The sequence below is a fragment of the Pararge aegeria genome, chromosome 9 (assembly GCF_905163445.1).
Source record: "Pararge aegeria chromosome 9, ilParAegt1.1, whole genome shotgun sequence".
NCBI classification, from domain to species: Eukaryota; Metazoa; Arthropoda; class Insecta; order Lepidoptera; family Nymphalidae; genus Pararge; species Pararge aegeria.
This window is the reverse complement of record NC_053188.1, coordinates 5864769-5925716: the sequence shown is the minus strand read 5'-3', so window position 1 is coordinate 5925716 and position 60948 is coordinate 5864769. Positions and strand designations below refer to the sequence as shown.

The 60948-nt window shown below is 34.1% G+C and overlaps 3 protein-coding genes across 3 annotated transcripts; 2 read left to right on the top strand and 1 right to left on the bottom strand.

The window, feature by feature from the left end:
• Positions 1–311: 311 nt before the first annotated feature.
• On the bottom strand, positions 312–15925 carry LOC120626333. The gene is made up of 7 exons (XM_039893824.1): positions 15856–15925; positions 10591–10840; positions 8774–8967; positions 4325–4449; positions 2094–2269; positions 1770–1805; positions 312–1125 (listed from the first exon to the last, which is right to left on the bottom strand). Exons 2-7 carry the CDS (start codon positions 10798–10800, stop codon positions 724–726), a joined length of 1143 nt encoding a protein of 380 aa, XP_039749758.1. The 5' UTR covers positions 10801–10840; positions 15856–15925; the 3' UTR covers positions 312–723.
• On the top strand, positions 13264–16632 carry LOC120626332 (2-iminobutanoate/2-iminopropanoate deaminase-like). Its single transcript, XM_039893823.1, has 3 exons — positions 13264–13451; positions 15832–16058; positions 16389–16632. The coding sequence occupies exons 1-3, from the start codon at positions 13363–13365 to the stop codon at positions 16526–16528; spliced, it is 456 nt and encodes a 151-aa protein (XP_039749757.1). The 5' UTR covers positions 13264–13362; the 3' UTR covers positions 16529–16632.
• Positions 16633–20131: 3499 nt separating this feature from the next.
• Positions 20132–40050, top strand: LOC120626616 (serine protease nudel). The gene is made up of 26 exons (XM_039894232.1): positions 20132–20271; positions 21500–21572; positions 23139–23252; positions 23331–23969; positions 24053–24110; positions 24413–24526; positions 24631–24884; positions 25843–26000; positions 26655–26782; positions 27408–27588; positions 29083–29402; positions 29821–30119; positions 30348–30463; positions 30564–30723; positions 30836–31925; positions 32058–32227; positions 33065–33178; positions 33260–33437; positions 33538–33963; positions 34053–34241; positions 34415–34562; positions 35186–35339; positions 36099–36296; positions 37193–37424; positions 38468–38599; positions 39654–40050. Exons 2-26 carry the CDS (start codon positions 21500–21502, stop codon positions 39961–39963), a joined length of 5955 nt encoding a protein of 1984 aa, XP_039750166.1. The 5' UTR covers positions 20132–20271; the 3' UTR covers positions 39964–40050.
• The last annotated feature ends 20898 nt before the right edge of the window (positions 40051–60948 follow it).

Here is a 60948-nt window from a genome sequence, read left to right as displayed (position 1 = left end):
ATAATCTACAAACTTATCTCTTTTAATTATTGTTGTGTGCTGACTTGATAATATTATGCCTATGACGAGAAAATATTGTCATTCATGTGTCTCTAAACAGCACACTTATTTTCTGACTTCCTAAATTACACCTTTAATTTAATTTTTTTCCAATAAAGAGTATTTATTACTGATGAATTACGAATACATTGGGACTCAAAAAGTCTATTTGAAAAAGACTTACTGGATAATCAAGCATTGAAATGAAAAGTAAAGTTTCAGAAATAAATTTATTCTTGCAACTGTTAGTCTTTACCCTTTTATAAACAATAATGTAAAAAATGTTATAAGTTTCATTAAATATTATTATTTTACAATAAAGCCGTGTTAAATCTCATAGTTACATAAACATTAAAGCGGTTACCGTAATAAAATGGAAACACATAAAACCGTGAACAAAACCATTAATTGCTTTCAATATAAAGTGTCCATTAGACGTTATAGTCGTAAAGTATGACGTCACAGGGTGAGAAGTAGAAAGATTTAAAATCCCATTACTTTAGAATTTATAATAACCGTAAAACTAACCTAAAGTTAATAACAGTGAATAAATTATAATCAAACATATTCTAATGTTAGTAAATATTGAATAGCACATGTCTATTTGGATACAATACTTGAGAAACATACGCAAATATTTCGCCAACTATGTTAAATAATGCTTGAAAAAGTTTAGCGAATATATTAAGCTGGAACGACAGGAGTGGGACTTTGAAAATGGAATCCATTGTACGGCAAATCTAGAGTATAGTCTGCCTGAACTTCTCCTGGCCTGGTTGTTAAATCTACTAAAGGTGATGGTTGATCTACAACTGTGAATATCGATGGTGGTGGAAGGTTTAAAGCTCCTGAGTAGACTGGAAATTGCCTTGTTTCTTGTTTTACGGCTTTGCCATTGACTTTTGTTTCAATGTTTGGTTCACTTTTAATATTTCTGCTGTTATCTTTAATATTAGCTTGATTAAGAGGACTATTTGGATTTGTAGACCGTGGTAGTATTCCGGATGGTGGCCACTCACGACTTCTCTCGTAATGGTCGTAAGGGTAACCCTGGTAGAAGCCGTAACTTATCGGACTTGCAGCAATCTGGAACAGAACATCTATTAACCGGTTATCGTTTTGTATAATTAGTGATCGTGCTGTATATTTGGGAGTGGTGATTATCGAAACTGAGTTATATTCATTTACTCTGTACATAGGATTTTAGTTATTTAAAACTAAATATTAAGAAACCAATACCGTTTTATTTATTTTTTTAATGTATAAGATTATAAAAATCTTTAGGTTATTTGTATTTAGAAAATTATATTAACTTAAAATATTCATATTCAATAGTAACAATAACAATGAGCTTTTTATAAATAAACTGTCAAAAAGAGCTAATGAGTCACAACGAGACTAATGCCTGTTTTCACTAATGACGAACGGGGCATTGCGTAACGCTTAATCTTAGGATACTCCTAAGAACACACCTTTTTTTGGCCAATAGTTATCACCTAAGTGTTGGTGAAACGTTTTTTCCATAGACATCGCCTGAATCATTAGGCCTTCGATTTACGCGATGCCTAGGGTTAGTGAAAACAGGTTCTTTCAAAGACAGATTAGGTCTTATTTCATTTGATTTTAGTACATAGGTTATTGTTGTTTATAAATATTTTAAGTTATATATATAATAAAGTATTATTATAGTAGTAGGTCGTTAAAGCCAAACTTTGGCTGGTGTATCATACCTTCCCCCTCTCGTGAAACCCATCATAAACGTCTACCTAAAAGATAACGTTAATTGTTAAACGTGTTAGTGTTGGGTGAGTTTTCGTTATACATTGTTTTGTTAAAAATACAAAATTCGAATTAATGTCAGCCATGGTTCAAATAACGTGCGAATTCAATTAGGACCATTTCAGTGGCTATTCAATTATGTTGAAATGAGGAAAACTGTTCCAAATACAAAACCGTTAATGGTTAAATATGCATTAAGCAAATAAAATAAAATTTTAATTTTACGTATTTCAACACAATTGGAAAATATATATTTAAATTTTGTGGATATTTACCTTTTTTAGACCTTGTATAGATGCGAGTATTAGGGCCATTTTTGCTAACAGTAGTGCTTTGCCACCGAGAACTGACAAGAATTGAAATCCCATCGGAATGAGAACCATACCGATTGATACAACTCCAAACATCATCATCGTCATCATCTGATGGCGACGTCGTCCTCGGTACTCAACTGGAAAATAATCAGAGTTTAATCCTTAAGTAGCAGTTTCTAAGTATTAGAGCTTAATTTGACAAGACGCGCCTGGGAAAGTTCTACATGCTTATTTTTTTTTTTTTTATTTTTTTTTTTTATGTTTATAGACGAGCGCCTGACTGCAATCACACCTGATGGTAAGCGATGATGCAGCCTAAGGTGGACCGCGCTTGCCTAGAAGATGCCTATTCACTCTTGATTTCTGCCCCAAAGCAGCGTTGTAAAGTGTGGTTGTTTGTGCCGCTGTTTTTACTGGCACATGAGGCTTAACTATATATATGTATGTATGTTTTTACTATATATATGTAGTATTAGTATGAATTGTATATGTAATGTATATAATTAGCACAATTTAAGTATTGCACTATCCCGTTTTCTCTAATATGTTTCTTCAACCAAAGGTTGTCCGGAGGAGATCGATAAGGCCGCCTTTGTGCATATGTATATTATCGCTTTTTTTTTGTTAACCTGGTTTTATATTTGTATGTGCAATAAAGACTTTTTCTTCTTCTTCTTCTTCTTCTTAACGTATACGTGTCAGGTCGGCACTTTGTAGGACGCATTTCTTACACGCCCTGCAAAATGTTGCTCTGTTTCAAGGCAACAGTTTTCCACTTACCCGGTGGGCTATCATTTTGTTCCATCAATTGAAACTATAAATAAAACCGTAAGACGAGTATTGACATATTCGTACTATAACTGCCGTGCAGAAGGCTGACGGCAGCTCAGAATACAAGTCTCACAACCCATAGATGTAAGGAACATAATAAGCAATTGAAATTAATTACTAAAGATTCTTTAAATAAACCATAATTTTAATCTTGTTATTTTCAAAACTTTGGAGTCATTCATCAATCATTATGTGATTGACGACGGCTCTGTTTTAGACTCTTATGACTTCAATTGAATAATTAGAAATTTCTTATTTTGTTTACTTTTTAAAATATTTATGAATATAACCAAAAATAAAATGTAAAATTAAATAAAATCTAAAACGTCTTCGAAACCACCGCAGCGAGGCACAGTTCCTAAGATGCTGGCAGCATTGCCCCTTTGGATGGCCAAACTAATTCGTTGGCCAAGGTAACTGCCCGCTCTAGGATCACCGATACACTCGATAACCCTTTTCGATAATTCTTTGAAAAGAGCTCGTGCCTCCGGACCCCACGGTCCCAAAGTCTCTACTCCAAAGGTTTTCATATTTACGCCTCTTGGCCTGCTCGGCACTGGTAGCAGCGGACGGAATAGTATCGATTTGCTTTCCCAACCGGTGGAACATATTATATTTCATCATCAAGGTCTTTTTCATCTTCCTCATTACCGGCCCACTAACGGTGTAGGGTGTAAGTTGTAGCCCACCACGCTGGCCCAGTGCGGATTGGTGGGCTTGACTTGCTTTTGAGAAAGTTATCAATAACTCGCAAGCATGTATGTTCCTTCACCGTTAAAGCAAATTATATTTTAACGCACATAACTTAGAAAATATAGAGGTATATATGTATGTGTGGGTCTGTGTGTGTGTTTGTGTGTCAGTGTGTGTGAGTGGATGGGTGTGTGCGGGTGTGTGTGTGTGAGTGTGTGTGTGTGTGTCGGCGTGTGTGTGTGTGTACTTGTTGTCTTGTCATATTTTCCGAACGGATGAACCGATATTGATTTTGTTTGCAGGGGCAATTTAGGAGGATATAATTGCTGAATTTTCACTAGTCTGGTTTGGTGGCTTCAGCCGTGGCTAGTTACTACTATCGATAAAGACTTGACGACAAGAAAATTAGCATTCCGGTACGAGGCTGCGTAGCTAATAATTAAGGGTATAAGTTTATCATTACTTCCATATCCCAGACTTGTTATCTGCCACTATTTGAGACTTCATCATCACTTTCTAGGTAAGATTGCATTCATAGGCTAACTAGTAGCGAAAAAGTAATAGGAGAGCTACATGACTTAAAAACGTATTTCCACTGTGTAGGTTTCGCAGTATTTATTTATCTAACACGGCACTAAAGTGCCCTTCGTGCCGATAAATCGCCTTACCTTTATCGACAATGCTGTTATCCTCAAAGTCGAACTTAATAACATGGGTGCGTAGAACTTTAGCCATTCTTTGCAAAGCGAGATTTCTCCATTCTCCTTCCTCAAATTCTTTTTCAGTCCACGAACTGCAACAAAATGATTTTCAAGAAGATAGAAGAATTATTATCGATTCTGATATTATGAAGAGGAAAGATTTTTTTGTTTGTTTGTGCCCAATAGGCTCCGAAAGTACTGGACCGATTTTAAACGTTTTTTCTTAAAAGAAAGCTTAACTATCACTGAGTAGGCTAATATAGGCTATAATTATTTTTTCTTTCCATTGAAAATCCTTAAGAAAATTGCAATAATGTAACCCAAACACAGTAGCAAAGTTTTTACTATAAAATTTATTATTTGGCGTGCGCTAAGAAAACTATTTATGATAGATAAAAATTATGTATCACACTGTTAACGTACTCATTATTACCTAAAAAAAGGGGAGGGTATCTATGTAGCAGATAAATACTTTTAAATTCATTCCAATCGGACATTTAATGTAGAAGTTATAAAATTTAAGGACTACACCTAAACCAAACTTAATTGAAAAAGTGCATATTAAAACCTACATCAGACATCTTTTACAAGAATGCACAACTTATAAATACGCTTTAAAACCAAAAACGCGAGTGCAGTCGCGTGCAACGGCTGGTCTTATTATATGTTTTTAGACTGCGGATGATTCGACTACGAGTTACTCTAGGGTAGCTCTTAGTCGAATACGCCAGCCACTGGACAATCGAGGCAGTTGTTTATTAGTTGATAAGGGAATGATATAAACTACTCATAACATTTACGCAGACGTACACGAGATATCCGTTGTCAGCACAAAACAATTCTTGAATCGTTCAATCGTAAAATTGTTTTTACGTACAGTCATATCTATTATATTTATGTGATTCCAATACACTTTCACATTTATTGAAACGTAACGTTTCAATCAATTGACGGAGCTATGTATCTCAACTAATATTATAAATGAAACAGTGAGTTTCTTTTTGATTTTTTCGCATAGAAACAGAAACACAAATTAGCATGGGTTTTTGCATAGGAATAAAGTCGGATTCGATTACAGTTTCAATTTGCATTTGAAATTTTGATTCATTCTAGAAGTCAAAGAGTTCATCGTAAATTTAATTTAATTTTTTTATTTAGACGTTCATACTTATACTTGGCGGCAATAACACAACCAAATTACTCAGTAATGTCAACATATTACACAGTATTGTTTTTTTTTTTCAAAAATTAAAAAAAATTAGTAACAAAGATAAAAGGCATAAATGGTAAAGTTAATAAGGTTTCTGAAATACGATAGGGTGAGCCAAAACATTCGAACCTCGATAATGTTAATATTCCATGTAAAATTGTGCATCGTAGGTAAATTTTATATTGGAAATAGTTCACAAATTATAGGTAATTATTCTCCTTTTTTTGTTCAAAAGTGATTTACAACTTTGAGTAGGTGACTTTTCAAGAGAGATGTGATGCCGTAACAAATAAAAAAGATTAAGAAACTTAAAAACTAGTTTAGGTGTGTAAAAGCGGTCTTATCGCTAAAGCGATCTCCCCAAGAACAGAACCTTCTTATACATATAATTGTTATATTATACCTTCTTATACATATAATTGTAATATGTATACATGTATTATACATGTTGTTTATACATATTACAATGAAAAACTACATCCTACAATTTTACAAAAAATAAAAATAGTTTTTCAAACGGCTTCTAAAAATAGGAAAGGATTTTGCCAGCAGTTAGGGAATTCCAGAGTCTGACACAATTACTGTGCGTTAAAAAGTTTATTTTTATTATTATTTACAATTTGTTTCGGAAATGAAAATTTCTTCCTTTCATTTACGGTATCGTGAGCCTTATAACTCACCCTGCTAATGATATTGTTTATTACAAATTACAATATATTGCAGGTACGTGTCATTACAGCGATGAAATTGGAGCACTTACGCAACGGTAATCGGAAACTGTATTATGCGAGCTTGACAAATTACTCTTCGTGCATTAACCCTGTACGCCTTTAGGTAAATATTTTAGAGGTGATATAAAAATAGTTAATTTACACGCGGCCACATTTTATTGTCTTATACAAATCATATTTAGCCTTTCCGTTAATCAGAAAGGCAATAATAAAACCTGTTAAGCTTACTACACTTGTGAAAAAAATCTATACAAAACTATATTATATTCAAAAGTACTAGATGTGCCCTGTAGCTTCGCCCGCGTAATTTTGGGAGGCAGCGTACTGCTACATAGTCACAACTATGGTCATATATGAGATTTTGAAATTATTTCATAAACATTTTTTTATCTTATGTAATTTTTTTTTCATTGCAAAGTATACTTTATTATTTTTAATACCTCCAACAGTATGTATAAAAAGTTTCATGAAGATCGGTTCAGTGGTTTTTGCGTGAAAGCGTAACAAACAAACTTACATTCACTTTTATTATATTAGTAGGGATAGCTAAGTAGAGGGATGTATGCCCTCTAATTAAAAAAAAACAAATAAACGTTTTATTGATTTTAGTTAAAACAAGTAGATTTGAAAATCGGTAAACTAAATAATTGCAATTAAAATATTACTTGCTTCGATGGTAAAGGAAAACATCGTTAGGAAACCTGTATGTCTGAGAGTTCTCTTTAGAGGCTCTGATTTCAAAGGCGTGTGGAGGCCACCAACCCCCGCTGGGTCAGCATTGTGGTCTACGGCGTGAACCCCTTCTCATTATGGGAGCAGACCCGTTCCCTGTAGTGGGCCCTTAAAGGATTTATATGATGATGATTACAATGAAGCTAAAAAAAACAAAAAATTTAGAAACCCTGCACAAATTTTGGGAAGTTATGAAATCAAAGATTCCACACTTATCTTTACAAATATTATAAACGTGGGAATTTATATTATACGTATATTTATTGTTTGTTACCTATGTTTAACTCACCGCTACCGAATTCGGCACAGAGATAACTGGTATTACTGGATAAATCTAAAGGCTCGTGTTCAAAGCCGCGAACACTTTTTAAACTAATTTAATATAAAATGTAGGTAGGTATACTATTGGAAACGTGGCTTGACAAAGGCTGTTGAACTTTCTACTAGGGGCGTGCCGCATAACAAAGCGGAGATTAAAATATCTATTGGTGGTGCCAGCGTGCTTAATCTCGTATCAGTTCAACCTACATTATATCAGAAGCTGTAAGTACAATGTGTTACGATCATTTGATCGGGAAGTTTCCTTTGCCTTAATCACTAGACGCCTTTATCATTATCACTACGATTTTTTTAATGTGAAAGATTCATTGGCGAGCTTCAGCAGTAAAATCCACCCGTTCGTAGTCACGGCACACGAAATTATGCTATCTTATGCCATCACGCCCTCTCTACGCATCTGCATATTTAAATAAACGTTGTATATTATATATTAAAGATTTACTGAGGAAACTATTTTTAAAATATAATATGTTTCATATGTTGTGCTAATATGTTTACTATACGTTGAAGCGGGCAGGTCGTGTCTGTGTGACCGTTGGGGCAGATGTGTTTTTTGTAGAAGACCCCAAAGATATGTGCAATGTGCAGTGGCGTGCATAGAGGGTATGCACAGGGTATGCAGATGATACAAAATAAAGAATATCTTAAATACGAGCTATAAATACTTAAGGATAGACTTTTCATTACTCTTACAACGCCTTTAAGTTTATTATAACTCTTACTGGAGATTTTCGTCATTTTATATCCTCTGCATACGCGTGCATCTCTATGCACGCCACTGGCAATGTGGTACGATATATTTCGATTTCAAGATAGTATTTATGGCAGTAGGTGCTACCTGATACTAAAAACAATGGCGAACAAATGGTTGACAGAGTTCCCGAGCGTCTACAAATGTGACTAATAAAAATGTACCTAGGAAAAAATATTTTCTTATATTTTTTCAAATGATGCTGATGGCTATGCTTATGCTCGCCTATGTCTGGAAACAAAACCATTTTTTTTTGAGAACTCAATTGGCCATTCTAAGGAATATTATAATCTGTGATCGTCAGCCATTGGCGTAGATTTTTTGTGTACCAATCTCAGAAAAATTCATACAGCTGAGGTGCTAACATAGATAATTAAAGTTCCGGTTTGTCTCAAGTTTGCCTAATGAAAATAATTATATCCTAGCAAAACGGTAAATGTGAAAATGTAGATCTCCTTTATCTGAGATGAACCTAGTATTAATTTTAATCTTATGACAAAGCGAAGCAGGGTTTTCTTTAAGAAAGCGAAGAAAACCCAAACGTTAAACATCCTGTTATGCAGTTTATCTACATGTCAAAAAATTAAATATCCTTAAATGTCAAAAAATTAAATATCCTTAAATTCCTTTTCCTATTAAAGATAATATCATACCTGGTCCCATTTTCATGCAGCACGTTCCCGGAGTGGTCAACCAGTTCGAATCTCACTAAGTTGACGCCGTCAGCGAGCGGTACCACATCCGGGTTTAGACAACGGTCAAGGGCTCTTAGGGTCTTCCTTTTCATACATCTCACGAATTTTGGATAGTACTCCTTGTGATCTATGACGTCTTTCACGTCGACTAGCTAAAATATGATAAGCATTAAGTAATAAGTATCTTTGAGCTCAATTCCATATGAGCCTAGGTTCGAAATTTGTGATTTTCTTTTATTCGAGGCTTCATATAAGTAAATTATTTTCTTCTACTTTTAAGGTTCGCCAATGGTATAAAATTATTGATTTAGTATACGCCAATATGGTGGAATGAAAATCCATAATCATAAAAGAATGTCCACGCTGGCTGGCTGAAAACCTATGGCTTAGACGGCTAAAAAAAATTTAAAGAATATTCTTTAACCATGTAGTGGTGGTAAATGAAATGGTTTAAAAACAACCATTTCTATGCTTAAAGGGGTCAAACACGGGAAGTGAGTTTGTAAGGAAGTCCGTTATTTTTCAAGTTATATACATTAAACCTGATATTAAAGAATTAGAAACTCGTCATATCTCACAGTTTTTACAGTCTATAGGGGCTAAAATTGGTATGTTTAGTTATATTTAATTTAATTCAATTCAAATATCCACAAATTTGGTATTTTAACTTTTATTTATTGTTGTTAGTTTTACCTTTAGGTCACTTTCTGGAGATGAGCATAGGCACTGCGGGAAAATATCAGAAGCTTACGAATATAAACACCACGTTCTGATAAATACATGAATGTAACACTTCAGTTGATGACGGGAAAGAACAATTTTATTAAAAAACTTTTTATTTTTTTTACATTTTAATTGATGTTTTACTCCGTACGCAATAATTACACCATATTCTCGTTTAGTGAAAATATAATTTTTCCATATACGTTTATATTTTTAAGCTAACAAAAATATTCCCATGCGCCCTTGAGAGGTAATAACGATGTTTTAATATTCCGTAAAATCCCTCTTGTTTGTTTAACGAAGATTAGGTATTTAGAGAGCTACCGTTTACATTTTCCGTAGGTAGAGAATATCAAAGGTAAAGAAGGTATAGAAAAGCCTTCCAAAATTTACATATTATTTGCACACGGCAGCACATTATTAAATTACAATGTCAGGCTAGCGGAACTTTGCGATAAAATTGTTTTTTATTCCTCTCGCTTTAATAAAGCTTCACGAAGGTCCACCGAATTCTTAAAAAGGCTCTATCTCAACTTTCACGGAAATTAAAAAGTAATCTATTTATTCAGTGTGCGAGGCATTAAATGAATTGCGGATTTTTTAACTTAACTTTCTTTTTTTTCACTTTTTCTAAAGATGTTATCATTAAATAGTTTTTTTTTACAAAAGCACATTTTGACAAACAGTAAAATTTACTGTTCAAATTTTAGTCAGCCAATATGATGTACCTACCACAAAAATAAAGGAATTTTTAGATCTAAAAAAACCCCAGCGTCATTTACGTATCTAATACAAAAATAAGTACAATAATTCATTTATGTCAAAAGTGAAATAAAAAAACCCTAAAACATCTTAAAAAAAATTAAAGGAGCTGTACATTCCTCATTATTACGCACACAGTAGTAGTATTTTTTTAAATCCTTACATATACATTCATTTTTTTATCACTACAATCTTATGTAGATAAACTGCATAACAGCATGTTATTTAAATTTATAATTTTGGTGATAATGAAAAATTGTAGTGAAAAATGAAAAATAAAAAAATATTACCTTTTTAGAACAATCCCTCCATATAATCCGAACAACATCTGTACCTTCGAGCCATAAATCCGCTATGAATCTGCTTATATAAGTATCAGTATCACTTTCATTCCCTTTTGTATCATTGGTTCCTGCACTAATACCGTTTGATACCAATATGAGTGCCAAAGTATATAGCTCAAGTTTCATAATAACGTTTTGCAGCATCACGTATTTCATTTTCCCCGCTATGCCATTTCTTGCACGCGCGAACTTCTGGCTGTAAAGTTTAAAACGAGTTTGGAGGCATACTTTCAGTTCTATTATTAAATAATATGTAAGTCGTATAATGAAATTGTAGGAAGATATCGTAATTGATTTTACATGGAGATTTTTTTTATAAACTCAAAAGTATGTATTTTTGTCACTGTGAACTTATATTAATATATAGGTCTCCCATGTCCAACCGTACGACATTAATATGCTAAAAATGATAATAATTGTAAAGCGCTAAGTCTGATAGTGGATTGAACGGTCTGGCAGTTAACTTAATTAGTGAAAAATCTAGCGATATTGCTTTCGAAGTATTCTAAATAGTTATTAACTAAACCAAAGTCATCAAAATTATATTTTGATTTACTGAAAATGAAGAAAGAAAACTGCCTTGAAATGATAAAGAAACCGGCGTACATAATCGAAATATACCTAAGAAGACAATCAACTAGTATTTTAGGTTATTTCATTGGGGAAATTAAAAAAGAAAAATATCTAATAGGTAAGATAGAATATTATTGATTTTACCACCCTTGGAATGCCCTTATTCTAATATTTTTAAATCTAAGTGACTAATAAGCCCATGTACCTATACAAGCCGAAACAATTGCCTGATACCTCTGTTCTTTTGGGAATGTAACAATATTACTGTTTTTCGTCTCGAGCACCAACGCAAAACGCAATTTACCTTCAAAAATTTACTGCGCTGTTTAACAATCCCGAGTTTCAAACACAAATAAGATCTACACCTGAACGCTTTCGTTATATAGGTATCCTATGGGAAAGCGGTAAATTTTCCACATGAACAAATCGTGTTAATAGTCAACCATACGTGAGTATTTGTGCATTTGCATGACGGTCAATATCGTGGCCTCTTTCCGCAATGGATGTCATGATTATGTTCAGGCCGCTTGAGTATGTCAGTGTTATTACAGGGACCATGACGATGATTATAGAGAGAGGAAAACCATACATTTTAACTGTAAATTAGGCTCAGTCAAACACGAGTCTTCTACACCAAGGGTTTTGTGACCTTGAAAGGAAATCACAAAGTACAAACAAGTTCCAGTCGATTCAGTGGTTCTAAGGATTCTTTTCAATAGAGAACGATTATCTTTTTTTATATTATTTACCTGCTTAGTAGTCAAGAAGTTACTTGAACACTCTCACTTTCCTAAACCGCTGCAAAAACACCATTTGTAAAACTTAGCTATACAAATTCGTCGTATCTAAACACGCCTCTTTAATATCCGCGCAGCAGGTGGTACATTGTGGCGACAATGAGGTTAGGGCGGAAAATCATTAGATTAGGTATAAAGCCTCATAAGTAGTTGTGGAAGTCTCGCCCAAAACGTTACTTTCAGTAACTCGCTTTTATCGTAAAATAATTTTGGATGTCAAAACGGTGAATGAATTATGTGATAAAAAAAGAAATACCTAAATACGAGTTTAAAACGCAAATACTTATTGCATGGTTCTGAACTCTGAACGGAGTCATTAAAATAACAAAAGGGCACCGCCTCATTGGTATTCGTGAAAAGAACACTAAGCGGGCACACTAGGTGACCTTGTATTAACGACTTGACAGTACGGTTAAAATTTAATTAAAGTAAGTACAACGAGCTACCTCTGAAAAGTCCCAGTATTTTCGTATTTCTAAAAATGGGTATACCGTATTGACTTATTGACAAAAATACCAATCGGCTTTTTATTTTCACCGTCATTTTTCGAGTTATTATAAAATATTTGTTCGAATATGAATTTCCTTTATTTAAGCGCAAATTGAACGAATTCTTAATGAATAAAAGTTACTATGCAATTAATGACTATCTGATAGTTAAGGTGTGACATTAATTTGACAGGATTTTTAATATTATACCCACATGATTTGTAATAATACAAGAATACACAACTTCAAAATAACCTAAATTGAAAGCCATATTTTGACGCGTTTTCTGGATACGTCGTTTATAAAAAAATGGTCTTAAGTTTGGCTGCATGTAACTTCAATATCGTGAAATATTTTGCTGGACAGTATTAGTTCTTCGCTGGCAGTTAACAGTAAAAGTTGATGCGTGTGCTTGGAGAAATTCTGGTAAAGTGACACTGATAATTTTTTTTTTTAAAAAGAATTTTACTATTTTGCTTTTTGGTATAATTATATCCTCACTGACGAACGTTCGAAAATGTAATTTAATTGATCTCCAATTACATTTTTTTTCTTTGGTTTTGACCTATGGCAAGTATTTTTTTGTATGAGGATAATATGTCATTATTACGAAAAGCCATAAATCAAAAGAAGAGAGTGATATGTCAGTATAAATATTTTTTTTATTTGTTGACACTGACTCATTATAATGCAATGACATATTTCATGGCATAACGATAAAATTGATTCATTCTTTGTAATCTTATTATTGTACAAAAAACCGTGTCAGTTAACATAATTCAAATTTATTTCATGAAGGCATTTTGAGAGAGTTCGTAAAATCATTTGCGTGAAATATAAACTCTAAATTATTTGTCAAGATGACCGAGACGACAATCGGTAAAAAGCATAAAGTAACAAAAATCATCGTTTCGTCTCCACACATCTACAAACCAGTAGGACCTTACAGGTATTTAATACAGATTTTCTCTCTGTACTGTCTATACTAGAATCTCTGAATCAGGTCATGTACCTGATTCAGAGATTCTAAGATAGAGGCAAGACTTTTAACTAGTAGATTCGGTACCAGTTCTTTGATCATTTAAGATAGTCTCGTTACATATTAGGATTTGGAATTACATGTAATAAAAATACTTTTTCAGACACTTTTCGGTTGATGTCTCGACACTCATCTCGTTCTTATTCTTATTTCTTATTCTTATATCTTATTAATTCTTCTAAGGGTTTATTTATTGCAACCCGATTGAAGATAAAAGACCGACACGCGCATAGTACCTACGCTACGCGACATGTACCTAATAAAGGGACAGGAGTCAATTGATTTTAATTTTGCATGTCATGTTAAGGCTGTATCTGATTTCTTTCAGTATAAACTATGGCAGTGTTTACTCAAAAACTATTAGCGTTTCGGTTCCACAGATAAATGTCTCAGAGACAGTAAAAAATGTGTGTACCTCTAAAGTCTATGGATTAATATTTCGGTTTCCATTTATACGTTGTATATCGATAGTAATACATGTGTTTGTAAATAAACAGAAGCAGTTACATTATTTGCTTAAGTAATTCCTTAGGCAGAAAAGTGGTATCGCGTTGCTAAAATCGGTAGGATTTATCTTTGAAAAAAAAACCACAAAACCAATAATCTGTAATTTAGTAATTTGTTAGTTACCAACTTGATTAGTCGTCCGCGTTTTTTAGAAACATCGAGTACAACAACTAATTCTGCTTCACACAAATCTCAAGACTAAATTGGCATACAAAGTGCTGACCTTTTCACATAGTATACAATGGAAAGGGATAGCGCTATTTTAAGACCTGCCGAATTTAGTTTTTTTTTGTAGATTTGTAAAAAAGAATGAACACCACTGTGAAGCCAGCCTTAGTTTTAATATGAAAATGCTCGCTTTGTTTGAATGTTTTATTGGAATCCAAATACAAATTTCTATTTCCGCCTTATTGGAATGGTCGGAAATAGACCATGTTATTTTATTTAGCAGATAAACAGCTCTTTATTTACCAAGCAAGGAATAACTTTGTCGATTATTGATCTATTGCATAAAAATAATCCACGATCATATATAACTGTAAGTGCAAGCGGCCCAGGACCGTGGATTGTGGAACTCCCTACAAAAGACCTATGTCCAGCTGTGGACGTCCATTGGTTGAATTTATGATGATGATGATGAAATAATTTGGTGACACGAATTGCCTTTTTTTGTGTCTAGTTGATATTTCATCAGCATTTTTGGTTGCTGATCACAAGGGCCTGAGTTATTCCTGGGGTATTCCTGGTTTGGTCCAAAAACTATTAGCCTGGTAGAGTTAGGTAATTACCTAATTACCTAAGTGAAATTAGGCAGTGCTCGGTGAACACTGAAAGCACTTGCCCCGGTTGTAATCACTCACATGTGATAATAACCGTTAAAGCCCGCCAACCTAAATTGTAGCAGCAAGGTCGTTCTCAGGTTTATAGCCATTTAAATAATAATTCTTTATCTTATGTTATAAGTATTTGTGAGGATTAAATTCATAAAAATATTAATCAGCTATCTCAGTACCCATAACACAAGTTAGGCTTACTTTGGGGCTAGATGGCGATGTGTGTATTGTTGTAGTATATTTATATTATATTTACAATGGTCCGCCTTTTGTCCATCAACCTAAGTCGTAGGTGTTAATTTTCATCTGTAGGATAACCAGACCAGAAAATTCAGAAATTATTTATTCCCAAATTGCCAATTTGGACCACATTGAACCCCCCACTTAAAACCACAGCACTGCACCAGGGTCGTCAAACTGTCTTTGCTGTCCTTTAAACACTTTATCTCCTGGACTCACTATCACTGTATAGCTCTTTTTTACTTATTTGTTTTTATTTTATTTATACACTTTATTTGTACACCACAAATAGGAAAAAAAAAAAACAATGGACACAACAAAAATAAACTTAAAAAGTAGGATACAAAGGGCGGCCTTATCGCTTAGTAGCGATCTCTTCCAGGCAACCTTAGGATTAGGAAAACCAAGGGAAACCGATTTTTATGACAAGTCAATTAGTTTAATTTAGAAATAAGTCCATCAATATGTGCACTAATGTGACACTTATGCCCGTTTTCACTAACGACCAACAATGCAACGCCTAAATAAGGGACACCTTATCTAAGGAGATTCGTAGGCATATATCAACCGTTCACCGATAGTTACCACCTAAGAGTTGGTGAAACGATTCCATTTCTATAGACATGGACTAAAACATTATACCTTTGACTAAGGCTACTAAGTTTAGTGAAAACGGACAAAAGTTCGGTAAATTAAAAGATTTATTTCAGTCAAGCAATCTTAGTGGACCATACCTTATACGTATCTGGAGTACTAGGATTGGATCCACAAGCGAAATTGGTTGACGGTGGCGCTGAAGCCCAAACGCAACAGGCTTTGAGCAACTTGAAGCACGTTTTGGAGGCGGGCGGATCTTCCCTCGACGCTGTCGTCAAGACAACTATCCTCCTTGGGGACATTGATGATTTTAAAACTGTCAACGAAGTATATGGAAAATGTAAGTATATGTAAACCAAAACGGAATAAATACAGAAAAAATCATAACAGTTTTTGAAGTGAAATTATAGTATCTAGGTTGACAATTAATCTTGGGTCTTGGACTTAGAAAGCAGGGTCGCTGTCTACTGCGCCAATCGGCCGTCATATGGCCCTATAACAGCCTCTATAGATATCTATCTTGTTTGCTCCCTAATACGATTGTTACTCATCTTTTAAACAACCTATTGCTGACGATATATATGCGATTGCTATGCTGTAATTATTTGAAGCAGTATTGAGAAGGAAATATTTCAAGCATACTGAAGATGGTGATTTTTTGTTGTTTCAGTTTTCACTAAGGACTGTCCAGCCCGAGCTACATTCCAAGTTGGCAAGTTACCACTTGGAGCAGCAGTAGAAATTGAAGCCATAGCATTGAGTGGAGATCTGTCGATTGTCGAAGCCGGCCCGTGTCCTTGCTCAAAATAATTATACCATCGATATCACGTCGTGTGACGTAGAAAAGAAAATCCGACATGCTTAATAGACAATATTTACAAGTGCATGAAAATTAATGGGATTAAATTAATTATTGAATATTTATTTAGAATATCAAACAGAATCATCATATACATACATATCTTAGAATATTTAGAGTGAAAACATACGTATCATAATTGAATAATAGGCAACACATTGTTATTCTAGTTACTTATTTGTATAAACTGCCATCTACGCAGTAAGATCGTCAGAGGTCTATTTACGTACTTGTAACAACAACAACTCCAGTAGATACTATAAAAAGACACAGTATCCAAAGAATTAAAAAAAAATAACATTGGTTTCTGGTAGGCCTATAATCCAACTGGTTGGACAGAAAAGTTGGACCACGACTCCTGAATCCTAGCGAAACAAAATATTTCTGCTCCTCCCAAGCTGACCAAGTAACATTGTGATGTTACTTGGTCAGCTTGGGAGGAATGCAAATATCAATGCTGTACTGTGGTACAGCATTGATATTTGTTTATCAGGAACCAAAGTTTGGTCTGTCTATTATAAATTAATGTGACAAATGTTATCTTATTTGTGAGATGTGAAACATATTTTTAATATTGTCCTAAATTTTTCAGTGCAAGTTACGACATTTTACTAATGCGTCGAGGTAATAAACGTATGCTTGTTTCAAATTACGTAAATGTTATGTAGGTATAGAATGATTGCAATACTGTTTGTTTTTTCATAACAATAAATTATGTTTGTCTTGTAATAAAATTTTATTAATTGACAATTCATTTGATTTCCATGTATCCGCTATCCTTAGGCTGTCAGAGCGAAGAGAGGCGTAAGGTATAAGTTTTAGAGCCCACCATGGGGGCCCAAAAAGTGGACTAGCAGCTTTGCTTATACGATTATAAGACCAATTTACATGAAATGCTATCTAAAGAACGGTTGTAAACAACGCGATCTTTCTAATTCTAGGCTGGTACCAATAATCTTCTAGATATAATTCGCAATAATACCATTTGGTACAAGAACATTTTTGCACGACCTCAGAAGCTTTCGATCTATACTTATACCTATAGTCGAAAACGTTAATAATAAAAAAAAATACGATTTGTACTGACTCGAATACCTACTTTCAACTTAATAAACCACTATATTAAAAAAAAAGTATTCCTCTACTAATTAGCCCTTGACTGCAATCTCACCTGGTGGTAAGTGATAGCCGGTTAGCCAGTAATAGCTATCATATCCATATATATAAAAGGAAAAGGTGACTGACTGACTGACGGATTTATCAATGCACAGCTCTAACCACTTGACGGAACAGGCTGAAATTATGCACACAGATAGTTATTACAACTTAGGCATCCGCTAAGAAAGGATTTTTGAAAATTCCAACCCTAAGAGGATTAAATGGGGGATGAAAGTTTGTATAAAATCATCAATTTATTTTTCAAGTTACATCCATGAAAATTTGATTTTAGGCTTTCGATTAAAAATAAAGAAATACGTATTTAACAAATTTTAAAAATTCCAACTCCAAAGGCATCAAATAGGGGATGAGAACTTATATGAAAGTTTCTGTTTTTTTTAAGTAATTTACGTTTATATTTTTCTGTTAGCAGCAAGACTTTGTTTTAAAATTTACCAAATCAAAATTGAACTTAACGTGAGCGAAGCCGCGGGAAAAAGCTAGTTACTAATAAGTTTCTACGCTTACACCGTACCTGAACGCTAGATAACTTGGCTGCACGTCTGTTTCGGTAGGGTGGTAACTACCCACTGCAGCCTCTAAATTATACCAATATGACCAAATGGTATAATAATCAGGCCAGAGAAAATTCTGAAATTTAAACTCCCTAATTGTCCTTGCCAGAAATCGAACCTGAGAACTCCAACTTAAAGCCACAGAGCTATCTGCTGCATCAGGGAGATTGTATATGTAGCCAATACTCAGCCATTAGTTAATTGATGTTCTGTTTACATCGAACAGTATGTGACGGCAGTGATTCCGCGTAAACATAGCGGTGAATATTTCATATCAACCGACTTTTAATTAAAAGGGGCATTATGTAGGGTGCAGATACTAATATGATTATTATAATTTTCAGCTTAGTAGCACTCTTTGTCTGCGTTTATTAAGGATTTGTAAAAAATGATTGCCACTTGGTGCAGTGGACTGGTTTCTGAGACAAAGCTGTGGGTTCGAATTCCATAACAGAAAAATGAATGTTTGTGCAATGAAAATGAATGTTTTTCAGTGTATGAGTGTTTATTTGTATGGTATTTATGTGTATTATTCATAAAAATATTCATCAGTCATCTTAGTACCCATACCACAAGCTACGCTTACTTTGGGGCAACTATATAAAAAAAAACCGCTGGTTTTCTTAGCATAAAAAGAGGAGTATGTAACTCTCCGTCCTTTCAACTCAACGCCAATAATCAATTAAATTGTTAACTTAGTTAGGGTTTAAAGGATGGCAGACAAACCATAAGATAAACGCACGCACTTTCGTATTTACGATATTAGTAAAGATAAGGATTAAAGTTTCGGCTACCCTTCCGAGACTGAATTATGGCACCCTGTAACTTTTCGGAGGTATGTGCAATTTTTAATTTAAACAATTAAATATCACATGCTTTAACGGTGAACGAAAACTTCTTGAGAATACCTGCATGCCTCAGAGTTCTCAATAATGCTCTCAAAGGCATGTGAACCTAGTCCACCAATCTACACGTAGCCAGCGTGTTGGAATACGGCCTGAGCCTTTCTTTTTCTGAAAGGAGATCCTCGCCCTGATGTGGACCGTTAATGGGTTGGCAATGATGATGATGACGACTTATACAATTGAGATCCTAAGGACCTACTTCTAAATTCAACCAATTAGACCAAAACCCATTCTGTAATTAGTCAAGTCATAAAATGATATGTATAAATTTTAATAACTTTATTACTAAGAACACTCCCGAATAATTCACCTTTCAAACAAAAATAAAAGGGAAACAGAAAATAAGTTCTTTAATCATGTTCTTGAGTGTGTGAATTGAGACGATAGTTATTTTAATAAAAATATTGTTGTAGATTGACACGAAGCATAAAAAATACACGCACGCACATACATACACACGCACGCACACTCCCACGCGCGCACACTCACCCGCGCGCACACGCACTCGAACAACACACAACACACTCTCACACACACACACACACGTTCATAATCACACGCACACAAAGACCCACGCAAGCACGCACCACACATACACATCAAACTTATGACATCCCGTCGTTTTTGAGTCGTGGTTTAAAAATACTTTTGTAGTGAAATATAGCGTTAGCTGAATATTTTAAGCCAATCCATTGACGATTCTTCATTACTTCCAGTTTTGCAGGCATACTAAGGATGTTATTAATTTCTATATAACATATGGATTGCTTATACACCATATTTTATCTCGGTCAGTATAATAATTTATATGTTCGATATTATATACATAATAACGTTGCACAAACAAAACAATAGGAACCTGTCAGCAGTTTGCAAAAGTCTTCATAAGCAAAATTGCAACCTGAATATTGGACGTAGCAATAACCAACAGTAGCCTCAAAGTCATGGAGTGAGACAGTTCTTAATTTTTTATTTTTTCAATATAAACTTAAACCATTACTATGAGCTTTTTTTGGTGAATGTGTTTAAGTACGTGTCTAAAACCAAGGTAAAAATGTAAGTACGAAACTTTTTTTCTAAGCTGTGTCGTATTTAAATATCAAAAAACGTCATTGAGCTATATTAATAGAGAAGAAAAGAGAACTTAACACTATTATGTTCGATCCAGATGCAGCACTGGAAACGTAAACTTGTGATTTTATAAGATCAAAAATCGTTCACACTTATTTAATATCCCGGTATGTCTTAAGTTGTTGCATTAATATTAATCAATAGGTATTTTTGGGACTCTATTAAGCGATGTTGATGCATTTATCAAAAAAATGACGACCCCCCTGAGGCAGCGGTAAGCAATGGAGTTTATGAGCGGAGGTCAAGGATCCGCGATCCCCGTCAGGCGCAATTTGAGAATTTATAGTTTAAAAAGAACCCTGGTCTGGTGGGAGGCTTCGGTCGCGGTTAGTTAGTACCGTACTGACAAAGACGTGCCGCGATGCGGTTAAGCGTTCCGGTATGATGTTGCTTAGGAACTTGATAGGGGTTCTTTTAACTGCCATACCCCTTACTAGTTAACTTGCTAACATTTTAGACTGCATCATTACTTACGATCAGATAAGATTGCAGTCAAGGGCTCATTGGTACTTGAATAAATATATACAGGGTGAAATACAAATATCAGAAAGCTCTCGGCTTGTTATTTTTTTACATTAAAACTAACAACTTTTTTTAAGTCGATAGTTTGTAAAATATTAATACCTACTCCAATAAAAGATTTTAAACTAAGATTTTCGTGGTTAATGAGACCCGTCGCGACCACGATCCATGCAACTGGGTCAAAATCCAAAAATATTATCGTGGTATGAACCCGTTGAACTATATTTAAGAAATGAATGCCCTACTTGTTAACCCAGTGTTAACTAACATCGGCAACAGCGAGCAAACCACGACTCTATCGTGCGGACACTGACCAAACTACGTGACGTTGTCTAATCACATGTATTTTGTTTCTTTGTATGCCACTTTACAAAAACAACTTGATTTATTATTATTTTGGTACGAAATAAATTAATACTGAATTTTGAAAACTCGTAGAACCAAAGTTGTTAGTTTTGATGATAGGAACCACAAGATAGAGTATTTCCTGGTAATTTTTATTTAACCCTTTATATAACACGAAAACTGCCACATAATGCCCACCTTTAGGAATACAGATTAGACTTGTTCGTATTCAAATTCGTGTCCAAGTTCGTAATAAAATATGTCTCTTTATTAATTTGTTAATTAGATGATGGCTCCGAGTCCTGACGAAAAGAAAGCAGTTGGTCTCCTCCCCATGGACCTAGCCGAGACGAATAATGGTATTTTATTAATATTAGTAACTTTTGACTTATCACAAGCGGTCATAGCCTTGTGTGTTCAATCTCACTTTCCTTTAACGTTTCAGAGTTACGTGCGTTTTAAACAATTAAATATTTCTTGCTTTAAAAGAATGTGTTAAAACACATTTATTGCAGCGAGGTTACTATACAATAATGAATTTCTTAATGACAAGGTTGCTTGGAAACATCCGTCTCCGCTTTCATCGCTCACAAGATAGAAAAATGAATTTTAAAATGTAAAATGTAAATTATTGATATTGGGAAAGAGCAACTGCTGAGTTTCTTGCCGGCTTCTTCTCGGTAGAATCTGCCTTCCGAACCGGTGGTAGAGTCACTACACACAGGCAAACTTGACGTTTCAAAAGTGCTTATATTAGGCCTACTTGAAATAAATGAATTTTGAATTTTGAATTTTTGAATTTTTTTACGGTGAAGGAAAACATCGTGTAGAAACCTGCATGCCTGAGAATTGTCCATAATGTTCTCAAAGACATGTGTACCTTGTCCGCCAATCTGCACTTAGCCAGCATTTTGTTTTCTTTGTTTTCTTAGAGGAGATCCTCGCCCTGTAGATGATGAAGATTAATGACATACTTCATAATTCAAACAATAAGAACATAATACATTCTGTAACATGTCAAATCAAATAATAACTTTGGAGTAACGCACGTTTCGTCATAGTATAGAGTTGTTAAATTATAATGTTTGCCCTGATTATAATATGGCAGATTAACGCTAACTTCGATATGACTTTAGTTTACATAAAACCTAGCCTAAACTAACCTAACCTAACCTAACTGTAATTTACCGTCTGTAACACAGATTTATTATCAAACTATTACGCCTGCAATATCTTTTATCTCGTATACTTTTACAAAAACTAATATCTTAAGCCGGACGTGGCGTCTTAGTTTTAACTTATTAACTTCGGTCCGACCTACTGAAGTTTATTAATATTCCATTAAAACTTTCTTGTTTGATAATGATGTTTTCTTTACTTTAATAAAAAATAAATAAATCCCCGTAGCGAATGGGATATAAAAACGGAAGAAGCACCGCTTATAATATTAATCCCTATCCTTATACCCCCATACCTGTAGGACCTGTAGAACCTGCTAAATAATAACTTACAGTAAAAAGTATTTAGTCCAATGTTAAATACATATAATAATGTATCCTGTTTATCCCGCAAAAACTAAACAGAAGGCTGCCTTGTCAATCTAGTTTTGAATCCGTTCTACTAAAGCGTACTGGATGAAAGTATTAGGTTTTTCTATAAATAAATTCTATTCGCTCCATGCCTTGAGCACATCAAACTGTCGGGCCTGTACCTACTCTTTTTCTGGTTATGTTGGATTTGCTGTCCCGTCGGAAGATGAGAATGACGCTTCAAACACACTGTACTAGAATGTCTCCCGCGTGTTTGGAAAATCTTTAAGTCTTCGAAACCAGATCACACATTAGCTGCGCCAAGCTGAAGCGTAGGTTTTCATTGGAAACATATTGTTTAAGGAGTTTTAACAAAAACATTGTTTGAAATTTCAGGTAAAACTAGCCTTAAATGGTATCCTGTTTTACAAAAAGTGCTAGCAATAGTAATTTTAATTTTATTCATTGTTGGATTCTATATCTTGATATTAAGGCTACTAGAAAATGATGGTAAGTATGATCTTCCTTGGTTTGAACTTTAAAAATTATATTTATATGAAAAAAATCATAGTTTTTGTCTTTTTGTAGATAAAATCCACAATACAGATATTTTTGTTGTGTCAGGATTCCGTGAAGGACAAAATATGACAATATTACAAGACAAAATGGAAATATTTTTGCAATTCAATAATAAAACATTCAATTCGATATCAAGGAAACGAAAAAAACGAGAAACTATGTCACTGCCTAAATATAGTGCAGATAAAAAAACAAATCAAGTAACAAAAAATGACAAATTTAAAGATAATGAAATACAAAGGCTGCGTAAAATGATATCAGAACACGATGTTTTGTGTAATGACGAAAGTCATAAAGATGCTTGCAAGGAACTAGTTATGAAAATAAAATTGCTCACAGAAAACAATTTTTCAAATCATATTGATAATAAAAAATACGACTCCAGTATAAAAAATGCTCTAGAAAGATATATTAAAACGAAAGCAGATAAGAACCCTTCAGATGTATCCAAACGAGAAACTACTTTTAATGTTGCGAAACCTATGAACAGCGGAAAAAAGGAAAGAGATCTCATGAACTCTTTCGGGTTTCCACACCAAATAATCCACACACATTCAGATAAGTTTCCACGTGAATCACGTAATTCTCAGTTGACAGATACCTGTTTATTAGCACGTCTCATGCGACAAAGTTTCCCTGAATTAGAAGGTATGAATTGAACATTACGTAGTACTCGAATGTTTGGTTATGTTTATTTCGTATAATAATGTGGAACCTTATATTATTTACAGGTGTATACGACAATCCGCAGTTAGACTATCAATCACAAGTATCTCCGTACACTTCTAGGTTAGTAGGCAATAAATGTATGGGACATAACTTGGATAACTGATTTACGTTGGGGTCCGAAGGTACTGGAATGGCGCCCCGCACCGGTTTAATCGCAGCGTTGGTCGACTCCCGACGAGGTGGTCAGACGACAACAAACAAGTCACTAGGGGCCGCTGGAAATAAGCGGCTCAGAACCGTGGATGTTGGAACTCCCTACAAAGACCTGTCACAATCGGTTAAAGAGATGATGATGAAAATAATGCTATAATATTAGCATTATTTACAATCCTATATTGTTAACTAATTTTTATTTATTTTAGGCATGTTCCATCAAGTTATTTCTCCCCATATAATCAGGATCGTGAAGTCGATGCACACAAACATAAACTGCACCCTCAAGATGTTGAAATTGCAATGCACTTTGTAGAACCCAAGTAAGTTATACAACAATATTGTTTGATTTTATATTTGAATCTTTAATTAATAAATGTGCCATCTGTTAAGCAGTTAAATGCAAGATAAAGTATTTAAATTCCAGACATAATAAGGACAGTACGTCAAAAGATGCATTTTCAAATACTTCTGTTAATGAAGTTGAATGCCCAGTTGGCATGATATCCTGTAGTGACGGCAGTTCCTGCGTTGATGAAAAAGACTGGTGTGATGGAAAGGTTGATTGTAGTGATGTCAGTGACGAAGCACGATGTACTTGTAAATCAAGAGTAGATGTATCTAGGATATGTGATGGCTATTTTGATTGTCCTTTTGGTGAAGATGAAATGGGATGTAATGGTACGTACTTTTATAATAAATAAAAGAAACCCCATGTTCATATATTACAACGGTTAATAGTTTTAGTATCTCTAATTACAACATAGCACATTATAAACTCAAACATCAAGCTATCTGAACTTATCTGTCCCTAATCTATTCCCTATCCCTAATTTGTCGGTACTCTTCTGTGTCTCTATTTTTTCTGCCATTTTATATTACCTTCCTTTTTTATCTGGGTTCCTGTCATTTTGATGAAAAAAACTATAACTTATACCTCAGATTATGCATAATTTTTATCAGTCTGAACGAAAAATCTTTTTAACTTTAACCAAATGTACATAAAAAAGGCAGATTTGCTAACACTGCTATATATAATAAGACGTCATATAATGGTTCTGTGCCACTAAATGGAAATAAATGTAAAAATCGTGAAAACACACACACACACACACACACACACACACACATATGTATAAAACGTTCAAAACATGGAACCTAGTACAAATATGATTACCAGCGTTACCTGCGAATTGATATCTTTATTTTTTTTCTTTTTGTTTTAAACGAGCCATATTTATAAGGAGAGCACTGTCGCCTATAACACAGGTTTATACCTAGCTTAGGGACAGTTGATTTCTGTATATCCGTGTTAATTTTAACATTAATATAAGTTATACCTATTGTGCAGATGTAATGTAAATTGTACCTATGTTTTATTGAACAATAAACAAATATTATATATTTTATATATATTTTTAATTTTAAGCCTCACTATGTACACATAAATCGATTGAAAATGTGCCTATCCAATATTCTAATACAAAGATCGCTCATAAAAATAAATGTCGATAGTATGAAGAAAGTTATATAGTTACAAAAACGCAATATCTAACAATATAACTGAGTGAAGTGACTAACACTGCTCGAGAAATTTAACTTATCAACTTGAGTTGTATTACGAGAGCTTTTTTTGCAGGTTGCAGTGAGAATGCATTTAGTTGTGAAGATGTCAACATGAACGCACGAAGTACATGTTATTCTAAGGAACAACGCTGTAATAACATAGCTGACTGTCCAAATCACAAAGATGAAATTGAATGTAGTATGCTAGCGCCTAGTCTACATAAGAAACCCGTAAGATTGTTTATTTTTTATTACACTACAAGTTAGTCCTTGACTGAAATTTCAAGTGATGGTAAATAATGATGCAGTCTAAGATGGAAACGGGCTAACTTGTTAGGGGTATGGCAATTATATTAAACCCATACCCAAAATTGGTTTCTACGCGACATCAAACCGGAACGCTAGCTGCCACAGAGTTAAGAACATAAAGAATCCTCATTCAGCCATTATTGCATGCAGAGCATTGGGTCCAACCAGTGAAAATGCCCACCATACATCTATCTCAATTTACAACCGCGGAAGTTGCTAGTTCACAAACTTTTTAAATTTTCCCATTTTGTGTTAAACTTTTAGAACATTAGAGGTGAAATAATTACTTACAATTACTAAATGGAATGAAATAACTAACCTCTTGTTCGAGAAACAGTACTAAAGTGGAGTGGTTTTTGATGCTGCAATATTAGTTAAGGACACGGTTTCTGTACGTTCTAAATTCTGTGTTAGCGGCACGTGGTTTTTGTTGTATTAATTTTAAAATAAAAGAGATTTTTAAACTCTGGGGGACCATGGAACATTCCGAGGTAAAAAGCCCATGTTAACACATCCAGGATAATCTCTTAATTTCAGTTAAATAGATTGAGTGGTTAATTTGTTTCGATTTTTCAGCTATTTGCAGTGTCCAACACTGAAGGTTTTCTTCATAGAAATTACAAAGGAAACTGGTATGCAGTTTGTAACAACCCCTACATGTGGGCTCACGATGCTTGTCGTCGTGAAACGGGACTGATAATACGGTAAGATTTCTGCAAAAATAAATAATTTAACAACGTTTCAATTATAGCCGGAATAACACTTCATGTACTGTCTTTGAAACTTATAAGTAAAACCGAACGCGCACCCTAGTTAGTCGGAGAGCACGATCAGCCAGTCACAATCAATTTCCTAAGGTTGGACTGGCACTCAGAATTGCAAACAGCAAAAACCCAACACCTCCCAATTCTTGGCCCAATAAACCATAATCCGTACACAGTTTATAATATAGTTCGTAAATTTCAAAACTCGAGTAGATTCTCGCGTAAAGCTGAATCTCTGATATAACTTTAATTTCCGACGATGCGTCCTCGCGTCCCTTCGCGCCATTTTGAATTACAAATAGATAGAACATCTCGCCATTTCCGTTAATGTTTTAATGTTGCCATTCCTGGAAAAAATTGATACTAGAAAATGTTTATGTGATAAATATGAATGTTTTTCAGTGTCTAGGTGTTTATATGTATATTATAAGTATTTATTCATAAGTCATACTAGTACCCATAGCTAGTGATAGCTACCCTTACTTTGGGGCTAGATGGCGATGTGTGTATTGTCATAGTATATTTATATTATTTACTTATTAAAAATATATATATATCGTTCCAGGCCACCATTCATTCAAGTTTTGCCAATCGATCCCCTTATTAAGGTTAACTATATAAGCACCGCACCCGGAGGGTTGGTACATACAACCAACGAGTGTCTTAACTCCTCTGCAGTGTATGTCACATGTCCTGACTTATTATGTGGAACAAGAATGCTTACATCTTCGCAACTGATAAAAGAGGTAACTATTTTAATAGTCGCTTTTTTCGATTGACATTATTTTTGCTTTTTTCGATTGACATTAATTTTTTTTTTTTTCTTGTATATTATACATTTATTTATAAACTAACGAAAAATATTTTTTTCTAGGAAAATAATAAATACAAACTAAAATTAATATTAACAATAGATATAGGCCGTCTAACTGTTCACTTATGGGCGCTATTGTCCCTTTGTATTGCTAAACTTAGCCGTAGGGCTAAACTAGCGCCAAATTTTTAGTTGCTGGAACACTATAATTATTTATTTATTAACTGTGACCCATCTACACTATTAAATACCAGAATAATTAAAAACAGTAATAATCAAAAACTAAATAAAAAAAAATACATGAGATACGAATACTAAATATATAAAATGTTCTATTATTACTAGTTTATTACAAATTAGAATTTCTACCTCCAGGCAGCCCTACAAGGATTTTAATATGGATATTAAATTTTCAGTGCGGATATTTTAATACGTCATACGTGAACCAAATTCATGAACATAATATATATATATATTTTTGTTTTATTTAACGATACAGAAATTAACGTTTACAAAAGATTAGTCCCCGGAAAAGATAATTATGGTCACCCTACAATAGCTCTCAGCTGTTAACTTGCGATCAACGTTCTCGCACTCGGTCCTATCATCGCAGCGGTATTTACATAAAATAAAGCATAATAATAACTTAAACAATTAAAATTGAAAACCCATTACTTTCCTATACATGCCACACATTATGATGATTTTTTTTTTAATCCACTACAAGTTAGCCCATGACTCCAATCTCACCTGGTGGTAAGTGATGATGCAGCCTAAGTTGGTAGTGGGCTATTATTTATTTAGGTACATACCTATTATGAGTAGCCATGATAATTTTATGCTCGGACATGGTAAAAAAAATATATATATGAAAAATTTTGTGGAAATATGTTCTATTACCGATACCGAATGAAAAAAAACCAAAAAAAAAAATCCGCAGTGCTTTCAAAATTATCCTGTCTAGCTTGTCATTTAGAAAGTCGTATCTAATTAATGCCTTCAGAATGCCGTTACTGCTTACCCACGTTATGTTCATCAAGGATGCTATGCGTTTTCTTTTGATGGCAAAATGTCATCTGGATGAGCCCTCGCGAACATTTCAGATGCACTACAATAACGTAGTAAGCCCAACAGAATTCTGAAACCATCATTATACTGAACTCGTAGAGTGTTTAGCGATGCCTGTGTATAGCTTGCTAGCTATAATAACACTGTTTCCTTTTAAGTTTTCTCCTAATTGAGTTTTTCACTTTGTCGTCGGGTGTTTTAGCAATATCATTTTATCCATACTTATATTCTAACTGATATTATACATGCGAAACTGTGTTTGTTTGTCTTTCTTACATGCGCTAACAAAGCAACTAATAAATTTGATTGACAACGTGTGTTAGAAATAAAATGTTAAAATATGGTTACATTTTCACAGGATGCTGCAATAGAAAGTCGTCTCTTTGGTAGGAATAAAAGATTCCTTTTTCCATATCGCGCCATGTTTTATGGAGGTCGAGCAAAAAGATACGTACCAAATCAAAATATTAAATCAGATATGCTTTTCAAATACTTGAATTCAGCCAAATTTGATGAAAGCAGAAGGAAACGGGCAGAAGGTAGGGTTGTCGGCGGTAAGCCAAGTCAACCAACTGCTTGGCCATGGACAGTTGCATTGTACCGAGATGGAATGTTTCATTGCGGAGGAGTTATTATCAACCAAAATTGGATTATGACTGCAGCGCATTGTGTTAATAAGTAAGTATTTTAAATAAAAATCATCATATCGACAGGCTGAGGCTCCGCCAACAGTGAGATGGGCATAGGGCCGTAGTCATCACGCTTGCCAAGTACAGATTGGTGGGCTTCACATACCTAAGAGAACATTATGTAGAACTCTCAGACATGCAGGTTTTTTCGTCACGATGTTTTCCTGCATCGTTGAAGCAAGTGATATTTTAATAACTTAAAACGCAGAAAACAAAAAAAAATATGAGGTACGTCCTGGGATTCTAAATCAGTCCACCGAAAGTAAAGTCGAGCTCCTACCCACTGGTAGCACATCACCATTTCAACAGGCAAATAAAAATATTCCTTAAAAATTATGCAGAATCGCCGAACCTTTGTAGCTCAAATAACCTTGGTAAACTTTGTACACATTTTACTTTTTTTTAAGATTTTGGCAACACTACTATGAAGTGCAAGTTGGTATGCTTCGCCGCTTTTCATTTTCGCCTCAAGAGCAAAACTATCGTATCACTCATGTTATTGTTAATCAGAATTATAACCAAGAGAGTATGAAAAACGATCTTTCTCTATTAAGAGTTAAACCTGGAATACAGTTTAGTCGATGGGCTAGACCAATTTGTCTGCCTAGTCCTGAAGTGGCTGGCAGTGATTGGATGTGGGGGCCACCAGCTGGAACTATTTGTACAGCTGTGGGGTGGGGAGCAACCGAAGAGCGGGGTCCTGACCGTAAGTAAATTTACTCTATGGATAATATATTAACACTTATAAATATTCACTAATATATTCGGAACTTTAAGCATTTACAATAACTAAAAGTAACAAATTCCTTTTAACTACGCTCTATAACATTGAAATTATTTGAAGCAAATTATTTAAGATTACCAGTTTAAAAAAATATAATATTTGCATAATATAATACCATTATTTTAAAGAACAATGAAAAACTGTTTTCAGCTGATCATATGCGTGAAGTTGAAATTCCTATCTGGGAGAATTGTAAACACGAAGAAGATCAATCGGGCAAAGAAATATGTGCAGGATTCATGGCAGGAGGAAAAGATGCTTGTCAAGTAAAATTTCTTCTGAACCCTTAAATAATCAATTATTTTGTTTTCAATCAAATCAAATTAAAACTGTTAGGTTTATAGTAAGATTTTCTTTTTATTTTAGGGTGATAGTGGTGGTCCGTTATTGTGTAGAAATCCTATGAATACCCAACAGTGGTATGTGGCAGGTATAGTAAGCCATGGCGATGGATGTGGTAGAAAAGATGAGCCCGGCGTATATACAAGAGTCAGTTTATTTGTACCTTGGATAAAGTATCATATAAGTAAGTTCACGTTATTTCATATTTACTTTAATTTATTTAATACCCATATCTAACATCCAACTCTGATTTAAATAGACTGATGCAAAAATTTAATTATTTGTTAAACCCCCAGCTTCAAAAAGATTACCTATAATACAGCCAAAGCAAGAATGTCCAGGCTTTAGATGTGATTCAGGAATTTTAAAATGCTTACCTAAAAAAAGAATGTGCGATAAAATAATAGACTGCCTTGATGGAGAAGATGAACTTAACTGTGACATAAATACGTTATTAGAATCAAACGAAAAAATTTCGATTCCAAATCCATTGACGAGGGAAATTAATGAAAATTCAAACGGTAATAAATCAAAGGAAATCATTAATAATTCATTATCCATCGAAAATAGCACAGAAGACGATGACAAAGTAACAACATCTAAGATACTTGTTACAACTTTGGTAGATGAATTGATTTCCGAGTCAAGTGAGCCTAGTTACAAAAATTATACAAATATTGAAAGCACAACTCAATATGGCATTGATGATCATAACGTGACATTAACACGTAGAATATTAAAACCAGTAACTGATTTAGATACAAGTGCTAATGATATGATGTATGCGTCTACTATAGAAATTCCAAACCTAGATTATTCACAGGAAATTGGTAAACAAGAAGTCGTTGATGAATTAGTAACTTCAGACCCAATTAACGAAGAGCCGGAACAACTGGAATTTAAAATAGATACCACAAAGTATACGTTGCAATCTTTGTCATCCATCTTAGACACAGATTCAAATACACTGAATAAAAAAGACAATAATGAAGATTATACGCTTTCAACAACCACTTTGCCAGCACTTGTACAAACTGATAATCAAAAAACAACAACTGTTAGTTATGAACGTCAAGATTATCTAGAGCATGATACAAAAAATGAAGAAAGTGACAAAAGTAAATTAGTTCAAGAGTCAGATAATTTAATAGTTGAACTTTTGCCACAGTCTAGTGTTATAAATAATGATATAAAGAATGTAGATACAAAAAATAAAAACGATCGCGAGGAATCTGAAACAAAACATTCAGAGAGTAATTCTGACAACACCAACTCTCTCGTCTCTAAGGGAAGTATTAGTGAAATAGAAGATATAGCAGTATTAGAGCTCCAACCGGCAAAAATAAGGAAGAAACACTTAACACCAATCGAATTTCAATGTAGGCGGTATGTGATTTTTTTAAATAATTTAATTATCTTTCCTAAAGAAACTTAGCTCTTTTATATTTGGTTGTTAGAGTATCTTTAAAACGATTCATATAATATACAATCGCTTTTAAATTTCGTTTGCAATTACAGTATTTACCAAATCGTGCCGTTTACTACCCGTTGTGATCATAAACCGGATTGTGAAGATGGAACTGATGAATTGGATTGTACATGCTTAGACTATTTAACAACATATGACAGCAAACTTATATGCGATGGAAACATTGACTGCGCCCAAGGGCAAGATGAAATTGATTGTTGTAAGTAGTTATTGAAAATAAATATTTCCTGATTTACTGGAGCCTGTAGCATTTAGTTAACTTACACTTATTTTCTAACTACGGTGTTCGTCAAAGAAGTCGTCAAGGCATGTTTTATTTTTAGACATCAACAAATATGAGCCGATTTTTAGTTATTTTTCAAACACAGGATAGAGGGTAGACTCCCATACAAACAATTATTATATCTTTAAATCAGTAACAGTTTATTTTCAACCAATACGATTAACATAATATTATGGAATTTGGTTTCGTAAATGTCGTTTTATAATATCTGACGAATTAAACTTAACTTTTTACATTAAGATCATGATGATCTTAATGTAAAAAGATCTAACCTTATTTCTAGTCCGAGGCCAGTTTGAGTAATTTTTCAAAAAGATTGTGTCAACCACCAGAGTGCAACTAAATTCTTACAGAAAGGAACTCGATTGAGAAGGCAGGCTGTTCACAAACAAAACAGAGGCATATAGAGATTAGATCCTTCTCGCTGCTATAATGATAATAATGTTACAAGCCCACTAACATTCATTGGAATTTTGGTGAGCTTTAAACATTATTATGACATTTAATGTTCATAGTAATAATCGGGGTCGCAGGTTTAATGTGCTTGTGGATAGCAACAGCAAAAAATAGCTAGTAATAAGAATTTATGAAAAAAAAACCTAACCTAGTCACCGGCAATTAAAAGCTTAACCGACAATCAGTAACTTTAGCCTTAATCGAACATTTTAACTACTAGCATCATTGGTCTCGTACTTAGCATTTTAACTACGGTCAAAAGAAGGCGCTATGTAAACCTATATTTTTTTTATTCAGTTTCTTGTGAGGAAAACCAGTTTCTATGTAAACGAAGTCAAATTTGCTTAGATACAAAATATATATGTGATGGAATACCGCAATGTCCACTAGGAGAGGATGAATTGGATTGTTGTAAGTAAAACATTGCTAACTAACCCTTTGGGCTTATTACGTATCTTCAATATCTTTAATACATTAAAGAATCGATTTTAGTTACCTTATCAAATGGCAGAAATATAATAAATGATTTAAATGGAAGACCAGAAGTCAATTTGGAAGGATTTATAACAAAAAAGCATGAAAATAATTGGCAAATAGTATGTGAAAAAGATATGCAAATTGAAACGCAAGAGGAAACTGCTATTCATATTTGCCGATATTTAGGTTTCAGGTAACATAAGAATTAAATAAATCAAATACAAATAAAAATTATAATTTTAGTATTTTAACTATTTTGGTAACAATTAATATAAAATCATGTAAATTTTCAGTTCGGCTAATAGGTATTTAATGAAGTACATAAATATGCAAGATAACCTGGTTAATAATGTCGGTGATAATAAAAAGAATAAACGAGATATTGATGTCAAAATTCCCGTGCACTTTTCTTTTCAAAGTGAAAATAATAATCATTCACTGAGAAATATTATTATTGAAAAACCTGAAATTATAAAAGAAGAATGTGTACCTAATATAACAAGAACTTGTATGACCCTGTACGTTTTTTGTGACCATTCTTTGTTCACACATTTTAATCCTACTCAAGATCTTCGCACAAGTAAAAATATGGAAGAAATTTCAACCTTTATGTGGCCTTGGGTAGCAAAGTTGTACGTTGATGGAAAATTTATGTGTACAGGTGTTCTGGTAGATTTGTCCTGGGTTTTAATAAGTCATAACTGTCTTCAAAGTTACAAGTGAGTTGTTAATCTTTTTATTTCTAGGAGGTAAATTGATAAATTTAATAAATAAATATTAAAACGATAAAATATAAATTTGGTTTCAGTTTGAGCCACCACTATATTTCTGTTTTACTTGGATCACACAAGACATTACATTCTACGATAGGTCCTTATGAACAAGTATATCAAATTGATGCAAAAAAAGACTTATACCGAAGTAGAGTTATTCTTCTGCACTTAAAAGAGCCTGCAGTATACACTGTTATGGTAAAACCAATGGTTGTTACGTCCTCGTAAGTAAAAAAGTATTTTATTTGACTAAATTTGAAGGATATTTAATTATTAAAGGTGAATAGAATAGCATTAAAACCATACAACATAGCGATAACGCAAACTTCACTTAAATTGCAATATTTAACTTTATTTTACTAATTGTTGTATGAATTTACTATAAATTGATTTGTAGATTTTCTGAGGATACGAAAAATACAATATGCGTAGCTGTTGGACAGACTAAAAATAAAACATTCAATGTCTTACTAAAGGAAACAGATGACTGCGATCTACACAACCGATGTTTTATCCGTCAAGAAGGGAATGATAGTATGTGTAATGTAAGTTCACAATTAATTTCAAATTGACTAATATTATTTCGTGTTTACTCTGTTTCTTCTATAATGAAATTACATTCTGAACTCACACGTTTCAAAATAGTCGATGTCAAACGTAGAAATCTTTGTCAGTGTTTAATTTTGAAATCTGTTATTACGTTTACATAGCTTCTGTAGTGTGTCTAGAAAAGGCATTGTTTTTCTGGAAAAGATCAGAAGGCTATGTTAATTATTGTAAGCCATACGCCTATTTTTCTATTTCCTTTTCTTTTTGTGGAATACAATAGAAGTTTATTCATTATTTAACATACCTTTACTACAAGCAAACTATAAAATTATATTTCCCCAAAAGTTATAAAAGGGATAGTAGTTAATGTAGGGGCTAAATAATTATGGTATATTACCATACATACATTTATTATTAACTTATTACTACATGGCACGGGAATAATGAGTAGAATTCACATGATATTTATTTGCTTAAATTACATCTTTTCGAAAAGTTAGAGGGTTTTGCTGGGGATAAAACTAAGTCCCTAAAACTGAGGCCCAAATCCTAACCGCTTATAATATTCAATAGAAATAAAGGTAGAACTAAAATTGTTTTCTCATTTTTATTTTTATAGCCGGGTGTTGAGCCTCAATGGTCTGGAATAATTAGTTGCCATACAAAACAAGGCTGGTATCCAGCCGCTTCATTTATTCAACATAACGATTGTAGTAATCGAATAGTTGGAACAGATATTGGAAATCTCAAACATGAAATTAAATACTATGAAGGTATACACTATTCTATTTTACAGCCGCAATATATTAAGCTAGGGCAAGTCTGGATAACTTTCTGTATAGGATGTTAAGCTTCAATGCATTAGCAAGCAAAGTTTTGCCCTAATAGAAGTTGTTTGAAAGCCGCGGGCTAATAATGCATCTGCCCACATCTTGTACAAGAATTTCCACTCACTGGAAGGAAGGTGAGAAATATACTGCATAATAAACTAAATAATACAATTTTGGATCACCAAAAGCAAAATTTCATTGGAACAGAAGTGCCCATTGCGCTATCTTTATTAAGGTACACTATCCAATTAGATACGAGATAAGTTTGTCCAAGTTCTGTGCATACCCATCGAGGACTTTTCATCCTTTTATTCAATTTCAATTAATTTATCAAGCAATATTCATCTTTGTACTATTTATTACCTTATAAGTTGTAATGCAAAATAGCATGTGAATACCCTGTTTTGGCGTACCAATTTAATCATTACATAAAAGAGTTTAATACTAGCCGATGCCCGCGACTTTAGTGCTCCGTAGTGTTTTTGATATCCCTTATGGATATCAAAAACACTATATTATTACTATATTAAGCTAAAAAATCCTACTTTATCGCTAGTTTCACCTTACTAGTCGGAAATAAAAACTTAGCTGTTTCTGCACGGAAAGTGCTTACGTTAGTAAGATAACTTAGTGTTTCAGGAACTGCTAGGTTCATTGAGAAAATAATGTTTTAGGGAGAATAACAACCCATTTTATTTACAGAAAAGCCATTGATATATTCTGTAGATGAAAATCTACTTGATGAATGTCAAGGTACAAGATGTCAACGAGGCATGTGTATAGAATTGCGAAATGTCTGTGATGGAGTAACCGACTGTGAAGATGCTGCAGATGAATCAAAAGACGCATGTCGAAAAAAAAATGATCTATGTGCCCTTGATCCTCTCAACCGTGGATGTGGTAAGAAATTCTTTAAAACATACAATATGCTACTATATATTTTTATATCTAGTCAGATTTGCGATATTATCTTTCATTCAAACCAAAGATAATAAGGTTCCCATAAAAATACATCAATATCCTCAGCAAATTATTTTTTTATGTGTTGTCTAAAGTCTCCTTTCCCATAAAGCAAATTACATAAAACCTTCAACTGTTCTAAATGCACGTAGCAATCGTTAAGGTGGACATTAAAGATTGTTACCCATGTAATTTATAGTAACTGGGACCGAAAGCTCTTCGGAGCACAGTGGTGGATGACGCAAATTTCCTAACTCCAATCTGGTTTTTTGTCAAAAACATAATACCTTACTATTTTTGGTATATCTTTATATCTTAATATATATAAATCTCCTGTCACGATGTTTGTCCGCGATGGACTCCTAAACTACTTAAACGATTTTAAATTAAATTGGCACACCGTGAGCAGTCTGGTCCAACTTAAGAGATAGGATAGCTTAGATCTTTAATTATAGTCGCAATTTTATTTTATTGCAAATTATTTGTCTTTAATTAATTGACAGTCACATGTTATATATATATATACTAGCTGTTGCCCGCGACTTCGTCTGCGTTTGATTTTGTTTTTAAAGTATTCAGTATCGCTTAGCCTTAAGTGAGTATTGTAGTTTATATATATATAACATGTGACAAATAATTGAGACAAGTCCGGAGGTTGGATATTAGTGCTGTCCATCCCCGAGCCTTGGAGAGCTTTATTTGATCGTTAAAGCCCGTCAACCCACAAGAAACATCTATGTTCTAAGGGCAAATCTCTTTCGAAAGAAAAGGCCGGTGCCCAGCAGCGTCTGCCATATTCGATGTTTTATGATTTCAAATTGCGCTTTTCCTTTCAGAATGTCCAGTTGGCCAATTAAAATGCAACAATGGCCGCTGCATTCTAAAAGAGCTCTTCAAAGATGGTCATGACGATTGTGGAGACGGCACGGATGAGCCGGGCCACACTAAATGCTCAGACTACCTCAGGCGTGTGATGCCGTCGAGGCTTTGTGACGGAATCCTGCACTGCCATGACCGAAGTGATGAAGATCCGATGTTCTGTAAATGTCATGCGAAAAGGGGTTTTAAGTTAGTATGACCCGATCTCTCACTCTAACTTGATGAATTATACATTCTCTATACCATAGTAATAATACAAAAGCGAAAATGTTAATATGTTTGGATTTGTTTGGATGCCAAAATTTTGCACAGATATAGCCTGCGACTTGAGGACTAACATGATCATGGACCGCTTCCGCGCCATTGAAAAATTTACTGTGTTACTTAGGTTTACTTGTTGCACTTATCTCATTATCTCATGTTATATGTAGAAAATGTATTTTTCATAGAAGATAGAATTGTACCTATTTAAGAAAAAATAAAACATCTCTTCTTCTGCGGTGTCACTAACTTTAACTAAATGTCGTAACGTAATAAATAAATAAAATAAAATCATATACAACGCTTATCTCGCGTATTGCTGATCGCAATGCTATAAATATAATATAGAAGCTGGATTATTTTTTTTCTGGACAAAGGGTGTGACCCTACCCTGTGTCTTTTTCTGTACTATGACAACGTGTATGTAAAAATTCCGTAATAATCGGTTTTCTATTGAAGGCTTGAAAGCGTAACAAAAAAGCCTACAATTGCGTTTAATATAAGTTAAAATAACGATATGAGGCAAATTGAGAAGGTGCACTTCCTTATGAGAATAGTCTGGGAAAACATGTTTTCTAAGTTAGAGTTAAGAGGTTATTCCTGTGAAAATACATATAAAAACTCACAAATGTAATACCTAATAATATAGAGCGCCGTATGCACAAAGCGTTGCGCAATAGTTTTTATCAGGGTATATCGTACTGCTAGCATAGGCAGGGGACATTTTTCTCCCCGGGGAAAGAACAATATATTACCTTCCCCCATTGCTTTATCAACTTGCCGAACATTGAGAAATAATAAATGGGAGTAATCTTCTATTTTCTGTTGCAATCCTTTGGCAGATGGACACGTTAATTGTATTCCTAGTCGGAGGAAAGTATTCTCCTTTCTATAAAAGCCGTGCTTGTAACTTGCTGCGTATTTTAAAGCGGTAATAGATTGACAGGAACTGCACTTTATTTCATTCACAGGTGTACAGGATCCTCTACACAAACAGAAGACTATTGTGTTGCTTTAGATATGGTGTGTGATGGTGTCCGTGATTGTCCAAATGGCGAAGATGAAAAGAATTGCATTGGTCTTAGTGCACCAATAGGAACTCCGTAAGTTATTTTGAATTTTTTTAGGAGTAGAGCTTCTTGTGACAGAGCTCGTCCGGGGAATACAATGTTGTGCTGTAATGCTGCAATACTGTGTTCCGGTCTGAAGGGCGTTGCCGGTGTAGTTACAGGCACATGAAGGTACGCCTCAAATTGAGGACACAGGTCGGCATGTTGCAGGACGTGCTCCTTGCATGCCCTGTGAATTGTTGCTCTGGTTATAGTCGATGGTTTTCCACTTACCATCATGCCATCTGCTTTGTCTATCAATCAAAGGCTTCTTCTGTCGTAAGAAGTGAGATATAAAGCTTTGAACTCTAATTAAACAAAATTAAGAAAGTGCTTAGGGATTATGGCCTCGTGGTTAGGACTTCAGCCTTACTTGGGGGAGTACGATCAAAGGCACGCTCTACCAACTTTTATGAGCGTAGTTCAAGCAATTAAATATCACTCGCTTAGCGGTGAAGGATAAACATCCTGAGTAAACCAGCTATGTCTGAGAGTTCTCTGTAATTTTCTCAAGGGTGTGTGAGGTCTAACAATCTGCAATTTACCAGCCAGGTGGACTACGGCCTCAACCCTTCTCATTTTGTCTCTGGGTTTTTGTTGTTCACTGCTAATGGGTTGATAATGATGATTAAGATTTTCTGCAACTATAGTTGTTACATAGTAGCTTCAATATCTTTATTTAGAGTCATCGCCATCATCATCACCGGCCCACTACAGAGCACGGGTCTCCTCCCGCAGTGAGAATGGTAGTCCACCACGCTGGCCTATTGCGGATTGGTTGACTCCACACACCTTTGAGAACATTATGTAGAACTCTCAGGCATGCAGGTTTCCTAAGGATGTTTCTTTAGCCGTGGAAGCAAGTGATATTTTAATTACTTAAAACGCACATAACTCAGTGGTGCGTGTTGGGATTCGAATTCGGCCCCCCGATTGGGTTGTCGAGCTCCTGCCCAATGTGATTTGAACGCTTCAATTCTTCAAATTTATTTATAGTAATTAACATAATTCATATATTAATTTCACCCTTGTATATATTTTATTTTAGGCACGGTACGGGAGAAGTGACAATTCGGTCGCACGGAGTCTGGCACTCGAAATGTTATTCTACCCAGAATCACACCAAGTTGAAATTGGAGGCCATTTGCCGAGAGGTTGGTTTTATCACAGGGCATGCAAAGCAACTGCCGTCTTTGGAAATACCTCAGCAACATAGAAAAATTGTTGTTGATACATTTTCCGATATAGTTCTCAACAACAACACAAAAGTTAAGCTGAGAAACAGTAACGCGCCTATGGCTAGAACAGTTGTTGAGGAAAATGAGAATTGCTATCCAGTTTTTATAGAATGCCTATAGTATGTTTAAGTATAGTTTGGTATGAAGTTATTTGTGTGTTTCTTGCAGTGAGATTTTAAACATAATAAATAGTTATTCATCATTCTGTTTATTTAATTTGCCTACCTTAAAATATGTTTGTGAAAAATATATATACCTACTGAAGTTGTTCTGAATTCTGAGTACTATTGTTAGACTTTTTTTCATAAACTTATTAACAAACAGCGCCATCTAGTAGAACTTTTTAGAATCGCGTTGTTAGTTTTAAGTTGACGAACCTTACAACGAAATGATTTGCTAACATGTTGTAAGATGGCGCTAAAGGAAAGTGTTTTAATAGTCTATTATAATATATTGTTAGCTTCATTCATTTTCATTTCAACTTTATTACCTTTTCACAAGACAAAACTAATAAAAGGTTTCCGATAAAATTGAACGTTAATGTTGATTTGCCATTGTGCATTGTAAAACTTCTGAGAATATTTTAGTGTCAGAGCAAACGTACGTAAAAGAATTGAGTAGTGTGATGATAAAAAAAATGAAATTAGGTACCTATACCTTATTGTGATGTAACCGAGCAGATTTGCCTGATTTTTGAGAATTATAGCATATAAGCTTTGATGATCTTTGTATATTATGCAAGTCCGCAAAGTATCTCCTTTTATCCAAGTAAGAGATTGATTGCATCGAGGGATGCAAGGATTTTGGACACCTTTTAATCCGACAAAATAGATTGCTCCTGACGGATTTTAGATAATCCATATCAAAGGCGAATTAAGTTGCGGGGAACAAGTAAACCAGCATTCATAAATTCAATTTTCGCTTTCTTACATATAAAGTAGCTAAACTTTATTATTTTGTTGATTGGCATAGGTATCGTAATAAAGGAGGACAGGAAGACAATTGAAAAGAAAGTTGAGGTATATCAATATTATCTATTGTTACCTTGGTTTTGACGCGAGTGGCTAAAACCAGGGGTACAGGACAGCTGATCACTCATATCTAGGATATAACTCCATAATCTTATACCAGGAAAATAATTTTAATACATCTTACTACATTCGTAATATTTGGGACTTGTCTTGTCTTCATTTCGTAATATTAAAACGAAATGTGCCAATTTTTTAAAGTTCTACTGTATGTAATGGACTAATTTTTAGTTACAAGTCACAGCGTTGGTAAAACCCCGACGAAGTGGCATCAAGAGAATCGCAAGAATAGTCTACGTCAGTCAAGACTATGGTAGGTGTTTTTAGGCTGGACATAGGTCCAGCAGCTGACGTCCATTGCTTGACATGATGATGACGAATGTACATATTTTTAAGTTAAAATTCGGTGGTAGTAACTTCACGGAATAACTAACATGGATTATGGATCATATTCACGACTTATTTAACGATGTTACTTTCGCAGAGCTATAAACGACTTCATCGCACGTTGATCCAATACTTTAAAAGTAATTTGATTTTTTGCTACTGTATCTATATTTACATAATGTTCATTATTAATCACGTTAAAAAAATAATTGTATTTATTCGGAACAGACTCTATGGCGTCGATTTACTTTATCTTTTTTAAATTATTTTGTATAAAGGCGAGAACATACTGGTTGCTGGTAATAATATTCATGTTCTCTTTTAATTAACATATTTTTCTATTTAAACTCCTAAATGGTAACAACTAGAGCAGTATAATATAGCTCTTCAACGGGTACTTAACCGCACAGTATAATTATACATGTACGAATGTTTTAATTCCAGTTAAGCTTTTTGTGACATAGCTTAACAGGGAAAGTACTACCCCCGTGCTTATTTGTACCAACAAGCAGCAAGATTTTTCCGATCTTAAGGGTACAGTTGTCGATGAAATAACAGAGACATGAGCTTGATGGCTCCAGTTGATGAACACAGAGCGTGTTCCTTGCTTAGCCTCCTCTGTTTGCAGGCAATGATTTTCCACTTATCATCAGATGGGCCATCTGCTTGGTCCGTCAATTCTTGTAATAAAAAAGAAATGAAGAAGAGCTATTCTTGAAAAAATTTCAATGCGGTTAAAACAGAAATGAGGATATCCGTAAAAGTGCCAATGTTATCGCGTTCAACGATTTCCATTTACGCGATCATTATTTTTATAAATTAGGAAGCGAATGTATTTCTACATAATTAACAATGACTCAACATCAACACACCCTGTGGTCTTCACTTTTTTGCACCATTAATATCCGACACGTGATGTCATTTTCCACATTGGACAGAAATCTCTATGTTGTTGAATATTTTTTTCTGTCATTGTAATATTAATCATTGTGTTAATAGGGTTAATCACACTAAGTTATTTGTTATTCATTGTAGGTTTAAGGTTGTTTGAGATTAATTTACTCTGTCAACGCATCCATATATTATGATGTTTACTAGTTGGTATGGAAATAGGGCGAAATTTATGATACCTTATAGTAATTCAATTGATTATTGAATTCAAATAATTAATAAATAATAATAAATAAAAAACCCCAACTTTCGAAAAAGTGTACATTATTTAGTTGTCCGGCGGTTTAATTTGATACCAACATTGAGCCCGTAGTTAAATCAAAAGTCAATATTTCCTTGTGGCAGCCATCTTAGATTTGAAATTTGTCATAGTGTATTTTATAGTGCGATTCCTTTCATTCTTTCAGACACAAGTCCTATCATTTGACACCAATTTTATGAAAAAAATGTAATTGCCATTTTTTGTAGCGTCCATTTTGGATGTTATCTTTTTAATTTGTCACAGTGTATAGTATAGTACTAGTCAAACTCTTTAATTTGATACCAATGTGAAGGCAGTTGTGAAAAAATACGAGTATAAAGGTAACTCGCCATTTTGTGGCGGCGACCACATTAGACCGATTTTTATACCACATAGCTGAGAACACTCCCCTTCACGTTCCCCTTCTCTAATTCACCTTTCAAATAAAAAAAACATAATCAAAATAGTTTAGGTTTTTGCGTCGGGGGTTCAATAATAATATTATGCAAATACTTGCTTAAAAATGGATTTACCGATACACTGGCATCAGCGCCGTTTTGGAATACTAAAATCTTATAGAATAATAACCTCAAACGGATTTTGGCTGTGTAAGATCAGCTTAACATAATAAGGCATCAAGAGACGTTTTAGTATAATTCCAACATAGAAACAAATAATTAGGCACTCATGTAGTTAAATATAAGTTTCTAGGATGATAAGTGCACTTTTTAAAAGTATTACAACTTCAAGTAGTCTGTACACGGCTTTAATTATACATCAAACACCATTTGAGCTTAATGTGTACTAACGTGGGCTGAAAATCAACACGGTTAGATACCTACTTATTAAATTTACTTAGTCATAAAATGTCTTAAAAGTTAGTAGATACAACATATTTTTATAACAATGTATTAATGTCAAGTTAAGTGGCCTCTCACATTGTTTCTCAAACTCGGGATTGCACCCCCCAAGACGTAAAGACTCTAAGATTTAGGTATATATGACCTTTATTTTTAAACAGAAGATTATAAAATGGACTCAAAACTATTGTAGTGAAAAAAAAAAATAATAATTTTAACTTATAACAAAAACGTAGATTCTATAACGACAATAAAATACAAATAAATTGAAAAACTCATAACTCAGCGGTCGAAATCCAAAAATCTTTGAGAAACGTTGCCCAATGCATTATATATTGTTCGAGACTCTATGAAATAATATCAATAAAACACTATCTACCATTTTATGGTTTTCTTAATAAAGCAATCAATTTTTTTAACACACTTATTTTGCACACTTGCTTGTCTTTTTTACTGCAATTTACGACTGTGTACGGAATTATGGATACACGTTTAGACGCTTTTCACACATTCAAGGTTCTGTCTGTACGGCGGCGATCGTTTACACGGCGGTTCAACGTACGGCCAAACCAAGTTATGTGATTGGCCGATAATTTGCAGACCACTACGCGACTTGATGCAAGACTCTTCGGGCTAATCACAACTTAGTTGGTACACTTTACATAGCCATGGCTATTACTGTGTTCGTTATGTTGACAACACGGTAGTGCTATAGACACAGTACCTTGTAAAAGCTTGTATTGTATTAATACATGAATAGAACCACGATCATTTGCAGTCAGTTCACGTAATGATACAAGCATTGTAAGTACAAAGCAAAGCAAATCCATGTGGTTTATTTAAAAAAAAAAAACACCGTAATTAAAAATATCACACAGGTATTTCAAACGTTACTACTCACTCTCTACTCTACGCACGTTTCGCTCTCTTCATTTCGATCTGTAAAATCTATTACCATGTTATTGCAATTGCGCCTTAGAAGTCAACATCTCTGCTTCTCTGTGAATGATTTGATATCGGAACGAAACTGGATGTACAGTGTGATTTTTGTGGTAGTAAGTATATTTTTCTTTGACAGAATACCACACAGATTTGTCTGGTTGACGAAAATTATAGCCAATGCTTCTTCATCCATTGTTTATTTATAATTTACAACATAATCGTAGTTGAAACGTTTACACGTGCTTGTGTGATAAGGGCCTTACTCAGAGCCAGTCTCTAAACGTTTGTTTTATCTCAAAATGTTCATTATGTTAATTTGGCATTCCATTTCGATTGTATGGAAGTAAAGTAGTATGAATCATAATAGCTCATTATGCTTAAGAGATCTCGTAGAGGTTACATTCTTGACCCGGGGTCTCTATAATAATATAATACCTGTATGGTATCGATTAATCTGATGAACTAAATGTTGTAAACGAGCTTGAATATTCAAGGATAAAATAATAGGTAGGTATATTTAAGGATAAAATATAGATATAATTTGTATTACAAGAGACCTATTATTTTATCCAGACTATAAAACAACGCGGATAAAAAAAAAATTTTTGTAGTCTACGAAATATGAAATAAAATTTAAAAAAATAAACATTTTTTTAATTAAACATAACGCTAAATGTATTAAAAAAGGTTATACTTTACTTATTGGGAAAACATGGAGAATACTATATATATATACTATTACAAAAAAAAATTGATTACTTTACTTTCGGAGCAGTGTTAGAACCTGAAAACATATCTAAGAATCTAGCCTGGACAGAAGAGCTAATTCAAAGCTAGCGTGTAAATAAACTAACCAGTTGTTGTACCTACTCCGTTTTGTCGCCCTAACAACTGCTCAGGCAACTGTAGCTATAAATATGAAAATTTGTCAGAAAAAGTATACTGCGTACAGTAAGTAGGATAAATATCTGTTAACCAATCCATTGACCAATTTCGTGAATCCTAAATTCAAATTATCCGAACTGATTATACCGGTTGTAAATATTCTTTTTAATTTGTGAATGTATTATTATCAGATTCTGACGGCTTCTGTATTTATAGCTTCTATACAGGCGAAGTATTCTTTAGCTTCATTGTTATGAATGGAGTGGTGTTGAATTTCGGAGCAACACGCAAGATAATGTTTACAACGTAACGGGATTTGATGCTAAAGTGATAAATTATCGCTAACAAGCAAAGACTTAAAAACGGCTAAGTGCGTTAATAAAATGGAATTACAGAATCTGCTTTCAACTCATTTTGATAATTTTACGCTTTTAATCATTTGCTTGTTGTGAATGAAGTATTTCAGTAATTCTCGTAATTAACGGGACTTTTAGTAAATTTAATGCTTATTGCGACATGACCCTAAAAGTAGAGGTGGAGGGGGATGGGGGTTTGCTTAAGGCATTTATTTTTTAAGTTATGGGATAACACAACGGACGACGGTCTTTCAACTCGCAAATCTTATTCATTATTTAGTCTTTTATTTTTATTGATAAGGATAATAAACTACTTTCAAATTGGTTCCATATAAACTTCATCAAATTCGGATTTGTCGTTTTATAATCTAAAAAAATATGCCAGCCAAAAAGGAGGAGGTCATCAATTTGGTTGATTTTTTTATGTTTGTTACCTTTAATTAAAAAAATATTTTTTGTTTGAAATGGTGACATTTTCATGAAGATCTGTTAAAGGGATCCTAGAGAAATCGAGGGAACGAAGACCACGAATCGCCATGGGAACTACACAATAATACGTTTTGCATGGGCTGAGATTCGATTATGGCATAATGTTCGTAAGCAATTTATGCTCGTCACAATAAAACTACTGACGGTGAAGTGTCGGTAGAACTCCTCAACCATTAACGCCCCAGGTTCGGGAAAAAAGTATCTTACATAAGGTTATGAGCAGTTTTCATTTGTCTATTAATACTCAGAAAATTGCAAATGCCACTAAAAAGCGAGACAAATAAAATTTTGAAAAAAAAAGCTGACTTTATTATATAACTAAAGAGCAAGTAAAAATATTTGCCACAACATTTTAAGTCGGTGTCAGGTAAAATGTAGAAAATTACTGATACTTTCCTTCCTACTATATAAAAGTTAATACGGAATGTATGATCTAAGCATTGTACTTTTTTATCTCGTGCATGATGGATATACGAGTAGTGAAAGAAGAAAAAGAAAACGATGATTTCACAGATGGTTCTACTGTCTTCTTCCTAATTGGATTTATTTTAACAAATGAGTGTGATCGGTTATTTCATTGTGTTGACATGAGGACAGTCAATAAATTGTCTAGAATTAAGAAAAATAGTAGAATCCAATGAAAGGCCTGTATAAATAACGAAAACATAAAACTTATATTTCAGAAAGTTAACCTTTACTCCATAATCATATTTTTTAAAGAGTGATTCCAAATTTGTACTCAAAGGTCAGAATTACAGAAATAAAACAAATTGATTTGTATTTTAATACTATTAGTTTTATTATAAAAAAGTTTAGGTACGTAAGTTTCAACGATTATATTTTGACTTTGTATAAATTATTAATTAGGGTCCACATTATAAATCTTGATTGAAATTCGTTGAGTTATAGTCGAACCACAGGTGCTTAAAACAGGAAACATGTTTCTAATTTGCCCGACAGCCTGTCTGGTGATTCACTATTTATTGCAATAAATTAATATCTTTATCATATCATCTGATGGACATCCTCTGCTGGGCATAGGTATTTTAGCCAGCTCGTTTAATGTCATCTGATCACCTCGAGTACTCTGCTGTAAACTGCATATTGGGGCCCAAAAACTTTGGATCCGAAAAAAACCCCCGTGCTAATTTAGATCCTTATTTTTTGATTACATCTCCTAGAAATACTCCAAACATAGTTACTTCACGCTGAATCGTTCAGAGTTCTTTAAGCGGTCAATTATCGTTAAAGGTGATTAATTTAAAATTGTGTAGCAAAAATGCGGATCACGTCGTGTAGCAGAAATGGACAGTCAGTTATGGACAGTCTCCTAAATTTATGATGAGCTTCGTACAATAATAATTATCACACGAGATGATATGATATTACTCCCAAGAGACGACTAACATGCATTGCAGCAGCGTGGAGGTTAGGGGCTAAGCTCTTAATCGCTCTCTCGTATGAAAGAGATGTGGGGCATTAAGCCCAGCTGTGGGTATGAGAGAGGAGAGCTGTTTCCAGCAGTGGCATATTAATAGCCTCATGACGATGATACGCAAACAATTAAAGGAAAAAATATACAGATACGGCATCCTAAAGTAAATAAAACTGTAGGTAAACTTGATAGCCGTGCCGTGCCATTTTAGCGCGTTCGTAAATTTATTTCGGTGTCAATCAGCAATCCCCGTTCTTCTTGCGAGTATAAAGTCATCTCCTTAGTTGCCTTGAGTTGGAAATAATGTGGGTTCCTGTATAAGTTAATTTATTGGATACCTCAAGATCGTCGTCTTACGGGCCAATTCAATTGTTTCAAAAGTAATTACGATGCCGGTGAATGTTCAAAAACGTCGAAAGTCTAACTTTGATCACTAAAGAATAGTGCTTGGGAGGTGGGATGAAGTGTAAATGTCTCCGTATGTTCTATTATGTACCTCTGATAACGTTTTCGCAAAATGATGATCAGCTTAGAAGTAAAGGCGTGAAAGCATAAAAATCAAACAAAAATATATAGTAAACTCGGGGATTGCATTCGCAAATACGTCTTCAATACTTAAACGTCTTGAAAACGCTATATTCAAAATGTGCTCAGCACTCCGAGCCGGTCTGTCTGAACCGACAGTAAAGGCTGCACCATCTCTTATCATCAGTTGTGATCTCAGTTAAGAACTTATCTATAAAACACTAATGAAATAACCACAGGAAATAAGGTAGTAACAATCATTGTTACTTGCAAAATATACCGAATGCTGACTTTGGCCCTTTTTTCATTATGCAGAGAAAATGCCAGACCAGTCCGTTAGGTCAAGGAAAAGGAGTGGTTATCTTGGACTTTCACCCACTAAAAACTCTGTGAGTCCCTCAACAGGCCTATAAGTGGGAGTACGGGATTCATTTGCGTCTTCACTTCACTCTCGTTGCCGACTTGGGCCTAGTCCAATACTTCCCAGTATTACTTTACATTATCTACACTCCATGTTAGTTCAGCCAGATCAATAATTTATTAACTTCTGGTTTTCCGTACTGGTGGCATTTTCGTTTATTAAAAACTCACACTCAGTTTAATTAACTGGGTGTCACTTATTATATTGTCATCATTAATTTATATGGAAATACCGGGTGCGCAACCTCGCAAGGCAAATGCTTCATGTAGATGCTCGAACGGCTTGACCGCCTGTTTAGAATCTGCTGTACCTACCTGCGCTTTACAATATTGCACAAATATGTAGTTTTTTCTTATTTATCCTAAATCTTAATAAAAAGTGTTACAATAAAACTTAAGTATAACTAAACCAATGACTACAAGTCTTGCCGCGCTGAACAGCCAGTCTTATCCTATATTTTCTGTCCTTGACTTAATTGTATTAATCTTCGTGTATATTTTGTTCGGGGACAATCAAATCCAATCCTCGGAATGGAATGCTTAATCCAAAACCTTTGAATTAAGCATTTTTGCGGTGTCACTAGGAGTTCCTACCCTAGGTATAAAATATACGCGAACGAAGTTGCGGGTAAAAGCTAGTAACTTGTAAACACCACAATGATAATATAATAATTGCAGCCAATAAAGGTCTCTCGCCTTTGAGGAAACCGCAAAAATGCTTTACCTTCATTATAGGCAGATACTTGACGATATGCCAAAATCGTTGATATTGGTATAGGTAGTTTGGGTTGACTTTTTGCTTACTTTGTCCTTGGTACCAAGGTTTTCTACAAACAATAAACTTTTATGTCATGTACAAATTCGTAAAGAGTAATTATTTAGAATTTTCCTATTTCATGGCAACACGAATCGAGTTTTGGATCATAATTTATTTTAGCTTAATTCTTAAGTGAGTTCTTTCAATTATATTGCTAGTCTCAATCCCCAATAATTTGAATTAATTATCTAAATAGCAATCGATTTTTTTTCGTTACAATAGACATGATGATTTACTTTGAAAAACTTAACTGTGATGTTCTTTATCCAAAAAATATCTTATTTTTGGATAAATTAAAGGTTTATTTCGATTAAAATTGCAAAAATATTTTTAAAGAAATTATTACCAGCGAAAACGCGCGCCGTGTGTAATGGCCGTATTTGTGACGTCATCGGCAAAAAAGAGCTTTGGGAAGTCCTTGTTCTATAGCTAAAGATTATTTAATTTTGGTAATGATACCAAAAATCTTAGTAACTGATAGTTTGAAATCGAAAAATACCTATTTGAAACACGCGTACATTTTCCTAGTTCAAGCGGTACAAAATTCTGTTGATATAGAAGTGACGTTATAATCACTAGAATTTGCAATTTTATTTATTGAAACTTAATACCAATTTCTTCAAATAAAAAAATAAAGACGTTTTTCATAAAGGATGAATCATATATCACTAGATAAATACAATATTATAGCGATTCTTTGTTACTCTCATCATGTTTACTACATCACATATCATAGTTATTAGTTATCATGCTTTATAATTTAATTTAACAGTGGTCAATGAATTGAGCAAAATACTGCAATAATTATTTACACACTGCAATAGATAATCTTAGTATGCAAAGATTAACACTGTTTTTTTTGCACTGCTTCTTTTGGATTTACCCTGTAAGTCAGTATAATAATATTATTATCTGTTAATAAAATGGTTTTATCTAAAATATCAAAGTAACCGCTTTAATGATTGTTAAATAAAAATAACCTTTAATTAACGCGTAAGTTTGGACCACCCTGACCTTTCACACGAATACAAATTGTGTAGAAGCAAGAAATCATGAGACTTGCTCCCAGTTTCAGAAATGCCGATTATCGAACGAAAATTAATTGATTGTCTTGTTATAAAACTTTTACCCTTTCTTAATAAGAATTGTAAAATGGTGGTTTTACAAAAGTTTAGTGCGTTACATTAACAGAAAAAGTGACATTATTAATTTATTTAAAATTAACTTTATTTTATATATAACAATTAATCAAACAGAAAGGTGAAAGGTATAGTATTCAAATTACAAAATGAATATCGGTTTGTAAAATACCAAAATAAAATTACAGCAAAAATTTATCATTTTTTGGCCTTATCATTTATTGGCATTGATATAAACACTTGATATAGACGATAAATTAATGGTCTCTTTCTTAACTTTCACTTCTATGTTAACTGATTTTTAAGTTGATCAGCGTTTAAGAAATTGGGGGTTAGGCATCAATTTATTATTACGCGGAAGAATATTAAACTTATTAATGAGGAACTTGATGTGTTTTTGAATGCATTTAATGAAATAAAAGGAGATATAATGAAATATGAGACGTTGGTGTAGACACAATTAACGCTTCTTGTACTTTCATTGGCAGATTCATACTATATCTAAGAATGTTTTTTTTTTTGTCTTTTCCTTTATAAGTTAGCCCTTGACTGCAATCTCACCAAGTGGTGAGATGAGTAGTCTCAGATGGTAGCGGGATAGCCTGTTAGGAAGTATGGTATATTTACCATACTCGACCGCTAAATAGCGTCGGTAGGGTGGGTGGTGGCGCCTACTGGTAATCGAACTTAGGACCTCCAACTCTAAACCACAGGTCTCACCTCTGCTAGATACGAGGTCGTCAAAAGAAAGGGATGTCCAGGTAACTGTTGAAAATTATATGCTTCTAAGAAAAATCATGCTGTACCCGCATTGATATGAATATGAGTGTATATTTTACTGATGGACTAAAAACGCTTTTTATTCCTTATTTCTAAAATCGACTATCCTGATGTTAATCGTATATACTTGTATCGTAAGATTATCGTATCTTGTCGTAGTTTAAATATACATGCATAATCACAAATCATGACAAGTAATTGTTACGACAACGATTAGCAAGCAATAAATAAATCTTTAAGTTTCAAACTTTTTAACGCGGTACTTCAAAAGGTAAAGATAAATAAAAAGACCACAATCTTTAAACTTGACAGTTACGTGTTAGGGTGCGTATCCACTAATCCGTTAAGTGTAAACGCACCCTAACAAGCAAAAGGTGCAGTTATATTGGGTTACTGATAGATGATCAGTGGATTGGGTTGGGTTGATGATCGGGTTAATGATAGTAATAATATCAGTTAATTTCTCAATAATCTGGTTGGTATATTCCTGTACGTATCTGGTTAACCGGAAACGAATTTCTAAACACTTTACTACCCCATCCTCGTATGAATAAATAAGAAGTATTTAACCAACCAGCTAAGCTCGAAGTTTGGCCCACTTTGGTCGAAGGCCCGCCAACCCGCATTAGAGCAGCATAGTGGGTTTAGTCTCTGAAAAAATCTCTCCTAAGATAATGACTGCTTATGCCCAGCAATGGGGCTTTTAAGGTATCTAAACACTGGGCAATGCAACTACTATCCTGTTGAACATAGAATCGCCGTATCACATAAACTTCAAGAGATGAATTTAAAAAAAAAAATGGATTAGTATAGACGTTACCAGTTATCCGTTACAACCTTCGCTGATGAGGGTAAAAGCAGTGTTAATTATAATGCTTTAACACCATTTGGCATTTTGCAAGTGTTGATAGCACTTCTTGAACGCTTTTATTTTAAGAAAACACAGGTATTTTTTATTCAAATTGGCTTAAAGAAGGTACTTTTGACGGCGACTGGCCGGTAGCGACCCTGCTTTCTGAGTCCAAGGCCGTGGGTTCGATTCCCACAATTGGAAAATGTTTGTGTGAAGAACATGAATGGTTTTTAGTGTCTGGATGTTTATAAATATATATATAAGTAGGTATTTATTTGTATTTTTCATAAAATGTTCTTCAGTCATTCTTGTGTTAAGGGTACTTAACCCTTAACACAAGCAACTCTTACTTTGTTGCTGGTTGGCGATGTATGTATTGTCGTAGTATGTTTTATTTATACATCCATTTTTTTACACTTGGCGAGATGATGGTGATATTATATTTTGTAAAAATACTGCCTACCGGGCAGCTGTGCAAAAACATTAGCTCTCGCTGTCCGGCAGTTATGTTTGTATATACACTTGGAAATAGCCGCAGCTTAATAATTTACTGTAAAATTAAAACTACGAACTTGTATCTTTATGTCTCTAATAATAATAAATATAAATATTTATTATGTAGGTATGGTATACTAGATTATTCGAATAAAGGCTTTATTTCTCTAAGTATACTTTATGGTTTTCATATGGTAATATAATTTACAACTTAATCTTTTAATGTTCACAATAAAATCTTTAACCATTACTAAGTGGCACAAAATAAAATTAATACTGCTAAGTATTTTTTTCTTGCTATTGCATTATAATGAAATTATAAACAGACCGCTGAGCGCAAAATGTGCTCTTGACCTAATATAACTTACTGACAGAGTTGGCCATGTAAGTAGGTCAAAATAGCATTCTTACAGCGATCTTAATCATCAATACTGTCTAACAGTCTACTGCTAGACTACAAGTTATCAGTATCAAGAAATTAAAAAAAAAACACCCGCTTCAACGGTGAAGAAAAACATTTTTAGGGTTTCCTCCTGCATGCCTGAGAGTTCTCTATAATGTTCTCAAAGGTATAGCGAGACCACCAATCCGCTCTGGGCCAGCGTGGTGGTCTTAACCTCTTCTCATTGTGGGACAAGCCTTTTTAACGAAGATAACGACGATGATGATGCTGAACCTTAAAAGGAAAATTTAGTTCGGTACAGTAATAAGCATTGTTTAAAAAATAATCTCTACTAAAGACACTGTTTAATATTTCAGTGGGTTGGCTTGGCTTGTCATTTGAATCGGCATCAAATACACAGAAGCTGTGGCGTATATGAGCGTGTTAGGAAATAGGGAATTACAGCACTTTATCTATGATAAACCCGATGATTATATTAAATATATCAACAAATCATAGTTTGTATACTCATTGATACTGTATTGAAAACAGAATAATGGACTTTAGTAGACTAAATTCAAATTCAAAATTCATTTATTTCAAGTAGGCCTAATACAAGCACTTTTGAAACGTCAAGTCTGTCCGTGTGTAGTGACTCTACCACCGGTTCGGAAGGCAGATTCTACCGAGAAGAAGCCGGCAAGAAACTCAGCAGTTGCTCTTTTCCAACATCAAAAATTTACATTTTATATTTTAACATTCATATACTATAAAATAAAAGTATAGGATCTATGGCGGGAGACGCGAGTTTGACAAGATAGATTGGCGGGAATTGAAAGTTAGCACGGATTTAAAGTAATGAATTGAGAAAAGGAGATTAAGTAAAGTATTGTGGATAGAACGTTACAAATTGTGAATACTTGATTTATAATGGAAACGATAAACGTCACGAAATATTGTTGTGGCGGAATACGTATATACTGGTGATGGAGTTGAGATAAGTTGTTAAAAGTTGTTGGTACTATGGTTGTACCTGATGTTGCATCAGATAAGTATATCTCTAATATCCTTTGGGTTATTTAGGTATCATAAATGGAGCCCTAGCATTATTTTATACAGATAGCTTATGTGGCAGAGGTTGCTCTATAAAAACAATTTGTTCCAAAAGTCCTTATGTTATAAGTGATAATAGTAGTTATGTTTGACCTGTCTTAAAATATGTCTTGTATCAAAGGGCCTAGCGTTATAACATATGACAATGTTGTAATTGTGTTTATAAGTTGTTTTAATTGATTGAATAAAAGAGCAACGGTAGTGTTTCTTGCCAGTGGTCTTCTCTGCCGAAGACAGCATTCCGAACTGGTAGTAGTCATTTGAAGGTAACAAGTAATATGAATTATAGAGAAGCTTAATATACAGTATTAGAGTCAGTCCAGTTGTTTTATTTCACTCATTGGGAAGTCAGCTTAATAGAGTACAGACCTACAACACTGCTCTAAAGCAGGTTGGTGGGCTTTAATGATTTCTTTTATAAAATGAATACTTTAATAGAAAGGAAGAATAATAGTCATGAGAATAAATGATTCATGCTAAGAAACTAGGTATTTAGCTTCAATAATACTGTTAATTAATGGAAGATCTAAGTGCCATCCTGAATATTGTGGGTATTTAAGTGAATATCTGAATACCTTGGTCTTCCATCATTATATTTTTTTTACAAGCGCATGTAAGACGTGTAGTGAGCTATAGCCCGAACTATAAATACAGCAGTGAGTTACAGATCACTGTGACCGTACTGGTAAGGCGGTCTATCGTTTGGAGCTACACGATATAACACCTTTGTCATCGTAGATAGGCAAAATACATTTTACTATCTAGCAGTTTACATGATATTTTATGAGAAAAGCCTATTTTGCTATTCTCCGCAAACAACAGAAAAATATTTATGGTGTAATTTATAATTACTTCAATCCTTATACTCCACACCAAACCGATCTTCGGCAGTGTACCCTCTACGCACGTTTCGTTTTGAAACCAGAGCATCCTTAGGAGATAAATTGTGGATTTCCGCAAAGTAACGCCTGCTTCTATCCAATAGTTTACATGATGTCAAAATAAATGTACAAAAATAATCGTAGGTGCATAAACCTTGCCTCGAACTTAATTCTTGCCGTCGCAGGACCACTCTGCGAGCATTCGTTTATTCAGGACAAAGACCATCTATCTTTGACTAGTTGAAAGCATAGTGCTACATTAGTAGCAGACTCTTGACACGGGAAGGTACTTCTACGTAGTGAGTACCACGCCTTACTGGGCAACGGTATTTTGTGTGATAAAAAATGTAACAACATAAAAATCTCGCCCCCGGACGCCCCCGCCCCGGCTTCTGTGTGTTTAGTGCCATAAATTATTTCCAACGTCATACTATAAAATCTATTTATATCATACTAACCTGCCAAAAATATTATGTCTCGCATGAGCAAACATCGTAAAATTTCCAAATAAAGCTTGTACTAAAAGCGTTTGGTTAATGGAATTTTTGGTAAATTAAAAAAAAACCAAGCTGATTAGCATCTTTAATGTCGATTCAATACAAAAAGTTGCACATAATATCTTAATCAGGAAGAGACCGGCAAAACACTGGCTTGTGTAATAAATCTGTCACTCAACATTTATTGGAGATCCTAATCGTAACAAGCCAATAAAAAACTTCTAATTGATGATTGGGATGAAATCTATTCAAGGCCCATTAAATGTACATACATCTCAATGATACATCTCATCGTACCCGATAAGAGAAGGTCAAGTTCATACCTCGACTCAGAAATCCAAACATAACAAGGGACAGCTTTGTTATTTTATGAGGTCCTATACTGATTTCCGTACCCACTTATATCAGAAACCGCTGTAGTTCCGCTATAGGTAAAAATAATTACCCGCAAAAAAGCGCTTGTACTAACTAACGGACATAGTTTTTCTCTTTCCATGCGTCTTTATACTATATACCTATTGCCTGTGACTTCGTTCGCATGGAAATTTCGATGTAATGCCTATGTTATGCCTGAACTGCTACTTTGCAAAAAAACATGTCTATCTATTGCTCTGCGGACAATAAACCGAATTCATCCCATGGCAACCTTCAATAAATCTGGTCTGGCGTGATTGAGTAACATCCATCCAAACTTTCGTATTTTTAATATTAGTAAACATTGACGTAATATGTAAGTAATAAATCCGTCAAATCAACATTCATTGGGTATAGTAATTATAACAAGCAACAATAAAGCTTCTAACTATTAGAACAAAATAATAATAATCTTTATATAAAGACATTACATTCATTTATAAAAAATAATATAAAATTAAAAATTAATTAAATTTAAAAATGCATTACTAAAAAAGACCTAAAAGCTATACACTGACAAAACACATGTATGCCCATATATACATATAAAAACCATGATGATCGTAGGTACGTGGAGGAAGACACAGGCATTTTTTAATTCAATATTAAGTGCACATCTTGACCTATCGACATATTTGGTGAATTTTTAACTTTTTATACCGCGAACACAAAAAGTGTTTTTAAACATAAGATCCGATGATAATGTTTTCTTGTTTTTGTGTAAGTACTCTTAATCTATTTGTATCCGTTTTTATATCCTTAGTAGTGACAGCGATGTACGATATAGGGTTTAAGGATCAATTGCGATGTACCAGATAATGAACTCCGATTAGCTAATGTTTTTGCAATTCAATGTCAATAATTATTTTAAGTACAAAAAAAGGCATTGTTTACGATCTATATCCGTTTTATAATGTACCGTTTACATCGTTTTACAGTGTTTAAACATTGAAAAAAAGTGCACCAGATTCCGAACCTGAAATAATATAAAACAGTTGAATTTTAAATTTAATTTCATTTATTCTATTTCTAATTTTTGATTTTAATTAATTTTTGTTTGTTTTTATTTTTAAATTTGAGGGTCTTTCCCGGTCTGAATTTTTTTTTTTTTAATATTTTTTATTGTTTTTTAAGCAAGCTGGTCACCTGATATTACGAGAACACCGCCTCCCTTGAACATCAATAGCACCTGTCCATGAAACAGGAACTGCCTGAACTGAAAATGTGTTGCCGGCCTTTGCGGAAACACCGCGATGGAAATTCGTTCCACAGTTCGGATGTGCATGGGAGAAAATACCTTCTATAACATATTCGCTTATCCACATCGGAAGAAAACAAAGGGTTATAGAGGATGAGATTGAACCCTCAAGAAGATAAACTAATTTAAGACAGCTTTTTGCATTAAACATTATATTATCACATCTGATTTGAGATATTAGCTTGATGGCCCTAGGACACAGTAATTTGTACGTTAGAATTGACATGACACCTCAGATGTGGATTCGTCCCGACAAACTCAGGTTACAGTGTTGGTCTGAAAGCATTTTGAGATTCCAAGTTTTATCATATGGAGTTTTTATAGGATCACTCTGTCCTTTTGCATAGCCGTCCATCAGAAATAATATAAGTTGGATGGCAATAAAAATATTATAGATTTTTAAAGCACTATTCTTACAATTTTGTTCAGTTTATTTAATTTTTTTTTCTTATCAGAATTTTTTTACTGTAGGTATGGTTTAATATTAAATTGAAATTCTAAATATTGTTACTTATAATTTGAAAACTATTCGAGGGCTCTTTATTTTGGTTTTGATTCATCGTATTTATTGTTTAAGGTGTAAACATTCGTCTTACAAACTTAAGTGCTCGTCTCATCTGTACGAAATATAAAAATGAGCTGATTAATAATTAAACGTGACCTTTTTTTTTGTATCTGCTATTATTTTAAGCGTTTGGTAAATCACGATTACAAAAATTTTAAATATCATAGTTGCGTATACGTCAGTTAGCTACGTTTTTTTTGCACAAAATAGTCTATTGCGGAAATAGTTAATCCTGCGCAGTCATTTATCATATCTGGACGTAAACATTTGTAGGACCATTTGTTCTCACTAGCAAAGCTTTACAAAAAAAATACCAAAATAAAAAATGCCTCCTTCATTACAAAAAATTTAAATGCGTCAGAAATATATTCTTTGCCATAGAACTTTTCCACTGTGGAGCTCTTAATCCGTGGCATCAACATTATAAATGCCCATTTTGTTTCTCTAGGCCCGTTCACAACAAGAAATAGTTGAGAAGCTCACGAAGCTGTATTATCTAGTCATCTATGTGATGTACTCGTAGCATAAACTCTCGTGAGTCCATACGTCTAAGTATAGTTCATTAAGTTGAGCAATTATTATGTATGTTCAAAGTCTCAAATTGTAGTATTGTATTGCGTACAATGTATTCACAGCATTGAACTCCATTAGGCCTCTTGTCAACGGCACGGTTATTTAATAGTACAGCTTGGCAGTCGTGCTTATATGAGACGGCTAACCACTTGGCGATACAACGGGTAGGTACGACATGGAAGTTTTCCCTCCGTGCCGCAAATAATAGTCACTTCCAGTGCTGTCGACAGGTTCCCATAGACTGGAATACAATACTGATTACACCGTACGCAGACTAAGAATTCATCATATCAACCCATTACCGGTCCAGGGCAGAGGTCTCCTCCTACAATGAGAAGCGTTTAGGCCGTAGTCCACCACCAGTTAGGTGCAATTGGTGGACTTGACATGCCTTTGAGAACATTATTTAGAACTCACAGGCATGCAGGTCCCTTCACGATGTTTTGCACCGTTGAAGCAAGTGATGTTTTAATTATTTAAAATGCACCTAGCTCAGAAAAGATGTGCGCGCTTCGTTTCGAACCCAGGCCCCTGAAAATGAAGCTTATTTCTTAAGTGGTAAGCTTGAATGTCGGTCATGGTACCATCAAATATTTATCTATATATGAACATATGTACATCTATGTATATATGTACATCATATATACCTTAGCTTTACGACTGGTTTAACGTCTGCCTGGTTGATAGACGACGGATGACTAGGAGTGGGTTTTTCTATCGAGACATTCTTAGTACCAGCTTGAAGTTTGGAAATCGGCGGTGATTCAACCCCGTGCCTCGGAGAGCACTTTAAGCTGTCGTTCCTGTGATTGAATTCTTTCTAATCGTGAGGGAATAGAGATTGTACGAGTGTTTGCTTACCCGAAAATTGTGCACTATAATATCTCCCTCGTAGTTAGTAAAACGTCTCTGGGGATTCACCACACTGGCCGAAATTGGCCAGGGAAACTATTTTAATTTGCATATTATGTAGACATATGAATAGATTAAATCATCAATTTTCCGAACCCAGTTGATTATATTATAGGCCCGGCCTGCCTACGTGTACATAATAAACAAAACCAACCGAGCTATATGGGCTCATAGATAAGATTTTATTGTTAAATTTTGACAATATTTTATTTTAAACAAGAGATGACTCAGATCCACTGACATCATTTACTGTTTCACTATCTCGTTTAAAAGATATAGAATGTGTCCATGGAAACTGTTAAAAAGCTAATGAATTATATATACTGCGCTTGAACTATTGACCTAGGCACGGCAATCATTAAGCTAACTGTCCACAAAAAGATAAGAATTAATTAGAAAATAAAGCGCCTTGATAAACCCTCCACTAGGCGGACAGACGATATCGAAGTATACGAAGTCGCTGAACGCAACCGGCACAAGACTGAAAATTTGATAATCATTTAAACGGAGAGAGAGAGAGCGTAAATGTTTATAGTTGATAACCATTTGAATGAAGGTAATTTCATGCGTTGGATTAACGATAAACCTTGGGGTCCCAAGTTGCTGGAATGGTAATCTCGCACCGGTAAATGTAGGTAGACCCCCGACGAGGTGAACAGATGACATCAATCGAGTCGCGGCGAGTCGCTGGACCCAATCGTCACACGTCGTCGTGGTATTTGAAACTCTCTGCAGAAGACCTAACGACCACTGGTTGACGTGGTGTTGATAATTGCAATTTCATACATAATAAGGCAAAACACGATTGATACACAACTTACACCCATACGTAGTAATAAAAATTACTGTGAGATATCACTGTTAGACATTCAGATATTATATAACACGAAGATTTTTTATTATTTTTCGAAGAGTTTGTTAATGAGTTCAATATGACGGTAATTTAACTAGAGAGACCGGACGAATGTTTCCTACAATTAACATTTCAATGACAAAAAACCTTTGAAGTCTTATTTATGTAGAAGTCACAGGTTGAAGAAACAAAGTATAGCTTCTGCATATTACCTCTTGTAGTGTAAAGAAGTCATAATGCATGGCATCAAAACCAAAATAGAGATTGAGTCATTTCCTTAATTTATTCGGAAGGGAGTATAATTTGAAGTGAATCACCTCACCCTTCTTATCTTCACACATTAAGGAACACAGTTTAAATCGTTGCCTGAGGCTATAAAAATAATAGTTAATAATGAAAATGTTACTTGGTAAGTACAACATGAAGCCTCCAAAGGATTGCTTTAGGATCTTACCGCCTTTCCACGCATTATTCTTTTGCGTATCTTATTTTCTTTCAATGTGCGGTAAAGTTTCGAAATAAATAAATAAAGTTTTATTTGCTATGATCCGCGATAACCAGACAAATCTGTACCGTGAGTCATTGATTTATATTTTTTTATCAAGAAAATGGTCCATTTTTCCGTCACTTCGTTTAAGCACAAGCCAACAAACATACTCGTATATATCATTACACTAATGTAATATCTGTTGCTCACGACAATGAACATAATTTATTAGTTTTTTTAAAGGTATACCGTTAGTGTTCAGGTATAAAAAAAATACGTGCTGGGTGTTATGGATGTTATACCTATATCGAAATTTCATTAAGTTCAGTTCAGTAAAATATGAAACAAATGAATAATAAATAAATAAATATACTACCACAATACACACAACGCCATCTAGCCCCAAAGTAAGCGTAGCTTGTGTTATGGGTACTAAGATAGCTGATGAATATTTTTTTTTATGAATGAAATACACATAAATACTTATAATATACAGATAAACACCCAGACACTGAAAAACATTCATGTTCATCATACAAACATTTTCCAGTTGTGGGAATCGAACCC

Excerpts from the sequence above, each read along its gene's own strand:
- LOC120626332 (XM_039893823.1), top strand. The coding sequence starts at position 13,363 with ATGACCGAGACGACAATCGGTAAAAAGCATAAAGTAACAAAAATCATC. Across the intron at positions 13,452-15,831 it reads AAACCAGTAGGACCTTACAG|TCAAGCAATCTTAGTGGACC; the intron begins GTATTTAATACA and ends GATTTATTTCAG. Across the intron at positions 16,059-16,388 it reads CAACGAAGTATATGGAAAAT|TTTTCACTAAGGACTGTCCA; the intron begins GTAAGTATATGT and ends TTGTTGTTTCAG.
- LOC120626333 (XM_039893824.1), bottom strand. The coding sequence starts at position 10,800 with ATGAAATACGTGATGCTGCAAAACGTTATTATGAAACTTGAGCTATAT. Across the intron at positions 8,968-10,590 it reads GGAGGGATTGTTCTAAAAAG|CTAGTCGACGTGAAAGACGT; the intron begins GTAATATTTTTT and ends ATCATATTTTAG. Across the intron at positions 4,450-8,773 it reads CTGCATGAAAATGGGACCAG|TTCGTGGACTGAAAAAGAAT; the intron begins GTATGATATTAT and ends ATTTTGTTGCAG.
- LOC120626616 (XM_039894232.1), top strand. The coding sequence starts at position 21,500 with ATGATGGCTCCGAGTCCTGACGAAAAGAAAGCAGTTGGTCTCCTCCCC. Across the intron at positions 21,573-23,138 it reads CCTAGCCGAGACGAATAATG|GTAAAACTAGCCTTAAATGG; the intron begins GTATTTTATTAA and ends TTGAAATTTCAG. Across the intron at positions 23,970-24,052 it reads AAGTTTCCCTGAATTAGAAG|GTGTATACGACAATCCGCAG; the intron begins GTATGAATTGAA and ends TATTATTTACAG.